Source organism: Dermacentor silvarum, unplaced genomic scaffold (assembly GCF_013339745.2).
Source record: "Dermacentor silvarum isolate Dsil-2018 unplaced genomic scaffold, BIME_Dsil_1.4 Seq208, whole genome shotgun sequence".
In the NCBI taxonomy this organism is placed as follows: domain Eukaryota; kingdom Metazoa; phylum Arthropoda; class Arachnida; order Ixodida; family Ixodidae; genus Dermacentor; species Dermacentor silvarum.
In genome coordinates this window covers 1-60,001 of record NW_023605860.1, presented here as the reverse complement: position 1 = coordinate 60,001, position 60,001 = coordinate 1, and the positions used below count along the sequence as shown (strand labels likewise).

General features: G+C 46.4%; 1 protein-coding gene across 1 annotated transcript; it reads left to right on the top strand.

Moving 5' to 3' along the window:
- The first annotated feature begins 24,820 nt into the window (after window positions 1–24,820).
- Window positions 24,821–39,435, top strand: LOC119434732 (uncharacterized). Its single transcript, XM_037701812.2, has 7 exons — window positions 24,821–24,875; window positions 25,847–26,081; window positions 28,439–28,671; window positions 30,302–30,448; window positions 30,929–31,538; window positions 32,060–32,325; window positions 39,331–39,435. The coding sequence occupies exons 1-7, from the start codon at window positions 24,856–24,858 to the stop codon at window positions 39,425–39,427; spliced, it is 1,608 nt and encodes a 535-aa protein (XP_037557740.1). The 5' UTR covers window positions 24,821–24,855; the 3' UTR covers window positions 39,428–39,435.
- Window positions 39,436–60,001: the final 20,566 nt, after the last annotated feature.

The window sequence follows — 60,001 nt, the reverse complement described above, 5'->3', positions numbered from 1 at the left end:
TAGTCTTAAGTATTAAGTTGGTGATATTTAGCTCAACATTCAGCAATGCCGGCTTGAATACTCATGGCTGGAAATTTGATACCAGTGAATTTCTCTGCCATAAATTTGTCGTGAATAAAAAATAAAACAAAAAAGCGTGAAAATTCTTTTTTTGTGTGTGTGGTTCTGTGGTTCTGTGTCACAAAAACAGAAACGTATCCGCACTACTACCAAGCTGGTTGACGCAGTTTCAACCTCATGCGCGATGACACTCTTTTTAGGGCTTACGTGTGAACAAGCTAAAGGAGTTTGTCATTTGAGCACAAATATACATGTTTCGTATAGATACCTTTTTAAAATGCAGGCCGAGTATATGTAGTGTAGTGTTGTTAATGTCACAGTGTACCCATGGCGTGAGTAGACTGAGTCCGGCCGTACCTCTCCGCCTGTCATTTAAACCTTCTCTCCTTCTTTCGAAGATTAATAATATCTGTCGCTGAGTGTGGCGCTGCAAAACCACAAGAGCATTTCGCCGAGACAAAACCAAGTTCTTAGTTCAACTAGGTATTTTTTTTTATTTATTGCCCCTAAATGCCAGGACAGCATGGTATTACGTCATATATTACACTTAATATATGATGTTTTCGACGGCTGTCTTGAAGTCAGAGTGTACCGAAGTGGTCCATAACGCCGGTAGCAAAGCATTTGAGGCCCTTCGATGTCTGTGCAAAACAAAGAAAGAAAAAGAACAAATCAATGCAGATGCGCAACAGTACGTGCCGAAAGTGGGTAGACCACTTTATGAATGGCTGATGGCAAAATCGGGCTGACTTGGTAAAACTTACGAAATAGCACTACTCGGAGCGACTTTACGATGCAAGTCTCGTGGTGCAAGCTGAGCTGATCAATATTAAAGACATCAGTAACACTATCAGCGTGAAGAGCCATCATGCTCTCTCTCTCTCTCTCTTGGCCCGGCAGTGAGGATTGCCCACCTAAAATGTTCCTGGTTCTTGAAGAAGGGAAGCTGTGTCGACTTATTAGAATAACGCACTTCCAACATGCCGCTCTCGTACACAAAGTTTAGTGGCTCGAACGAATCTCTTTTCTCTTGAATAAGCAGACTCTTCTAGCTAACTACTCTGCTAGCTGTCTTTTACTTATTTCAGCCATCAACAGTGTAAGAATATTTGGATGATGCTCTCGCCATCACTTAACGTACGGGATCCCTTATACGGAGACTAAGAGCGCATCTGCTTAGTCACCTCTAACCTGCCATTACACCAGAACAGCGCAAGCGATATAAAACTAAAAAAGGACATCGAGAACGGCATGATTACGCGCTGAGCCATAGACTGAAGTCTTTAATTATAGCAACGAAATGTTTGCATAAGTGACATTTTCGCTTCCATTACACTGCTCTGCTATACCATGTATCAGTGGCGCGCCACTGTTTCTAAATATATATTCTTAGCGATCACAATTCTCACAATTTTCACGTTTTTTTTTCTTCCCCTCTCTCCCTCTTTCTACCCCAACGCTTCCTCCTCTTTTCCCCCCATTTTTCTATCTTGTTCGCATGGCTTCACCGCTGCGACGTGGAAAACAACTCCATCCGGTCCTGCTCCCGGCGACGATATCACCTCTGTAATGATGGATGAACAAGAAACGCTCTGCTAAGTGGCCGGGTGCCGTACCGGAGTTCGGCGATGTTCTACAGCGAGCCTGAGCGGCGCGGTCGGTCGGATCGACACCGGATGGCCTTCTACGACATGGGTCTGGAAAAGCGGTTCCCCGAGGTTGACCAGCGGGGGTTCCACGAGGACATCTTTGAGGAGAGCTTCGGAGACTTCAGCCCCGTCAAATAGGCGGGCAGGGTGGGAAGAAAATGACACGCAAAAACCCAACCTGCTCCTCGCCCACCAGCCACCGAGACGACGATGCCGCGCAGTCAATGTCGTTTGTTCGTTCTTAAACCAAACTATTCTCGCCTTGTCGGTGATGTAGGGACCTTGGGCTGACGCCACTAGGAGGAAGGGAGAATGCGTTTAATTTATTTTAATACCGGCGCCTCTGGCGCTCATACAGCTGGACAAGCCGAGGCATGCTTCTTTGACAACTTTCGGTCGCGACTGTTATCGAGTGAAAAAGGCGAATATGCGTGCTTCCTAATTGTGTTACTCGGAGTGAAACCCGGATGGAGATAACGCTTTCGGGCACTTTCACAGGACAAATGACTTGATGTAGGCTTTATCTTAACGGCGGAGAAAAAGCAGCGCATCCTATTGTACTTGGCGGCGCTATAGGCCATGGGTCTGATTGAATTCCTAGATGAATAAGCCAGGTCTGTCTCTTTAAAAGCTTGGCACAAGCCAGAAAGCTTAACGAAGTCGTTGACTATTTCGTCGAGTATGACCTCAGTAGCTGAGAAAGCCAGGAGGAGGGAACAGTTCATCCACTGGCATTTCATACGGGCACGCACCTTTCCATACATTGCGGTTTCATCTTTCATTGGACAAAGTGATTTAGTAAAGTATAAGCGGGTTGGGTTTTAACGCGCTGTTAACTTATAGCACTTGAGATTGGTGTGATTGTTTAAAGAATAAAAGAAGTGGGCTCCAATCAACGCTGTGAACGTGATTGGGCAGCGAAGCTGTTGTATCACCTGATCCGACAGACCCATGTTACGTAGCCTTGAACGATAGAGCAATGCACTGCATGAAATGATTGACAAGACAATTAAATGCGCTGTACCAAAACTTTATTTCTTTGAAACGATGTTGATAACTGCTTTGTGATCGCTGTGGTAAACACTGCAGCTTATGCGTCTGTAATATTTACCGGGGAACGCATGCTGCCGGCGCAACGTGCTTCGCCTTGTTCGAACGCGCCTTATCATCTGTCATGTGGCTTTGACACTTGTTTTGTGCTTTTCTTTATTGAAGTGTATACTGGGGTGTGCCTTGCATGCGTAATTCCCATGGAGACAGGCACTTTTCGCTTCTATTTGTGGAATGGTTTTCTGCTGACTGATCTGTCTACGGAGGCGGTGAAATCCCTGGATCCGAGTCACATGCAGCTGCGCTGTTTCAAGTCCGCGCTCACATGTCCCCGGTCACCCTGAACTCGGACCTCCGTAGTGTGAGAAAACCACCCTTTCTGTCGCAAAGGGGGCTTTTGAAGGGGTGCTCTATTGCAAGAGAGAAAACAGCAGCATAGCAATTGAATATTTGTTGATCGAAGTACCATTCAACAATTACATTAATAGCAAAGTATATGAGGCCTATTTTGCCCATGTTGTTATGGATCCTGTTCAGGGTCACCTGCAGAAGCGGTGCAGTGCTATTTAGTGAAACGAAGCCTTTATAAAAACACAGATGTTGTTTTCTCACGGCGTGTTTCTTCCGTGTTCTTGTGATCTGCTATTGACAACGGGATAACCCTGTTTTAGTACATCAACTGCAGAGATTCTCAGGTGCTTAATCGCTTCAATTTCTGGCGACATTGGATGGTATTTCTTTAATCCCTATGTGAAAGAGGCAGTGTAGGACTTTATTAAACGACAGAAGTATAAGGTGCAGGTTACCCCCCTCGGCACTTTGTAGGTCAGTCGCAATCAATATTCATACGTCAGAGCATTTCAACTGACGTTTATATTGTTTGGCTGTTCGACACCACCCACAACTCCGTGTGTACGTCAATCTATAGTAAAACAAGATCACCTGTTCAAGTCATCACCACATAGGTAACAGAAGCGTCACGCAAACAGAAGAGCTTTTTAAGTGCGAAGCACTTTAATGGCCCGAGCTGTTGGCGTCTAATGTGATGTCATATCGTCGTGGTCACGCACAAAAACAAGATCTGCCAAAAACTCGCGTCTCGGTCACTTGGTATATCCCAAAATTGGCATGGAAGGGTAAGAATGTATGACTAACATGACTGATAGGTCATGACTAACATCACATACTCGTCAGTTACGTCACGAAAATCACGTGTGGCGCATACCCGCATTGGATATGCGGGTATGAGCCAGGGATGTGCTGGAATTAGTAGAAACTCGTGAAAATCGCTTCCGAAACGCCAGTCTGGTACCAGCGCAGCGCAAGAGAGGGCACCACCACCCCACAAGCGCTCGATTCCTCCTCACTTGTGCAAGAAAACACAAGAATAACAAGGGAAACACCAGCGCATCTTTGCTTTGCACTTCCCTAGGCTCCATGTTAGTGGAGCTGCGTTAGCGCTGGATTTGAACTACACAAGCGCATAATTGAATCCAGCGCTTAATGTAGCTCCAATCCAGCTCAAATCCTGCGCTTGTGTAGTTCAAACCAGCGGTGTGTTAACATAAGGGTTCTTTAACGTGCACCAAAAATCTAAGTACACGGGTGTTTTCGCATTTCGCCCCCATCGAAATGCGGCTGCCGTGGCCGGGATTCGATCCCGCGACCAGCGTATCACTGCTTCTCACTTTCCCAGGTTTCACACTAGTGGAGCTGCATTAGCGCTGGGCTTGAACAACACAAGCGCAGAATTTGAGCAGGATTGGAGCTACATTAAGCGCAGGATTTGAGCAGGGTTTGAACTACATAAGCGCAGGATTTTTTTTTTTCTAAGGCAAAGCGTCGAGGGGGGAGACGAATACACCAACTCGCCTAAAGCTTCTGCTCACTTTCTGTTGCTTGGCGGAAAGCGAGCACGTGTGACGTCACGTGTATGCGACGTCCATGTGTGGACATGGGATGTCACGCTCGTATCAGGCATTTGCTGAGAGTGCGATGATATTCTTTGGAAGGTGTAGGTCTCCTCTTGTCGAAGTGGTGTATACCAGTGCTGTAAGGTGCGACAGCAGTTATTATCTTTTACTTAATTGTGATTCATCGTAGTATAATACCTGTCATATTAAGGAATAACTTCAATACAGATCCTGCTGAACGCCTGGACGTTCTTGACACTGCTCATCTGGTGACACCATGCACAAGGTTCCCGTATCACCCAGCTGGTGACGGCATTTAACTAATAACGTGATCAAAACACTTGCTTAAGAGAGGGCAAACGCAATGAACAAAAGAAACGAGCAAAAACGGGGAGGAACCACAAAGAATATAACACCAACTCTAGCTCCATATGCACTAACTGTAAATAGCTTGTTGCTGTAATCCTCATAATTTGCATGGTTCGAATGTTCGAATTATTCTTCAAGTACTATTACCTTGCCGCCAGTGCCAGACATTATTTTCCCATTCCGAAATTTCTATATAAAGAACCTTGTCTATGTTAATGAAAAGTACTGATGTCGTCATTTGTTTCGTGTGAATACACGTACCCTACGGTGTCACACTATGACGCAAAACGGGAAGTGCTTCTTGCTTGTGCACCAGTGAGTTTTGAATGTTAACTTTCCTGGGGGAAAACGAATGACTTTTATAGGTTTTTTTTTTATTTGAAAGGAAAATTTAGCTATGTTTCTTGCTGGCTAAGTTCTTTTCCCTGTCAATTGCGTTACGTGTGGAAATGTACTGACATTCTGACAGAATTGAATTGAATGAATTGAATCATGCGGCTTTACGTGCCAAAACCACGATCTGATTGTGAGGCACGCCGTAGTGGGGGACTCCGGAAATTTGGACCACCTGGGGCTCTTTAACGTGCACCAAAATATAAGTACACGGGTGTTTTCGCATTTCGCCCCCATCGAAATGTGGCCGCCGTGGCCGGGATTCGATCCCGCGACCTCGTGCTCAACAGCCCAACACCATAGCCACTGAGCAACCACGGCGGGTTACATTCTGACAGGAAAAGCACCTGTTTAAACCACATGTGTGAATAATTTTGCTTGGCTTACCCTTATTGTCGCGCAATCCTTGGTCGTGACTGTATCTTCGAGTAGTAGAGTTCTTTGTTGACGTCCCACTAGAAACTATTCCTCTCAGTAATATACAACAAAGCAAACAAAGAGCTCTATGCTGGAACTGCGCTATCTCTAACTGTATTTATTTGACAGATCGTACAAGAAATAATTTGGTTTTCAATTGATCCGTAGATGTCTAAAAAAGAGCTGTAGATCATTTGTGACCTCCGTTATCAGTAGCTTCCTTTGTTCTCGTGGTTTGTTGCACAAAGCAGCAAAAAAGTAAACTTGCTGCTATTACGGCGCCTGCAAGATACTGTATGCTGTAACTATGGCAAGAAAACGGCAATGTTTAAATTGCACGTTTCTCAAAGCACCATATGTCAGTGCGTTGGTGCTTTAGTGGTAGGATTGCTTACGTTGTTACCGTTAACTCGCTGTCGTATAACCGATTCATTGTCAAAGTTTGATTGTAAACGGGAAGCTGTGTGCGCTCCTGCATTTGATATTCTAATGAATGACTGTTGCACAGTGTGTAATATCAGCGTACCCCTGTTCCTGGCTGTGTGCTGACCGATGAACAATAAAAGCTACTGGACGTATTGTTCTTCGGGAAATTCATTAGCTCAGGGCGCAAAAGCTCTGCCTGCCAGCCGGTGTGCTCAACACGTTAACCCACCCGATGTAGACAATTCGAAGCGAGATGGTGCATTGAGTTGTTTGGTCAAACTTCCTGCTCATTCTCTTAATTTTGAGCGCTGGAAGGATTCCACATTGCATCGTTTAGGTTCCATATGGCAACGAGAGGATTAAAACTTCCCCACCGAATTTATGGCATGCTGCATACAAAGTACAAAAGTACAATACTGAAGTTACATCGCCTAAGAGCTTGTTCATGCGGCAACATCAGAGCCCCTGCATTGCGAAGGCGATAGTCATGAGGTTGATATCCGGACCAGGACGAATTTCTTTTCGACTGTGACGCTTGCTTTTCCATGCTCACCGAAATGGATTCATTTCGTACTATACCCCCACAATGTCGTCGGTGGGACTTTAATTTTTTTTTTTTTTTTTGCCAGAGCAACGTATTGTTGCAGACAAACATGCGAACAGTGGGCAAAGCCGAGTATAGCATGTTGTGACTGCGGTCCTGGGGAATGGTGGCAGAAAGAATGGCCGTGTTCGTGTTAATTGCCTCGTTCCAAGTCCCTGCTGCTTTGATTGCTCCCATGCCATTTGGGACATTTTGCGACACTCTTTGCTAAGCATTCCTTCTTGGTACCTTTCGTGCCAGGAAATAAAAGAGAGAATTAATGCTCACCGGGACGCCGCAGAAGAAAAACATAAGTTGTTTTCAGAAAAGCCCCCGAACCGGGCGTCCCAACAGTTTTGGAGGAGCATAAAAATCAGAAAGGTAAAAAAAATGCGATCTAAGCAATCTTCAGAATATATGAATGGCCACTGCGAACTTGCCTCGTTTTCTTGTTTTCCAGCCCCAATGCCAGCTGTTTAGGAAAGCAGAGAGGCAGTTTCCGAGCTTCTAAAACGGATTAGGCTGTTCCCAACAAGCTCAAGTGACGTTCTCTGTTTTTAACTGCAAAAAAGAACTTGAAGGCTTTCGTTCTGTAATTTTGTTTCTTTCGCAGATTGATGTAAACGCATTTGGCACTCGTCGGCTCAGCCAAAGGGAAGAACCCAAGAACGCACGTCCTCCTTAGCAATGCTCTGCAGACATTGCCCATGTCCAGGGAGGCTGTACAGGCATCCTACGCGACAAACAGTTAATTTGTTTCAAGCCGGAAGGCCTGCTTTTTTGCTTTCTTTGACAAATCCGTCGTTACTGCGGCAGCGTCAAGCGAGCTGAAGAAGTGTTTGCTTGTATGCCAATTTCATTTACACGTGGTGCTTCAGAGGTTGCCTATCTCTTTGGCATTTGAGAATAGCATGCGGCCCGAGAAAATAGCAGAAACAAACAAGCAAAAAACATGCAAACTACCAAACAAAAGCCTACGCATTTACACAAGCAGGAACCAGGCCATTCCAGCTTCTGACATTAGCATGGCAGGTCTTTGAAGATATAGTGCAAAGAGAAGCACTCACCTGCTTAACCCTGACCTGCTTTACCCTTTCAAACGCGAAGGAGTTTAATGTAAGCATTTACTATAATATAGTGTTGTTATTTAGTCGCACAGAGGTCATATATTGATCAATGGTGGGCAAGCTAGGGGAGTATCAACCTGGAGCCAGCATTTCGACAATGGCGCCTCCATTTGTCGTCACCTTGTCTTTCCCGGTGAAGAGAAGCCACCTTGTCTAAACGTTGGCTCCAATCTTAGGCTTCCCTTGTTCGTCCACTCTTGATTCCTTCCAAAAGTGTCTGTCTTCCTGTGGTCTGTTTGTCTTCCTTGGAGCTGTGCTATTAACATGTAAGAATTTTAAAATTTAGAGACGTGCTTATATGAAGAATCAGCTTCTGAACCACCGCAAGGTGGCCTCCACTCTTTTTCTGAATATATTTCACGTTTTTCACACCTTTATGGGTTTAAACAGTCCCTCACTATTAACTTACTGGTATCAGCCCGGTGGTTAGAGTAGGGCGAAGAAGAATATTTGACATTAGACTACTTTGTGCTGGTATCGTACGAACACAAATACATAAAACAAATATAAAAAGCAAACAGGGACACGGATCGCGATAAACTTTCAACTGCTTTTCTTTATTTAGGTGAATCTAGCAGCCTTTATAAGGGGTTACCAGTGCCTGGTCATCTTTCACGGCTAGCGTTTGTCACGTGGCATGTCCCGTGTACTGCAAATGCGCATATATGTGAATTACCGCCTCATTGAGCATCGCAACATCGTTGAAGAGAATAACTGCAACTTCCAACAGAGTGCATGGTTGTGAACTAAATATTGACGTCAGAATTCCGGGAAACGCAGTCGCCAGCTTATTATACAGATTATTAAAGGAATTCATAGCTACACACTTGATGATATTTGTGGGTCTAATCATTCCATGGCACTACCAGAAAAAAAAATAATACTTGGAAATTCTAAGAAAAAGCTGTATGCATGCCCTGGTTGCCCCATTAGATACTGCACGATTCACGTAAGCAAAAACGCACCTGAAATGTTGAGCTGCGCGTTTCACTGTCTCTCTCGTGTTTTCCTTTACGTTTCTTTATGCTCTACTGACACCAAATCATACATTAACCACTCACCCTAAGACCCACTCTTCGTAATTCGAGAGGGAGATCTACGCGACAGCGCAGCCAATGTTCCATCTGAATGAACTGCAGCAAGAAAACAACAAACGGAGAGGCAAAGAGCACAGCTAAAAAAAAAAAAAAGGGGGGGGGGGGGGGTTAAGTTCCTTCAAAGCATCGAAGCGGCCACTAGTCAATACATTCACCACACACCAAGAAGAATATATCGTTTCCACATCGCTGCTTTCATTCTGTTGCCTTCGACCGCTATGGCCACTGCGTCTTTTTTCCCGCAGTACGTTATTTTCCGCTTGGTATTTCACTCGGGTTGCTTTCAGTGCGACCAGGAGACCTAAATACTTCTGAAGAAAAACGCTCCCGCACTCCGACGCAAGCACACACATGGATGTCACTTTTACGGAAGCGTCGCTTGAAGCCATTCCTGTGGTGCTGTAGTAATACTACGCACGTCTGGAATGCGGTTTGTGATCTGAGCAGCTGTCCGAGGATTTCTCTCCCCTTCACCTTCTTACTCTAGGCCACTGACGTATGCCGATGCTTTCATTTCTATTCTTCAGCTACTGCTTTTGACATAGAAATAATATATACGAAGACTGAAATAACAAGCTGGCACTGAACAAAAGATAGGTGACTAACAAGAACGAAAAAAAAAATAGAGTTGAACTCAGGTGACACAACTGCGCTAAAAAATAGCTCGCAAGGGAGATCACATAAAACAAACTGAAACGTAAAGTCATCTCACACAAATGCTGAAAGAACAAACTGGTTAAAGAAGCCACAAAAGAGTATTTTCCTTTACGACACAATCGGCAGCGTCTTTCGTGGGCGCTTTCTTTCTCCCGTCTGCTTCATTCGCTGTGGTCCTGGGTGTTGTCAGATCCCCGGTGCGAGTAATCGCATTCCTTCTTCCTTAAGCGATGTGACGCAATAGGACCCGCTTCTTTCGGTGTACAGCCGCCGCTCCTCGAGCCACGCTATTGTAGCGTTCGAACTCTCGAGCCCTGTGTTACGATTTTGCTATCGCATGTTTTGAAAATGACCTCTTTCTACTCTGCTTAGGAGCGTTCTGGCGTTCGTTCTCGCGGAGCTCTTTATTTACCGCTGCCATCTTTTGGCCCTGGCATGCCCATGAGAGAAGCCCCGTTGAAATGGAGGACTTTTCCTTCCTTTCTTTCTTTCTTTCCTTCTTTCTTTCTCAGTAAAGTCATTTGCTTCGTTTATAAAATTCGAGCGCCTTACGCACATCGCGATTGACGTGCTTTGCAGTGGCGCGTTCCTTTGATGCAGGCCTGGGTTGATTTCTTGTTGTGACTACTACATTCAGAGTAGTATTCAGTCGAACAGGTATTCCTTTCGTTTTATGTTTTCTCGCGGATGAATAACTTTAACGTCCAATCGTTCTCACTAGCCGAGTTCAAAGACTTTAAGGCGGTCAGAGTAACGTCTAGTAAATTTTCGTTTTTCGACCACCTTCTGGCGTCGAACTCAACCAGACAAGTACAGAGCTATTATTGCACCAACCAAGCGCATTCTACTTCGCTGCTGGTGTAAATTTTTGGCAGTGGCGCAATCGGTGAGCAGGTTGCCTTTTTACATTTTTCTTTTTTTTTTTCGACGAGAACACTCACGTAACACGAGAACGTGTCTAAGGCATTGTGGCTAGACGAAGTGTCACAAGGTGTCGCTAGCAGCGTGTTGCTGTATAGGGCGCCTCGATACCAAGCGCTGCTATCGAGGCACCCTAGTAGCTGCCGTAAACTTCTCCGCTAGCGTTTCTATAATGACGCCCGCGTCCGCCAGAGAGCAAGGATCCCGTGAAAGAGCAGGATACGTGTCATGAATTGTCTTGCACGGCGACATGAGGTAATGCAAGCCTAGTTTCAATTTTTGCGCGATCCAAATGTTGTTTTCCTTCCACAGAAGCGCTAGAAAGGAAAGTTATAAACAATAACGATAACAATAATGAGCGAGAGAAGGATTACCTCAAAATGTGTTACAACATAACCAGATATAAGTATACTAAAAGGTCACCGCCGAATCATCTGATTAATATTCGCCAAAAATAACTTGCATAAATAACGCTTGGCAGCTGTACAACGATGGCTTCTTTAGATTTCAATTACAAATAAAGATTCAGCAACAGATTATACTGTTAGGTCAGTTTGTATATTTTCTTCGGTTAGACAGTAAGAAACGAGCGCATGGGAAAATCAATATAAAAGCGGTAGATATCGTTCTTGGTCATTGCTTGCTGCCGTAGTTTCATCGGCTTCGCACCCTTAACTGTTTGAAATAAATATATAAAACCCTATCAACAACCATATCACAAGCATCGTCGCAGTTTCCCTCTCGGAGTTTGGTTGGCTGGTTTTAGGCACTTCATTCTTCGTCTTTCTTCATTATTCTTCGTTTTACGCGCCAAAGCCAGTTCTGATTATGAGGGACGCCGTAGTGGAGGGCTCCAGATTAATTTTGACCACCTGAGGTTCTTTAACGTGCACTACAACGCGGGAGGTTAACCAGAGATTATCTCCGGTTGGCTACTCTGTACCAGGGGAGGGGTAAAGGGATGCGATAGGTAAGAGAGAAAAATAATAAAAAAGGGAAAAAGGGGGAAAAAGGAACAGAAAACCACACACACACACACAGACACGCACGCACACACGCACACACACGCACGCACACACCCACGCACGCACACGCACACACACACACACGCATACACACGCACACACACACACACACACACACACACACACCACGCACACACACACACACGCACGCACACGCACACACACACACACACACACACACACAAAACAGAACTGTTTCTGTGGACACTGTCATGCAGTCTACGAAGGCGTTCTAGTGTTGCATAGTGTCAACGTTCCATCCTACGTCACACAGTGTAGTGTCACAATTTGTCACTGAGTCCGGTGTCTTTTAAATAACGCAGCAGTGCATTCAGGGTGGTTGGCGCTGTTGTTCGCGTAGGCCAGTTTCCAAGGATGTTGTTTTCCGTTATTGGGCATTTGTCCAGTTGATCAATCGTGGCTGAGAGGGCTGCTCTCTGCGGGTTAAAACGAGGGCACTCTCAAAGAAGGTGCGCGATTGTTTCCTTGCACCCGCAGAAGTCAGAAAGGGGGCTATTGGCCCTTCCTTTAAGAAACCATTTGAAAATGCTACTCCAAGCCAACGCTGCCGAAATTAATCACATGGAACTTATACACGGATTTCAACGCTGCCTTGTCCCCTGTCCTTTACCTTCGTTTTATTTCTGGCACGCGAAACATTCCGCTTATGGTAAAAATAGCCTATTTGCAATACGTAAACTGTTACATACCAATCAAGCTTCTTCAATAAATTCGCTTCTTTGTTGCGCATTTCAATTGACAGCGGAAGTCATAAACAAGCCACAGCACTCGACGATGCCCCTACCTACATTTCTGCGGCCAGTTTGCTAGTTCCTTGATTTGATAAGCGAAATGCAATTTCGAGCAATGCGTATACCGCGGGCCAATCGTGCTTTTGTTTGGTTGATGCTGCGTAGAAAAAGCCGCTGCCGTGGCGTTGCCGCCGGCTATTCATAAAGCGAGGTTTCAAGGTTCGGGCGGAGGCGGCCGCGCGCCTGTTGAAAAAAAAAAGAACTATATCTTTGTTGCGTCGTATACCCACTCACGGCCTTAATTGAAAAAATCGCGGATCTTTAAGAAAATTAGTCAGAAGCGTACAGCTTACAGAAGTTCTAGCTTACAAACTTTTCAAAAGGGCACTTTTTCTCCGTCGGTGCGGTTTTCTTTATTTTTTCCGATATCGTCGACAAAGCTAATCGCCGAACAAAGACACAATAAGAAATCGAAGTGAAGAAGACGACGGCAAGAACCCGTACGCCAAGCTGCCGCGAAGGTAAGATAGCGCCCCGTCTGTTCGTAAATCTGCACTGTTTATATCTGTACACATCTGTCCCGCCCACTCTATCGCCGACGTATCAAGAATAAGTGAATGAGCGCACACTTGAATATATGTGCACTGTATACGCACAATAAATGACGGACTACACCTATGGCACACGAATGGTTGAATCTGAATGTTTCGTGACGGTTCACAAGAGTAGGCGAGTTACTAGCTGTAATATATATTTGCTACAAGGTATTACAATGTACAAAACAGCTACGTTTCAAGCATTGTGCGCAGCAAGAACAAATCTCTCGGAACTGAGTAATCAGATAGTGGCCGCACTGAGGAACTTCACTGAGTCAAAAACTGACAAGCCACTGCTTCAAAATATTTGCCGAATAAAGAACAAAGAGCAAAACACACTAATCCTGACTGAATTCATAATCGGAAAGCTGGGATAGCTTGGAATACATATTTAGCCCCGCTTTTAGAACAAGCACCATATACGCTGCTTGCGCCGTTTGGACATAGCTTAATCAGCTCCGAAAGCGCTTTTGCATGTTCTCTAAAGCTGTGATCAAAGCTTCGTGTCGTCCACCTAGTCACCGTCTACGATATCTCCGAAAACAGAGGTTTTCTAAGCCGCGCCGGCGTCGTACACTTCCATTGTAAACAAGGAAGCAACGGAGGCAGTTGAGGCAAGCAATGGACGCGTCACCACGTGATCAAACATGGCAGCGCCCACGGGATTGCCGCGAAAAGGGTCAATACCGCCATGGTCTCAAAAGTCTTGGATATGTTCTCGGAGGCCATTGTATGGCTCCCCACAGTTCGCATGGAACGCTCCAGTGGTCTCGAGCCACCACTCAAGCAGTGGTGCCCAGTGCCTGACGGGAGACTTCCTATAGAGCACTCTAGTATCATCCCTCAACTGCCCTTTAAGGGACAAGCGCTGCGTTATCGCAGTGGGAATTGGCTTATTTATTTATTTATTTATTTATTTATTTATTTATTTATTTATTTATTTATTTATTTATTTATTTATTTATTTATTTATTTATTTATTTATTTATTTATTTATTTATTTATTTATTTATTTATTTATTTATTAGAAGCGCGTACAGTATGTCGTGGGCGCGAGGCACAAATGAATGAAACCGTAATACTATAATATGTACAAACCTTAGGTAAGAGCCATCGCGACTCGTAGAACAACCGAGCTAGGCATGCAAAGAAGAACATGCCCTAACAGTTAACCGAACCGTCCGCGATGTCATCCCTGAAGACCAGCAGCTGAGACTCGAGCTCATCTGGCACAAATTCGGGGACATGAGTTCTCGGACTAGGCCGTGGCCTTTAAGAAAGACATCGAGACCTCAAACAGCCGCGGTTTGATCCTTTTACCGTGAGGCCAGGACAGCTCTGACACCTGATCAGTCCGGCCGCGCGCACCAGAGCTCGGGCCATGCCATAGACCACGGGCAGCAGTTCTCCCAGCAACCGGTGATAGGAGCCCCACATAACTGCTTAGTAGTCCGATAAACGCGTGGAAATCACTTGCAATTAAAAAAAACATAAATGCTGAAATATAACTCCAAAGGGACAGGTTACACACAAAAAAGCAAGGGCATAGATAGACGTAGATAAAATAGCTATAGAAATGCGAGGAATGGTACATGAAAATTGAAAATAGGGCCAAATTTTTCACAGCCAAATGGTATTATTGGCAGTCTTTCAAGGATTCAAAAAGGTAAGTGTCTTTTTTTTTAACAGCGAAGCTGTTTAATCTGGGCGTTTGCCGTCAGTAGTACGCTGGAAAACCTCGCCGAGCGATGACGTCATGTGCGTCGCCTAGCAACGCCTCGCACAGCTGGTGTGAGGTGTTGCTAGGTGACGCCTCGTGCTGCGTTTGCTGCATCACGTCATCGCTCCAGTTTACCCTCGCCACAGCCAAACATTGAGTAGCCTCCTAGCGGGTGCACCACCCTCGCCACATGGGCGCGCGCCGCAAGAGCCGTGCCACAGCTGCGGCTATGACGTCACTGCACAGGATAAAAGCTCCGTGTCGCCGCGGCTAGGCGACAGTACGCCTCCCACCACCGCCATACAGAAACATATACTTATGTTTCTCTATGCCACCGCGCCGAGAACACCACCGTGATTATGGGACGGCCAAAGATGATCGTCACTCCCGAGGAAGAGGAAGCGCGGCGCGAAATGCGCCGTGCCGCTACCCGAGAGAGGGTTAAAGCCACTTTATAGTCCGACGCAGCGTGCGCGTCAGCCAGCCTCAGTGGAGGTTGGCGACGCCAGGTTCGTCACGTTACGGTGGCGCGAAAACCGATCCCTCTCTAATCCAACGTGTGCGCCGCGCCGCCTAGACGCATGCGCATTTGATGCGAAACTAGGAGTTTCAGGATGATACGAAACTGCGAACTCGCTGCACGTGCCGCCACCAGTATCCACCAGCCCATCTTGCTCGACGAGACGCGGATGCGGTGCATTCTGGGGGACGAGGCCGGCGCAAAATTCAGCATGTCGCATCTCGACGCCGGCTGCAGCCGGGGCACGCCGTCGAACGCCGGATACGTCGGCCGCGCCGAACAACGGATACGTCGGAGGTGGAGGGAGGTGGAGTTATTTTGGCGCCAAAAAAAGGAAACACAGAGAAAACTGCTAATATTTCTTATGCTTTTCTAAACTAACCTAATATTCCTTTTGTTTCTCCTAAAAATGACCATGCCTGACATGATTCTTGAGTGCCGCGTGAGATCGCGGGTACGTCTTAGGCTAATCACCTACTTTCTCCAACAGAAATCCTGCTGTGTCTAAGAAATACTTTATCTCGGAACGCTTCAAAACTAGTCTTTTCCCTCTGTGACAAGTGAAGTCAACCTCCCTTCTCCCACTCTAATATAATTGCGATTCGTGAAATAGTAAGAAACAATGGCTATACACGAATTTTATATCGCTAGCAAAGGGACGCACAGAGTTTCCCATGCTCAGTTAGGAATAATATAGCTGTATTTGTAGGCAAGGTCCTGAAGAATTCTAGGCTCTGTTCTTACTTTATTTGTGAAAGCTGTGAGGGACTGTATTCCTCACGCAACTGTAATGGCTTCGTACCGTGCCGTAACCATACGCCTGTTTCCACTCTATTACCATCAACATTTATTTTTAACAGCGGAGCTGTTGAAGCTCTTCGTTGGGCCGAGTAGCATAGACCAGAAACTGCGCCTGGCGATGACATCACCGCGCGTTGCCAAGCAATCATTTGGCACAGGTGCGCCTCGCTTCGCCTAGCTTTGGCAACGCACCTTCGCCGCCGCGTCAGCTGCTATGACCGCGCACCTGCTCCGTCTTGCCATGACGTCACTTCGCGTCACCTAGCAACCACCTGGTATAGCTGCTCCCCTGCTTCACTTAGGCATGCCATCGCTTCGCCAAGCGCTTCACGCCGCCCTACCCAGCTACCGCGCACATGCTTCGCCTAGCCACACCGACACCGCGCGCCCACCGAGGGATCACGTGATCTCAGCAGAACTCCGGCTCCCGCCGAAACCGATGCGAGCCGATTCCGAATATCGTGCCCAGCAGCAGTTGGCATTTCCTAGCAAAACTTAGCCAAGCCTAGTAAAACCTAAAAGAAGCTAGGTCGATCACCAGCTCCGCTGTTTACTCCAGCCTTGCACCACTAGTGCCAGCTGCCCACGTTTTTTTTTTTCTTTTAAATAAGGCCTTTGTAACTATCACACTACCAGCCTCATCGCCATCACAACTTGCAAGTCGCATACCTTCCTTCACCGTGAGACAGCAACAATCGGATCTCGTTCCCTAACTCACGTTGAAAATACACCGAGTGCCATTTTCCGACGGCCAGAAGTCTATTCCACAAAACTCTGCTAAACTGAGCCCCACAAGAATCCCGCATGTTGCTCCCAAACCAACACCCTCCTACCCATTTTCGAGTTGCAAAAGCCTTCGGCTGTCTCAGGCCCTAACATTCTTTAGTGAGACAATCGCCTGCGCTCAGGTCAGGCCATCCCATCTTATATGTATGCTGGCGCCATCCAAACGCTACACACACGGGAATCTACCCGAGCCTTCATTTATTAACCCTATGTTATCACGTTTTTTTTTTTTTTTATGTGCTGGACGCTCACAGCAGTTCCTGGCATGCATTGTGTTTGGAGACAATGTTGTCGTTTTTCTCCTCATGTGACCATGCAATGATTGTAGCACTTGCACACAGCAGAAGTCTGAATTCGACCGCGGGCCCGCCGAAAATCCACGCCCGGGTCGCATACGGCCCGCGCGCCTTAGTTGTGCTCGAGCCCCATAGATGGCGTCGAAATGCTGTGGCGACTTTCGGTTTATTGCGGCGTGGTGCGGGAAAGGGGCGTGGTGGGTGGGGGAACGCGTTTGTTTGAGTCGGAGGCCAATTATCATTAGCATTAGCATAGGGCGGTGAGCATTTCGGCGAGAAACGGAGCAATATCGATACACAACAAATTGTGGCATGGAACGCGATTGCACACTTGCTCGCACGTGCAAAGCGGGTCAGCATCGACAAACATTGATGAGACAACAGCGGAATCAGACTATGTTGTCTACAGGCACAAAGTATAACTTTGAGAAACACTTCGTACAGGACGAGTTCCGTTTGATGCGTAGTATGTGCGCTACACTCTGGTTAAAGTCAGTCCTGGTTGACGCGAGGCGTTTGCCGATAAAATTGCTGTTGGTCTTCCTCAACTGCTCGACTTGAGTTTCTAAACAAGAACAGCGTTCCTCGCAAACACCAGCAATAGCTTGGCTTAAACAAATTCCGGCAATGCGTGGGATGCGCATAATTTCTGGCGCTCCGCCTCCACCGGATTATGCAATTGCTTTGCCCCGCCGAAGGCCAGTTGTATATTTTACTGGCTACGCTAAATGTCATTTCCAAGGAAAGAGCAACTATTACGAACCACTTATAGCGAACATTATTTGCGTTACGACGAAGCAAATTTCATTAAAGGTCCTCTGTAAAGCTGGCTGCTCCCAATTCGCGGCTTCGTGGGGTGAAACCCGCTTTGCAGTTTCCTAACCTTTTTCCTAGATGTGCTAAAGGGACTGCTCTATTTTTATGGACGGATAGAATAAGAGCATCTGGCGAGCCACTTGAAAAGTACTTTTTTTTTTGTGTATTGAACAGAGCTGCCCTCTCGCCGACTTAAGTGGCGAGGAAGACACCGGCTGGCGAAAGAACGCATATTCGCTTCTTTCGCGCGCGTCGTACGGTCCAGCGGCTCCATCTATCGGTACCTTGTAGAATCGTGCCAGCAGTGACTTCGATGACTTCCGGACGTGGCGATTCATAATAAAGGGGTTTGTCACTGCAGGTTCGGACTTTTTGGAATAGGCCGTTAAACGTCGTAACCTTTAGTGGAGAAGCGCTGTCATTTCCCGGTCCTAATATACGCTTACGCGTACAAGCACAATATAGTAACTAAAGGTATTAGTTAATAAGTTACGCTACTCCCCCATTCCGTGCTTCTAATACACGTTACATAAGTAATCCATGTGTTGAAAACAAAATAATAAATGTTTTGCACAGTATAACAGTGATAATATTGATTTCTATATAGCGCAGGCGCCTGTTATTTTACTTTGAGAACATTCACGTGTATGTCAAATGATATGTCATACTACACGGTCAAGTTATGATTACTGTGTTATAGTCCATAGCCGCGCTGGTGGCCGAGAATATTGGTACTAAGACCACTTTCTCTTGCCTAGGTATCTGAGCTAGAAAAAAAACATTGAATCAGATTAGCTTTATGTGCTCGCTTTTGTTTCTTGTGCGTACTTTTTTAAATTTTATGCTTGCTTTTCTAAGCACATAAAAGAAAACAGCTCGTCAAAAATGGTTCAGTGCGTAGCCGCTTACTCTACTTTCCAGACTAAAGAATGCATCCGTTACAATGAGATCTCTAAGGCCATATCTGCACTTAGAAAAAATTGTAGTCACCGGTCTATAGCAGGCCCGTAGCCCCCCCCCCCCCCCCCCCCCGAAAATTTTATATTTCCGTGCGTTACCAAAAATAATTACTGAAAAGTAGGTGCTTTCCCCAAATAGTCAAGGGCTTCAGCAAGTGCGCCCCCCCCCCCCCCCCCGAAAAAATTCCTGGCTACGGGCCTGGCCTATAGTGCCAGGCCTAAAGGAAACGAAAGCTATAGTGCCTGGCCTAAAGGAAACGAAAGCTGATAAAATATTAAAGCATGACTTTAACCTCCGTCTTTCCTCCTTACCGAAAGTGTTGTGAGGGGCGCATGCATTAGTGCGGTCATACATGCTTCAATACAAAAAAAAAGAAATCTGGTCTCTTTTTTACGCTTCCTTCCTTATGCTGAGATCTGCATCAACTAGCGCTTGTTACTGTAATAGCAATAGTGTACTTAATTCGTTTTGCGCGCGATACATCTTTGAAGCCGTCAGAGAAATGTGTCATTGATTTCTCTGGATATCACCTACAGTAGTGCTACACCTCTGGAAGCACGTATGTACCTTTTCTTAAGCGAACGTTGCAGCATCAGGGTTCCAGCTTCGTCACACTTTCACCGTCACACTTACACTGTAACAGCAGACAGCCCTAGGATAACAGCAGCAGTCTAGATAGAGGCGATGATAAAGACAGATAAAGATGTTCCTGAATTCCGCTACGTCCCGTTTTTTACGCCGTGCTACAGCACTATTCGCCAAAAGTTAGTATGCGTCACTGGATTTTTTCTGAGTCACTAATGCTTACAATATTAGCGTGCATTTTAGCTGGTATTATTATGGCATGTCGTCCAGAAAAGTACTACGAATCTGTTAATTTTGTCTATCACTTATTTAATGAAAGTCCTCGAAAAGTGGAAAGCCCAGTTTTCGAACCTGAACTCGTCGGCAATTCGTCGGGCAAAAATAAATGACGCATTCTTTTTGCACTCTTATGGAGATAAGAGAAACGCAGGGACATGGTAAGCGTTGGTTTGTGTGTCATTTCAGCCAACCATTAGTTAATAATTATGTATTCTGCTGCTTATAGGACGTTTAAATAATTATGTTCGTTTCCTGTTTCTCTAACAGTAAAGCATTTAAATAATAATGAAGTTATTTTTTTTTTATTTTTTTGCATAGTATAGAGAAGTGGAGTAGCCAAGATACTCTTTACTACCTCAATCAGAAGAAATTATACGCATAGTTGTTTTTGTTTTTTAGAAAGCCAGCATTCTCTATTAGTAGTGCCCACTTTTAAGCATAAATTATTTTCTGTTTCTGGTTTTTATCTCCGCTATCTCACAGAACCTAACAAGAAGTTCGCTTACTTGTTCCTCTATCTATCACGACACCAAACCTTCCTTTGTCTCTCCGCCTTTCATTTTTGTCCTGTTTTTCATTCCTTTGAGTACTTTGGGTTACCCCGCACTAAGCACCGGCTTATTCTCGTCCTCCTCTTCCCCCAGTTGAGGATGGCGGACGGTGAGCTACGCGTACATAAAAAAGCTGCGAAAAAAAAAACCCTTAGCCCCTGTCCTGTCAAATACAAGTATCCTTGACGAAACGTTGGCTCCATCGACATTCCTTGTTTGACTACTGCTCATCAGAGCAGAGCTAAGGCGTTTAAGTGTGCGAACGAAAACTTTACCATAGCGGGGTCACTAATACGTATTTGTAATGGTGAAACGATCGAAGAGTAAGTCTCGAGAAAGGACATAAGCTTATCTGCAAGTACTGAGTTCATTCCAGCTTTAATGCTAGTTCTCAGCAATTAAAATTGAAAGGATATCATCCCAGACAGGGGCGAGTTCGCCGCCTTCATGTCTCATCATTCGTATTTCCCCACTGCAAGAAATTCAACGTGACCCAAAACCAACTAGCGCAAAAACAAACTATCATCCTGCATTTCAACGAAGAGGTTCGATTTCGTCATCGTGGGTACTTAAGTTTCGACAAGCAGGTGATATTATCACAGAAAATTACAAAGAATTGCAGATATTTTCGTTAAACTTAAATTTTAGATACAGGCGATAATACACGGTGATGCGTCTTTGTCAGCTTCAGCATACTTAACACCATAATCTAATTCTACATACTTTGACGCCTTCTGTTGTTCCATATGTAACAGCGTTACGTTCTACACCACTGGCTTTAGAAGAACAAACTTCCTTCGTGGGAATTTCAAACTTATTTTATATAAAAAGAAAAAAAATGCTCGTCGTCTTTCGTGCTTCCCAGCGAATATTTGGGGCTACATTAATCCATTATACAGTGCCTCTGTCCACTTTCTGAATGTCCGCTTTATTTTCTGGTTGCCTGGAACGTCTCTGTTTCTTTTCGAACTCCTATAGCTCGTAAAAAATTTTTCAACGAACAAATTTTGTCACCAACGACAAGAACCCACAATTTTCTACACATGCCAGCAAAAGAAAGAGGCGTGTTTGTTGCGGCATTGAAATTCAGTATCACACGCCACCACGCAAACTCGTGTATATAATCCGTTCTCTCCGCATAGTTTCATTTCTGCGGCAATGACTGGTTTTCTTGCTTCACCGTGACATCACCTTCATCGCGTATAATTCCGTAGCGAAACTGCGAAAAAATGCGGATGAAATCATTCTAATGCCGTCAAAAAACAATCTTATCTGTTGCAGTGACGTAATACTAACCCTGTCTCAAGCTTTGTTACGCACTGCCACGGCCGCTCGATCCTTCGACTGAGTGGCCGTGCACTGCATTGTTTTTCAAGCAAATCACGGTACGAGCGATTTAGAACTTTAAACCGAAGCTTTCTTGGAATCACCGGCGCACTTTGTAGTCCCTTTCGTCTAACCTGTATCGACTGCGCCACTTTCTCTTGACCTCTATTACCGACGTTATGTAGTCTTGTATCTGCGGCTTATATAGTGCCTAATTCGAAAGACGCATCCTGCAATGTCTCCGCACTGTTGACCCTCATGAATATCTTATAACCCTCTGTCGACTTGGGCGTTGGACTAAAGGTAGTGCGCTACATTTGTTTCGCCTTTGACAAAGATAGGTACTCCGATCGAAACGCAGGACAGCCTTTCTGAGGAACCTTATCCCTGTTGGAAACGTTTATATCACTTAATTCACTCACGTGATTTATGACTCATTCGCATAATAGCAGGTGAATTAAGCTCGCGGAAGTCGCGGGCACGGGGTCTATCGGCAGTACCGAGAGCACTTGCGTTTCGCCAAGTAACTGGAAAAAAGTACACTGAACAACTAACCAGCCATAAAGAGGCAACTGACGTCACCAGACATATATAAAAGAGACTGCAGGAGAGCCTTTCGATCAGTTGTGAATGGCGCACACTCAGAAAATTCAGACATCTGCGGAACAAAAATAAAACAAGCAACCCAGAAGCATGGGCACGTCCTAATATGTAAATAAAGATACCTGCACTACATAACATATGTTGTATTTCAATGCACCGTTCTTCGCAACTAAGAAATCTTCGCTTACATGAACAGACATCAGGGATGTATTCTGCCAAATGCTTTTGTATTTGACCCTCGGGAAACCGGCGACGGTGAGTGGCGTTTTCGAGCCTTTCTCCGAAAGACACGTTCTTAGTCGGGACATGATTGACAACTGTGCTGGATATTAAGAACTGATTTATATTTCATCGAGAAGTTTCCATTTCTCGTCTGGATATTTCTCACTACTTTTCTATGCCATGCGCGGTAGGTGTTTTACAGCTATGAATAGGGAAGGTAGGCGGGAAGGCAATCAGAACAAGCGGCTCATGCACGCCATGATTTGAGGGAGTAGCACCCCATTTGTTTCCTTTTCTATTTCTTGCTTGCTTTTTTTTTTTCCTTTTTACTCGAGTGCGAAGTTGGAGTAGTTGGTTGAGCAACATTTTCACAAAAAACCGCTCCGCCACGACCGATGAAATACGCTTGTTTTGGTGTGTCTCTCGTTGGTCCTGTTGCTGGCGCTATTCTTCTCGTAATTTATTTTTCAGGGTGTTCGCGTTCTTAGGGTGCTTCATGTACTTTCTGGGGACTAGCTTCCTATGTATCTAACCGTTTTCCCGCCTACCTGGGGCACAGGGTCCACGGTCGAATCGGTAGCGCATCGGGAGGGTGTGCTGAGGGAACAGAGTTTTAAACCAACCGTCGAGCCAACTTGACTCACTGCGTATGTGGGAATGTGTACATATGTTTAGCGCTTCAACGAACCTATTTCACACCGACACAGGTCACTGTAGATGCGGGACGGGGCTTGTGCCGCTCTTCAATCAACGTCATTGATGCCAACTTTGGTAACTAAGTACGTGCCACGGGGAATGCCCCGCTCTACAACGAAGAAAAAAAATCCTTCAAATTCCTCCGATACTGGGCGGAATCGAACCCACGTCATAAGGGCTCCTCAAGGACAGCAACCCGACGCTTTAGAAGGCTGCGCCACAATTGCACTGGGTGTGTGCCGCTATTCAATGAACCTCTCGTCAACTTGAGTCACCGAGTACAGCTAGGTGCACGTACACTTCCAAAGAAGGGCGAGAGACAGACAGACAGACAAAGAACTTTATTGGTGGTCCTGAGGAACCGCTTTAGGGCACCTCCCTTTTCAGGGAGTCCCCGTAGTCGTCGCGGGCCGCACCCACGCCGGTGCGTGTCGGAAGATCGTGGTCCTCCGCCCTGCCGCAGGCCCTCTGGACAGCCCGTAGTTGCTCTGAGAGGTCGCCGCTCTTAAGGGCTGCCTCCCAGTCCGTTAGAGTGGTAAGCGATGAGCTGCGTAACGCAGGGCATTGCCAGAGCATATGAGATAAAGAGCAGTACGTTTCCCCACAGTCTGGACAGTGGGGTTCTACACTAGGCGCGAAGTGACTGTATAGGCCCCTGGAGGGGAACGACCCCGGTTTGGAGCATGCGAAAGGCCGACGATTGTGGTCTAGTGAGTTTAGGATGTGGTAGCGGAAAGGCCCGCCGAGCAGGTTGATAATGTCCTAAGATTTCATGGAAGGTGAGGAGCGAGTCCCTGTACAGTCCTAAGCCGCCGCCCGTGAGTCTACCGGAACCGCCGCGGTGTGTTATACCTCGCGCGCAGTCATGGGATAGTTCATTGGCGTTAAGAACATCAGAGTGCACACTGATTCCCATATGGGCCGGGAACCATTTGATGATATGAAAACGAGAGTAGCCCAGTTGCCGCATGACGCATTTCCCAGCTTTCGCATGGGCCGGCTCGCCATGCATTTCGGAGGCCAAGCGGAGGCTTCGCTGCGGCGCCGTTAGGTGACACAGCGTGTTAAGGCAACGCGAAAAAGGAGTCCCGCTACAGTACACGCCTCTTACTTAACTCGTTTCGACGGTGGCAATACGTTGTTTCGCTATATTGATTCAATGCTAAAGGCGTTACCGTCGACACTCATCTTGAGATGGGTTCTGCCGAATTTTTTCGTTCACACATTCTCCCGACACGCTATGTAGACAGCTTACCGCGTTTTGCCACCGAGCGAGAACCAGGGGAATATTGCGTCCAAAGACCCATGCAATGCTTCTTCACAAAATGCACAAGGACGGCGCCAGCGTCCCAGTATACAAATCTGTGAATAGTGCGTGCTTTTATTTTGGGTATCTGACGGGCGCCAGTCGATAGCCGCATAATCGATGCCTTCTCATCGTCTAGCATCTGTGTCATCTTCGCTGCCGCAGCCATTCTCTTGCGACCGAAGGCTGTGCAAGGCGACTTGTTGTTGCCCCGGAGACGGCGTCAAACACAGGCTGGCCCTTCCTCTCCTCCTCGCCGCTTTGATCGCCATCCTCTCGCTTTTATTTTCTCGACCAACAGACACACCAAAACGGATCGACGACGCCACTGACACATCACGCTCTCTCGGGGTATGAGGGATACGGCGCTTCGGTAAGCGTAGCAGTTTCGAAACCTGTTGCCGTGACCGCTGTTTAGCCGCCCCGTCGACATACTAATTAGTCGCACCTCTCTGTTACTTGAAATAAACAATGGTCCTAGAGAATATTTAACTTTGTGTCCACTTAAAATATAGCACGCAATATGTTCACTATTTTAGTCGCAGCTAAAAAAATTCTAGAAACGTCCACATTTCTGTCTAGAACACCTAAACTGTGCGACGAGGAGCAAGACATCCTAATGGGATGCAATTTAGGGGACCTAACGTGCCAAGTTTACGCTTTGTAGACGTGTCTAGAAAAATGGGCAATTGAGGTAGTTGCTAGGCCATTGATTCAAGCGTACTCTCAGACGTTTGATTATTTCCCGGTCGTTTCCTTACTTGTTGCCGCGTATTTCCCACTGCAATGAGTAATTTAGGCAGGTTTCTAGTAAATGACGTTGAACAAGTTGCTAGACATTTATTATCCCATAAATAACAGAAATGCGTGGACGCCACTGCCTGTATCTCTTGTTTGTCTCGTACTTTCTCGCCGTTGTCTAAAAACTATAATTACACAGTGCGCAAGCGTACCTAGCAGTCCTCTGCAAACACATTGTGTCTGCAAGTACAGCGGCGCAAAAAATCGGCTCTTTGTATCGAGCCCATAACACGTGTGTCTGAAATAAGACGTACCTTTCGACTGTTGACAACGTGTTTCCAAAACAGAAGATGCAGCATTCAATGTCGGCTAAATATTGGTTCGTAAGTACTCGATTTAAAAAAAAATTGATTCCAGTGAGGCCAGCGGAATCACCGGTAAGAGCGGAGAAGACTTTGGTACCGGATCTGCCGGAAACAACCCAAAGCACGCGGATATGGTTAATCTAAGTCGTCAGGCTTAATGTATGACAATTATCCCGTTCGATTTGGGACGTAAGTATCCTTCACCATGGACACGTGAGCAGCCCAACGTACCATGCAGCTGCTTCAAACGCCTGGACGACTGCGTCACCCTAAAGTCCCGGTGTCTGCGCAAGGTGGTCCTGCTCATCATGACGGCACGGAAGCCACCGGACGACCGCGCGCGCCCGCTGGAGGTGAATCCCTTTCGCATCTTTCCTAGCGACCTGGTTGAGGACCTCATCGAGACGGTCATCCAGATGTCACCGAGGGCTCGAGACAAGATGACACCTGACGTGCGCGCAGACGACCTCAGCGTGAGCAACAAATCATTCACTGCCCCCGGTGCTAAACCGTACGTGACTTGCGCACTCGGTGGTCATTTGTTTGGTATTGAGTACATAAAAGCATTTTAGAATATTTATTTGCCGATGGTTACCCTCTTTGTTTAATCGAGTAACATAAAGCCATTTGCAAATGTGAGATGCAAAAAACGCAGGCTGGCGGGGTTTGTGGCAAGACAGCATTTGCAAATAGGGAAATGAGCCTCATGGCACTTACATTTCAAAATGCTGCTGAATATATTTAAAAAATGAAAAAAAAACATGGCTCCTAAGAAAGAAGAAAAAATATCACGTTCGGTTCAACGCTTGTATTCTTGGAACATGTGAAATAATGGGTAATTGAAGTTATCGTACCGAGAGCTCTCAATTTTTCACCATCACGGTACTCATGAATGAAACTAGAACGACCTTAACGCCTTGTTCCATTTCATGCTGTTAAATTAAAAATGTTTTTTTTTTTCATAAACGTTTTTTCCCCTCTGTTGTCTTCCGGCTGCGGAACGGGTGCACGCTCGCAACTATAGCCCTGGTTCTTAATCTTTTAACCAAAGGCCATTCATCAGACTCCCTGTGTATGGCTCCTTCTAAGTAGAACCATGCAGATAAACAGGTGCAAGAGTCAAGAAAGTTTTTGCAGTGCAGCTTTCTCTTAGCTAGCTGTTGCACGGCGCAATTCTTGCTAAGGCATACGAAAACTGCATTTTCGGACTCGCGCAACCTCTGTTGCAAAAGTGAATCCAGAGAGACTGTATTTCGCGCACTTATTACCATAGTGTCCTTTTTTCTATAGTCTCGTCTAATTATCCGTGCAGAAGAGAGAGAAAATTATAGAATTAAGGCAGGAAGGTTAACCTGGTCTGAACCCTCTTGGGTACCCTACACTGAGAGAAAGAGAGTAAATATTAAAGTAAGGAAAGTCAATAGGCGACGTGCATTGAAATAATCTACGTAATGGAAATTCTCAGCGCTGTGTCGTTGACGGTGGCTCAGTCCGGCTGCGTTGTGGGGTCTGAAGAGCTCTTAGAAACAAAGGAAACAACGACACGCAAGCATAAAAGGAGCCATTTATAGCACCTTCTACGCAATAAGTATAAGCTACCCGAAATACATATACAACGAATGGGTCCTCGAGGGAACACGTTGAATAATCGATGAAGTTCGACTAATCTCGCAAGGATACCGTGCGAATAATGTTCAGCCATGCCGGAAATCGAGAACTAAGCTACCCGCAGGTGCGGAGACGGGAAGCGCATCCGAGCGATCACGTTCGACTATGCAAGTGCTGCGCACCGAAGCCTTTCGCACCGAAGTATTTTGCAGCATGGGACTGCGGGAGGCTACGGCATCCAACAGTCCAAAAGAAGCAAGAAAAGGAAGGGGAGGAAGCAAGTCCCTATTGCGATTGAATATTCACGCCATCAGGTGGCGCGAGCATACCTGATTAAATCAAGCAGGCTAGGTGACTATTTGTCACCGCCCCGTTTCAAAGGGTATGCCAATAAATCATCATCATAGCGCTATCTCTCGTTGTACTGTGTAGCTAGGACACCGCCACCATTTGCCGCGTGTGTGCTATGCATGGAAAATCTGATGTCACGAGACGCAGGAGCCATGCGGGGAAAACATCAAAGGACGCGAGAGAGTTGAACGAGCCCATAGCCTTCTCAAGTCCCAGCTGTGCAATTGTAGCTTTCTGCGGCTCGGATATGTGAGACCACGGCCCCAAGGTCTCATAGAACAAGAAAGGTCTTCCGTCTATCTAGTTCAGAGCGGTAAAGAGGACAAGCCCTTCATTTGCTGCTCGATAGTTTCCTCGTAACCATATGCATTACAATCAGCGCTATCGGTCATTCTTATCAAGAATGAGTATGTGTTAGTGAATTGAGCGCCCTGACATAAGCGAAAAAGACATTTTCTTCACTTGTATAGGAAGAACAGCCAACATGCTCAGTTGCGTAGTAATGATTGCGAACGATGATGAAGAAAATTAAGTCTGTGCCACTGCATAAAATCATGGTCTAGCGTGCTTAGGTGCTGGGCTGCGCGACTTCTCGATAAAGATAAAGAAACAAAATGTGCCACTGCATGTGCTTTTCGTGCAAATATCTATATAGATTGCCTGCAGGGAAAGGTTGTTAACATGTCTTTTGTTTCCATCCGTCCATATACTTTCTGTGTAATTGTTTTCATAAGGGCTATAAGTATAACAGTAGACAACAATTATCGGGTCGTAAGTAAATGGACTGCCGGTAGACGTTATAAATAGCCACAAAGTTTGCGGAGAGTGTGTAAAGATCTTGTCGGTGGCTGTCTGACCGTCGCGTGTGCAGCTGCTCGTTCGGAGCGGCCGGCTGCGCTGCTTCTCGCTGTGGGACGTGGAGATACACAGCCGCGACTTCTCGACGGCGCTCCGGCAGCTGAGCGACCCGGGTGCGGCGGCGCTGCTGCAGGAGGTGGAGATCGACGGAGTGTACGTGCGGGGCCGCCGACCGGAGTCCATCCTGCGCAGTCTCGAGAACGTCGGCCGGCTTCTGCGCTCGGCCCCCAAGCTGCGGGCGCTCAGGTACACTCGTTACGTGTATATCCAAGAGCATTAATGAAGATGAGAGACAAAATAAAAAAAGATAGGCAAGGAGGTTAAACAGGAAAGGAAATTCAGTTTTCTACCCTATACTGTGGGATATGGGAAGATACGAAGAAAATAGATAGAGAGAATGATTGAGAGAGAGAGAGAGGAGACAGAGCACAATCACATGTTCGCCGCCCAGGGTCACAATTAACGCCGATTAAGGCTGAGGCTGTTTGCGCATGTTTGCTCCTTAACACTTGTTCGTCGCCCTTGCTCTGATGGCTGATGTGCTCGGCATTTTCAAACGCTTTATTCTGACAATAGGCTGTGATGAACGTGAGCTATCGCTAGTCACTAGCAATCACCTCTGCAGGCTGTATCGAGGGCGGTCACACAGAACGTGTTTAAGTGTTTCCTCGCAACCCCAGTCATCAAACGTAGCGTTGTCGGCCATTCCGATGCGGAGGACAAAATTATTCGAAAAGGCCACTTCTAGTAATAGCTGACAAAGGTAGGTACCATCGCGACGGTAGAGCCTAGATGGGATGCGAATGCAGAGCACAGAGTCTCTGTGTTTCGGCTGGTTGTTTTGAAAACTTGGGGCGTTCCAAAAGGAGCAAATGATGTTTTGTGCTGGCAGTCAACGTTTTCTAGCTACATCTCACCGTGAGAACGGTATCGATTCCTGTCGGCTGTCTTCAAGAGATGACCGAGCAGCGTCAGCTAAACAAAAAATGTAGCGATGTCATAAACGTAAACCTCTCAAAGTAACACCTAAGCTTTGGCGGACGGCGTGTTATAGAGGGTGTTAGGTTAGTTCTGGTATATATATATATATATATATATATATATATATATATATATATATATATATATATATAGTGGATATGGCACAGTTGTCGTTTACGCATTAGCCCAAAGCCTATTAGAAATATAACTGTTTACCTACTTATGTAACTCTAGAAATTAGCACTGAATTGTTTATGTTATGCCATTATCGCACGTTTCTGATACTTATCGCCGTTTTTTGTCACTCGCGCGCAATGTTTGATCACCACAGTCGTCTCCTTTTCATGTGTGGCAATGATGCGTGGCACCCCACGCCATAGCAGCACATGAAGCTTGCAAGCTTTTTCACACATTTTCTAAACGAGCACCTAAAGACCTACTGCTTTGCCGAATTCACGTGCGAGTTTCATCTTATCGCCAATTCTTTTCAAAAGGAAATTGACAAACCTTAGCTTTTTGGCAGATATAACCGACTGCTACTTGCGCCCACAAGACCAGACCTCCACAAAGCAGACCCTTTATTGCCTTTAGGGCACTATTTATCAGTTGTTTCCCTTATAAATGCCGTGTTTGTATATTTGGTAACGTGGTTTTAATATAGAGAGGTGTAAAAATGTTCTTTCCGTACGGTGTTCCTTTCGAGCTTTGTCTTCCTTTTTTTGCGAATTTGTCGCCATTTAATTCAACGTCTCGACCATTGCGCTTTCAATAAGATTTATCATGCATGTAAGCTCTTATTAACTATATATGTACAACTTTTCCTCTTCATAGTTTGCTATTCCGATTACGTCTGGGGCATGCGTATTATTAAAGCGTCTGATCATTGTCTGGTCAGGTTGGGCCTTAGCGGCCGTTCCCTCCTGGACTTGTCAGCGCTTGAGAATCTGGAAGAGCTGAGCCTCACGTATGACTGTCACCGTGAATTGGACGAGATCATCGCCCAGGCTGAAAAAACCGGCGACCCCCTCTGGCCTCGGCTCAGGTGAGACTCAAGATGGTTGTTCCTATACGTTATTGTTCACAAATACAGAAAGAGTTCAACTTCAGGAAGAAGGAAAGATGAGAGAAAGTGTAGAGAATGTACAAAGAATTGCTGTTTCACCCATAATGTGAACCGGTGAGATGACTTATTCAAACTATGCTTGAAACTGCGGTGGCGCTAGAGGGCGCAGAGTGCCCCGAGGGAAGCGTGACAAAGCAGGCCGGCGGCATGCACGCCTCACACATGACGCATTTCGGCGGTTGAGATACGCGGTGTGTCGATACATTGCCTCAATGCTAATCGCATTATCGTCGACATTCATCGTGAGATGGGTTCTGCCGGATATATATATATATATATATATATATATATATATATATATATATATTCTCAGAAAGTTGCCGTTTTCGACTGCTTTAGCGATGTCACGCAGGAGCTATTTCATTCAGCCAGTCACCTGACCCGCTATATCACGTGCAGGTGTTTTTCGTACGGCGACTACTTCTCGAGTGCATCACGGCGCACCGTGTCGTACCTCCTGTGCCACTGCACGCAACTCGTCGAGCTCCGGGCAGACGTGTCGGGAGCCCTGTTGGACCTGCACGAGCAACCGTTCCTCCAAGAAGGGGGCCTCACCTGCAGGTATCGCCTGCAGAAGACCGCGCTCGGATCCTTCGTGTACGGCTCGGACCAGCCGAAGCGTCCGCCGCCACAGAGGGACTTCGACATAAGCGGCCCGTCTGCGCTTTGCGTGCAGATTACCACAGTCGCGTGCCCGAATCTCGTCGACTTGGACATGTACGTAGACTGCCACGAATCCGTGCTGGCGCTGGGGGAGTTTTCCCACCTGCGCTACCTGAAGCTGATGTGGGTGAGCGCTAAGCTCGCCGGATGCTTCGAGACCAGTACATTGAGTCTCCTGCACGAGGTTGGCTGCCAGCTCGTGGAACTGTGCCTGCACTCTTTCGTCAAGGTGGACCTAAATGCCGTGGCCTTCCTATGCCCGTCGCTGGAGGCGTTCGGCCTCATCCAGTGCCGAACCGTGGCTAACCACGTTCCTGTCTCCCAGCCTTTCGCAGGTTTGGCAAAGGTAACAGGAACGATAATAGTTCGAAGTGAGACATGAGACATGACACATATTTTGTCTTTCGAGCCTACCGTTCTTTCAATTTTATAATATTCACTGCTTCTACACTACATATACGTAAAAAATAACAGCGTGGTTCTTCCCGCTATTCGATTGTTCTTTCAGACACTGTCTGAAGCTGTTTTGTGGCGTTTAGGCCAAAAAATGTCTTTGAGGTTCCCCAAGACATACAAACCAAGCTCGGTAGACTAATTATCTTTTATGTTGAGTTCCTTTTGTGGCTACAACATGTGAGCGCAATTTTTGACGCACCTGCGTTGCAGTCGCGCCTATGGTGTACTCTTTCCTCCTTTACCCTTCATCCTTCCATTTTACCCTTTACCCTGTGCGAGGTAGCAAACCGGATATTCTCGTCTAGTTAACCTCCCTGCCTACCACTTCACCCCCCCCCCCTCCTTCTAGTGAATAAATGTAGCGTGGTGATATAATTACCCACGTTCATACTCCCGCCGTCGTTTGTACAGGTTAGGGTCATCCCGCCGCCGGACTATCCATCTATACAAGCGGAGGACGACCTCTGCTGTGTGCTAGGTTCTTGCTCGGCTCTCAAGTCCTTCGTCGTAGACCTCGTGGCCGAAGACTTCGAGCTCCTAGTCGACCGGCTGTTGCAGGCGACCAACAGCGGCTTTCGCTCCGTCGAGCTGGCAGGCCTTTACTTCCAGCAGCCCACTACGACGCCAGCTGTGCGGGACGGTGTGCTCAGGCTCCTCCTTGCCTGTGAAGCGCTCAGGTATACAGTCTATAGCACGGTACTCAAAGAGGCCACACGATAATGGGGCTATCCACAGGGTAAACCGAATGAGAAAGGAGGCAGGAATCTGAGGAGTAATCGTGAACAGTCCGCAGGTGACGGATAAACAACGTGGAGTACGTGGACGTTTGTTTTTTTTTAGAAAATTAAAAACGTCGTGGACGTAAGAAGCGGTTACTTTAAAGTTTCAGGCTCCTTCACGCTGCAACTTTACTAAACCGCCCAACTTGCGGCACTTGTCAGTTTAAGCGCTATCGTTGTTTGTGTTGAAATTTTTGAATACTATACCTACACATTTGCACATACTTTTGTGGAAAGGAGAGGGGCACTTTAATGATATTGGAGAGGTTAGCCTAGTGACAGGCTGACTAACCTAACACATAGTACACCTGCGCAAAACGCACTGACACGACAGTTATTTACACAGTCTCATGCAGTACTGTATCCCGTAGGAATGCTATAAGCGCCTTAGAGAGGTCATTGTGTCCCACCTGTTCTGTTGACGAGGACTTAGACCATTTTATTTGTATTTGTAGACGCCTTACAACCTGAAGGACGGTCTTGAGAAACGCTTTAAACCCACGACACGCCACGCTACTTCAGCTGCTGGACTTTCTTGGTCAGTGGCAATGTCCGGAGATTAGAACTGCAGATACTTTTGGGTGATGCTGGCACCTATACAGTATATTTAATTCTTCATGTTTGTGTTGTATAGAAATTACAGCTTAGCAGATTACATCTATAATTCTGCAATTTATTAGAATTTTAGGGTAGGTAGAGTGGATTAATGCACGATGTGGGCAACACATGCTTAACGAAACGGTTCATTTCCACGTCTTCAACTACCGTGGTACCATATTTTAAGACGTTTTTTTTTTTCCCTCCTATTCTAAGAAATTCTCGTGACCTGTCGTGCCGAGTGACTGATCACGGAGATAGCTGGGAAGCGATTTCGTCAGCTTCAATGATGAAGTGGAAAACGAACATGGGGAAGCCTTTTGTTTGGAAGTGCTCTTTGCTTTGGCCGGCTGCCTTCTCTAATATGTCAGCATCTGGATTTGCTCAAATATACTCTGATGAACAATTCTAGCGTAAAATGTTGTTGTGAATACGGACCCTGATAATGAATGGAGCCTATGTAAAATACAGCACCTGAGGATCCTATTTAACCTTACTGAAAAGTAAAAAAAAAAAAGAATCGGGGTAGCTTTCACTAGTGGCGCAAGGCTAAAGACACAATGGAGCTGATCGGTTGCTAGCTGGTCATGGCTATACGAAGTGATGCTAAGTTATTCGAAGTGTATAGGCATTTCCTCGTGCTTAGTGGCATCGGTGAACGCCTCGCGAAGCACTTGCAGTCCGAGCACACGTAGGGGAAGTGGGGCGAAAGCTATGCACAGTGAACGGGCGGCACGCAGCAGACGAAACGCCGGGATGACGTCACGGCGCATGCGCAGTAGCTTGCAGCTGGTGGGAGCTCGGCCGTGCCGCCGCCAGTTGCGCCTGCTGCAGACACGGACAACGCGAGCGTTCGGCGCTAATGCGGGGAAACGGAGAAGCGCGGTTGGCGTCGGCAGCACCTCTGTGCGTTGCCTTGTTGAAGCTGCTACAATTTGTTTCTCTCTCTCTCGCTCTCATTTTCTCTTTCTCTCTCCCGAGCATAGCGCGCGACGCTCTGCGAGGTGGTTTCTAGGCAACGCAGTGGCATGCAGCTACGGCTTCGCTGGTTGCCATGGTTACGGTGCGGCTGGCTTTTCGTAAAACGCGCACGTTTGACGGCTGGTTTAAACAGCTTCGCTGTTAAAAAGAAACTAAAATAAGAAACTTAGACTTCTCTTGAAACGGCCAAACAGATCGCGATAATCTGCACGACGTCTGCCTTGAAATCATTCCCGAACGACCTATTGTAGCACACAGCATGGACAAAATTCATGGGCTTTTCGTTCGTAAATGTTCTTTGCCACTGACCGGAGTTTTATTTTAAGCCTCAGGATTGGCTGGAACTTTCTCTTACCAATGATCCTAGAGCAATACTCGTGTCACACGGGCACGCACGAACTTATTTGGGATAACGGAGCGCGATACTTTCTAAGGGAGTTCAACCTCCAAGGATGTTATGGTCCTGTCACACGGCCAGTCATGAGTTATTCAATGAAGCCGCCAGAGGCGCGTTCAGCGGTGTTTGGTTTTTGAACAAGTACAAAAATGTAACTTCTAATTACACTGTTAGCTATTATACTTAATGCTCATTCCATAAAACATATATTATTCGATACATTTGACGCGAAAAACATACCACTCGTTAAAAATAAAAGTGCGCTCGCTAAACATAGCAGTGCTGAGAGCGACGATAGCCACTCTGTACGTATCTGTGTTTTAGAGCAACAGCTCTACTACTCCAGGTACAAACCCAGAGAACGCCTGGGTCCGTAAATATGACCTTCACGCTCAGCCAAGGTCAAACTAGGACTTAGCCAGCCACTACCGGCTGCTGCTGCGTACGCCGCGTGGGTGCCCATATCTTGAGAGAGATCTGCGATGTGGACAATGTGCGCCGAGTGCTGGTAGATTCGTATGCGCTGTGCTTTCGACACTTAGTTCGCATTGAAGCGAGACGCAGCACGAAGGTCAATTCGCTCGCTGCTGCTGCCGCGCCGAGCAGCGTCTGTGTCATTTCCCAAAGTAAACAACACCATGCTGTCACTCGACAAACTTGTTTAACCACATTTAACCACGGCAAAGTTTCTTTGCGGCCTATCGAGTAGGCTCTGCATTCTGTGACCCTAACTGCTGCAAACTATACTTAAAACGCAACATTTTGTGCACGGTATGTGACCACGTGAGCTTTCCTTTTATTTTGTGTACTGTGCCGGTGTGAGTCTTCAGTGACTACACCAACTACTGCTCGACTAGCACGACAAAGGCAACGTTTACATGAAACCGACGAAAGCGGGTCGAGTAAGAAATCGGGCTGACCGAGCCCGACGTGACCGCGTTTAGATGAATCCGCTTATGGCGAGTCTGGACAATGAAGGCACACAGCGTTGAGCCGAGACATCAACGCGTTCGAACTGTGCTTCCGGTTACCGCTGCCGTCTTCATGGGTGTTATCACTACGATCAGGTTGCACTGCACAGTGCTTGTATTGGCCTGTTCCTGATACTATTCCCGCTGCCTGCGCCTATAAATCGCGACGTCACAGTGGTCCCGCGCAAGTCTCGGCGCTGGCGGGCCCGACCCGTCCGCGTTTACATGCACACTGCAAATGGGTTGGGCTCTGCCAACCTACCGCACGCAGTCGGGCAGACTGAGCCCGACTCGACGCTCGCTCAGCCCAACCGGCTAGCGTTCACATGAACTTGACAGGCATATTCCAGCCCGACCAGCCGACTCGACCCGCTTGTGTCGGGTTCATGTGAACGCTCTGAAAGACGAGAAAAACATGGCGCCAAGCGGCCTAGGTCGAGAGTATCGTGCCGCAGCAAGCATAACTTTTGCTGAATTGTGCTCGAACTTTTATTTAATTCAATAGAAATGTTCTAAACACAAGCAACGTTAATTTTAAGGCAAATAATCATTAAATTCTCAGTTCTACAACAACCAGTATGGGCACGAGAGTACTCCCTTCAGCGGCCGAGGGAGATCGCCGATCTTCCTTGACCAAAAGTTCCATTAAACTCCCTTAGCGGAAGGGCGAACGTGTTACACCGAGTGCATGTCCCTCGAGATGAAGACGACGGAGTTAAAAGGAGTTCGCGGGTGTCGGAGTGACAGGGGTATAAGAGCTTTTGATAAATATGGACCCAGAATAACAGCCGGTGAACGAACCAGTCATGGAACACGAACTAGCCCAAATCTGTGCGTTGCTGACGGGAAGTTCGTATAAATTTACAGACACCGGCAAATGTTTATGGACCATGCAATCTCAGAAAATCTTGAATTCCCGAGCAGTTTCGGACCGTAGCCCGTAAAACCGCGCAACGCTTGCATTTAGTATAGTACAGTCAGGAAATGAAAATACCAGGCAGCGCTCTGAGGCTGCACAGATATTAAGCTTCTCCAAGATTCCAAGGTTCGTAAAATATTGCGTTTTACTTTGCCTATATTAGAATTAACAGTTTATGTCCGAACGTAAAGGGAACAAGGCTAACACAGAATGACATCAGCAGTAGGCAAACACACCGCTGACTGCAAACGCTGACACAGTTGTTAGTGTCCAGCAAAAACTGTGTCACGTAGTGCCAGTTGTTTTTAGTTTCATGTGCCCCAACAGGTACAATTCAATACGCTTTCCTAGAACGCACTAATCAGCGATAGTTCATCCACGCTGCGCTTCCTCAGTTTGGCCAGGAATGTTAGACTTCAGCCGGCTAAATGCCGTGACGCTGCCAGTGCTAAAAAGTAGAGTAAGAAATAAAAACAAGAACATTAGAAATAAAACATGCGACACTTGTCTAAATCAGAGTAGAACCACGCTGTACGCACGTAAGTGGCCTGTCAGCATTCGGCGCGCTGTGGATTGTAGCAAAAGACAAACTGAGCCTAAATGGAGTGCTTCTTATTAAGTAGTTTGGTGGTTATTAATCACGTGGCAGCCACTTTCACTCCATTTTGCTTTTTCAAGCGAAGCTTGTATTGCCTCGCAAGTGTCGGTGGTGGTGGTGGTGGTGGTGGTGACACGCTATCGAAAACCTGTCGAAAACTCGCGTCTCGTTCACTTAGTATATACCAAAATTGCCATGGAAGGATACGAATGTATGACTAACATGAGTGATAGGTCCTGGCATTAATAACATCACATGCTGGTCAGTTACGTCACGATTAAGGATAATAAAACCACGTGTGGCGCATACCCGCATTGGATATGCGGGTATGAGCCAGGGACAAAAAAGAAAGAAGGAAGGAATGAAATGAACAAAGAAATAAATAAAAAATAATAAATAAATAAATAAATAAATAAATAAATAAATAAATCACACGTGGCTCATACTAAGGCCCCACATTTCAGCTCGATCCGCTAGCAGAGTAGAGCAGGTACGGGGAAAGCTGCGCCGGCGCCGGATCACGTGACGCGCTCTACCAATCGGGGTCGTTTGGTGTGTTGCGGGGGAGGAAAGGGAAGGTAAGGAGGTTGGCCCAGGCTCCACCGGGCTTCCCTCGCCTCATATCAGTTTCGGCGCCCCGACGGGAAGGCCCGCGTGGTGCGTTCTTCTGAGGAGCAGGCTGCGTTTGAGCAACGGTGCCGCGAACTCGCTTGGGAAAGGGCTCGTTGTCGACGTGCCGATTCTAGCGTGAAGGCTTCCGAAGCCCAGGCGAAACGTCAGTGAAGAGCCGCGGACCCCGAGTTGCGGGAGCGCGATGTTGAGGCCAAACGTCAGCGAAGAGCCGCCGACCCTGCGCTTAGAGCAAACGAAGCGGAACGTCTGTGACAGCGTCGTCTTGCCACAAGCTTCGCTTACCCCCATTTTCTCGACAGGGGAAGAGTGGGTGATATTTTTCAGACGCAAAAAGAAAATAACTTTTTCCTTTTTGCTGCAACAACTAATATCAATTACCATTCGATTTCTTGTCCGGTCTGGTTGTGCACGCGAACGATGCTATCGCCTCCAATATTGCTCAGGACGGCCTTCCGGAGGGGAAGTTGAAGTGTGTCATAGGTCATATTGATTTACTTTATATTTCGATTACGGATAAGAATAGCCCTCTGCTACCTCGTCTATATTACAAAGTCCATACAATTATTACAAGTCCATACAAAAGGTAGCCCTATCTATGCATTGCGAGTGATAGATCTGCTTTCGTCATACTTTCAAACTAGACTTCTGGCACCGGGCAGTGTGCGATATTTCCATTCACTACTGATGTTACATCGAACAGGCCGACAGTCGCATCGACGAATGTGTGAAATCGTTGTACGACATGGTCAAATATTACTCAGGAAAGCTAATTCTGACATACTACTTTTCCCTTTCAGTTTAATGCATTTGAGGTGTGCAAATATTGACAATAACTTCAGGGTTCGCGCAGGTTGACAATTCACTCGTATTAACTGCTTGTCTGTTCAGTTATTAACAATGTCCTGCAGCGCCAACAGTGCATTCTTGCAGGGGGAACGTGGTATATAGTGGAATTGATCACAAAAATAAGCGTAAAGCCAAGGAAAACAACCAAACAGAGTAAAACACAAGAAACATTAGTGAGCAGCACAGTTGTACTCGGAAAGCAACGCACCTAGGCATCGCCTTAGAATAGCAATCAGAAGCCGTTTTAGGCAGATCGTTCCACGTAAATTCATGTAGGAAAAACGACTATTTAAACACATTGATGCGTGTGCGTGTGCGCGTGTGTGTGTGTGTGTGTGTGTGTGTGTGTGTGTGTGTGTGTGTGTGTGTGTGTGTGTGTGTGTGTGTGTGTGTGTGTGTGTGTGTGTGTGCGTGCGTGTGTGCGTGTGTGCGTGCGTGCGTGTGTGCGTGCGTGTGTGTGTGTGTGTGTGTGTGTGTGTGTGCGTGTGTGCGTGTGTGTGCGTGCGTGCGTGTGCGTGCGTGCGTGCGTGCGTGCGTGTGTGTGTGTGTGTGTGTGTGTGTGTGTGTGTGTGTGTGTGTGTGTGTGTGTGTGTGTGTGTGTGTGTGTGTGTGTGTGTGTGTGTGTGTGTGTGTGTGTGTGTGTGTGTGTGTGTGTGTGTGTGTGTGTGTGTGTGTGTGTGTGTGTGTGTGTGTGTGTGTGTGTGTGTGTGTGTGTGTGTCCCGATCTTTTCAAAGTATATCTTTTACAGAACAAAGCAATTTGTTCCGGAGTCGTCCTTCGCTCAATGGGGACCAGCCTAATGAAGCTCTTAATTCTTCTGATCATTTCTTCGGCTTTCTAGTGTTGAAAGAAACCTACTCATATTTTGTTCATTGAGCGCACTCGTAAGCGCTGCAAGTAACAATCCTTCAACGCTATTCAGAACCGCTTGTTCACTGGAAATCTCCCTGTCTTGCCCAGGTATCTCGTGGTTGCGGACACTGACCTGGGCGACCTCGCCAAGCGGGTCAACCCACGGCTGAAAATTCGTTTCGAGTACCTTTACGTCGGCCTCTGAAGAAGCAGTGCGCTCCGTACAGGGCCGGTATTTTGTAGCGATGCGTTATGCTTTATTCTATACTAGTCTTATAATCCACCGGTGGCTCACGGCCGGCTGATCCCGTTGATAACGTGAGCGGACCGTCGCTCTGACCACTGACCAAGCGCGAAAACCGCGAAAAGGCGTCGCAAGGATCGCAAGGCGTCGCAAGGAAAGGCATCGCTATAAAATACCGGCCCAGGCCAGGGAACATCGTTGAGTGCGGTCTAGCCACATCTTCAAGTTCCTTGAATTAATTTATGTGTATACAGTTATAAACGTTGGTAAATATATTGTCGCCAGCTATACAGCCTAATAATTGTTTAATGAATAAACGATAACATGGGAAATGAGCGCATTAAAGCAATAAAGCAATTTTTTCAAACCTGCGTGGAATGTTACTCAAATAAATTTTAAAAACACACACATGGACACGAAAACGACCCGTTCTGGAATTTCTGAGGTTGGGCATGTCAGTAAATGCATCACCATTAAAATCTCAGAAGTCAACAACGTAAAATTCACTGCAAGTCACCTAGATGCCATTAAACACGACTATGCGGCTTTAAGGCAAGCATTAAAGTAACCTTTTACAAGTGCTTCGATCTTCCAGAAATATTTTCTACTAGCTATTCGTCGTGGGCAGTGTGAACAACTCGTGTAGCAGATGCAAATAACCAACCTCACGTGATGGAGAAAGAGGAAACAACATTCTGTTTCAGTGGCTGCCGGATCATTGCGGTATCTCTGTCAGTAATCTCGCCGACGAAGCTGCTCGAAAAGCACATGTGAAGGAACAAACTTCATCATTAACTGACACAGCCCAGCCCCTAAGCAAGTGAGCATATGACACATCGCATAAGTGGCACTCACCTGATTTCTCTCACCATCGTTTGCACTCACTCGACCCTTCTATTCGACTGCACCGTTAACTGGTTCTCCCCGAAGCGAAGAGACACGGCTTTTTCACTTGCACCGGGGCCTTTCTTTTGCCAAAGAATTGCACATTCTTAATAGTAATGATCAATACCACCGATTGTAATGCTCGTGGTTGCGAGGAAACAGTGGAGCACGTTCTGTGCTACCACTCATCCTTTGAAGAAGAAGAAAGGCTTGCCCTCCGCACCACTCTAAACCATCTTGACAGAAGTCCTTCCTTGTTGAACAAGATTGTGTGACCATGGTCTCGCATATCACATCTGCAAAAGGCCGCAAAAGCGCTGCGGCGATTTCTGAAGGCAATCGAACTGAGCGGCCGTTTCTGACACAGCGCGGGGAATTCCATTACCTCGACGGCTCCAGTGTGCATACACGCTTGACTTTATCGCCTTCTCTTTATACTTTCCTCCCGTTATCCTGTTGCAGGCTAGCCAACCACTCTCAGTCCAGGTTAACCTCCCAGCCTTTCATATGTATTTTTTTCTCTCACTCTCTGGCCAAGTCCTCAGGGCGTTATAAAGGCTGCCCCTTTTGCATCCAGCCAATGAAAATAAATCGAAACGCATTTGCTGAAGAGCGTGCCAAACGCAACGCAGGAGACGACTCGGTGCCATTAAACGTGTGCAAATTCAAACGTCGAGCAGATATTCCAAAGTCTCTTCATCCATTCAATGCATTGGACAGAGCTCCAGCACCTTCAAGCGCATTGTTTCGGAAATCGCTGTGATCTATGAAGCGTCCGAACCACACTTAGATTTTTTGCTGAACTGAAGGCCTTCTGGCTCATCCGAATTATCAACGGTGACGAATGTCGCGGCTGAACGCAAACGAAAACTATGCATCCGCTGTCATGCAACATTGTCGAAGCTTCTCTTTTTACGTGTTCTTCTTCTCGTGGCCCCTAGAAGAGCTCTGTCGTTCTTGAGGTGCAACCGCACAGGACATACCAGGCGGGAGTGTCGCGCACCGTGCCCTTTGCCGGCGCTTTGGGCACAAAGAGAGCCAGTGTGTGCGGACATATGAGAACATCGCAGGCCCTGCAAAGACCGATGAGGTCATCCAAGAGTACGTCATGGATGCCGCTGATGTGAAGGAAGAGGCCGGTGGGTTAATCGTTACACAAAACTCTAAGGCGAAAGTCGTCGCTACTCCAGACGGATCCAGCAGTATCGTTAAAGATAGAAAGTACGATAAAGTGCAAAGAGCAGAGGTGGCCGCAGAAACGCCTGCCAAGGACGCAGCGACTAAGATCGCCGCAAAGGCCAGTAGTAAAGACAGCACCAGCCGACAGCACCAGCAGACAAGGCAACCCCTATGGACACCAGTGGCCCAAGCACCGGTGGTGCGGCAATGAAGAGGACCTTTGAGGAAAGCAATGACGTGAACCAAGGAAAAGCCAGGTGGTTCAAAGCGAGCCGCCCTTCAAGACCACCAACGTCCGTCGATCGACATTGAAGCCGGCACCGAATGTACCAACGGATAGGAAACCGTCGCCGTCATCACCGACATAGCGTGATGGTGTGTGTTCTGACGGTTTTTTTTTTTTTGGAAGGGGGTGGGATGGCGGGTTTGATTGGGTACGGTGGGGTAGCGGGCGACTACAACGCGATGCAAGTTGCGCGATGGACATTCACAGATATGGCATCCAACGACGGCAGCCCACAGGATGGTTTTCGCTGCGCTGTGCCAATAAACGTGAGTGTGCAGCTAGCTGTGTGGCAACAGTGTAAATGTTTACCGGTCCTTTTCTTCTTCATAACAGAATGAATTCCACAGATATCGCGTTATGAGTTGGTAGTATTACAGTAAGGGGCCTTGGGTTTAAACGAAAACAGTACCAGCTAAGCAGGCTGTTTTCGAAACTGATCTTGACGTTATCGCAGTGCAAGAAACTCAAGTTGAAAGTGAAGGAACGTACCGTATGGTAGAAGATTTTAGGCCACGGTATTATGTTTCTGTATCATATTCTGTAGGTAGGGCTGGTGGGTGCTACATTCTTGTTAGGAGTGCTCTGGACGTAGTTATTTAAAATGTTGTTTGCGATGTTAATGGCTGTCAAATAGTGTGCGACATTGTAAATGGAGTGGTGAAATGGCGAGCGATGCGTGTTTACGCGCCTAACAAGGAATGTGAGCGCAACGTGTCCTTTCAAGGCCTTAAAAGTCAATGAATTAAATTGGGAAACCAACATTTTATATTGATGAGGGATTTCAGTGTAGGCGAAGGCAATTTGGTAGATGTGGGCTATGTCACGGGAATTGGTGCGGCTCCTATAGGTTCCGGCATTTTCAAGCTCTTGTCGATTAACAGCATTCATGCCGTTAATCGACGAGAGCTCTTGCATGAGCATGGGGATGTGGTGTTTGCGCCAAAGCAGCGTTTTAAGGAGAGGTGAGTGGACCCGGCTGGTGACGACATTGTCGTGGGCTATAGGCTTAGCATTTTTTCAGCAAGAACCAATTTTCACGTACGCGTTTGTTCATGCCGTTAATCGACGAGAGCTCTTGCATTAGCATGGGGATGTGGTGCATGCGCCAAAGCAGCGTTTTAAGGAGAGGTGAGTGGACCGGGCTGGTGACGACATTGTCGTGGGCTATAGGCTTAGCATTTTTTCAGCAAGAACCAATTTTCACGTACGCGTTTATTCATGCCGTTAATCGACGAGAGCTCTTGCATTAGCATGGGGATGTGGTGCATGCGCCAAAGCAGCGTTTTAAGGAGAGGTGAGTGGACCGGGCTGGTGACGACATTGTCGTGGGCTATAGGCTTAGCATTTTTTCAGCAAGAACCAATTTTCACGTACGCGTTTGTTCATGCCGTTAATCGACGAGAGCTCTTGCATTAGCATGGGGATGTGGTGCATGCGCCAAAGCAGCGTTTTAAGGAGAGGTGAGTGGACCGCTGGTGACGACATTGTCGTGGGCTATAGGCTTAGCATTTTTTCAGCAAGAACCAATTTTCACGTACGCGTTTGTTCATGCCGTTAATCGACGAGAGCTCTTGCATTAGCATGGGGATGTGGTGCATGCGCCAAAGCAGCGTTTTAAGGAGAGGTGAGTGGACCGCTGGTGACGACATTGTCGTGGGCTATAGGCTTAGCATTTTTTCAGCAAGAACCAATTTTCACGTACGCGTTTGTTCATGCCGTTAATCGACGAGAGCTCTTGCATTAGCATGGGGATGTGGTGCATGCGCCAAAGCAGCGTTTTAAGGAGAGGTGAGTGGACCGCTGGTGACGACATTGTCGTGGGCTATAGGCTTAGCATTTTTTCAGCAAGAACCAATTTTCACGTACGCGTTTGTTCATGCCGTTAATCGACGAGAGCTCTTGCATTAGCATGGGGATGTGGTGCATGCGCCAAAGCAGCGTTTTAAGGAGAGGTGAGTGGACCCGGCTGGTGACGACATTGTCGTGGGCTATAGGCTTAGCATTTTTTCAGCAAGAACCAATTTTCACGTACGCGTTTGTTCATGCCGTTAATCGACGAGAGCTCTTGCATTAGCATGGGGATGTGGTGCATGCGCCAAAGCAGCGTTTTAAGGAGAGGTGAGTGGACCCGGCTGGTGACGACATTGTCGTGGGCTATAGGCTTAGCATTTTTTCAGCAAGAACCAATTTTCACGTACGCGTTTGTTCATGCCGTTAATCGACGAGAGCTCTTGCATTAGCATGGGGATGTGGTGCATGCGCCAAAGCAGCGTTTTAAGGAGAGGTGAGTGGACCCGGCTGGTGACGACATTGTCGTGGGCTATAGGCTTAGCATTTTTTCAGCAAGAACCAATTTTCACGTACGCGTTTGTTCATGCCGTTAATCGACGAGAGCTCTTGCATTAGCATGGGGATGTGGTGCATGCGCCAAAGCAGCGTTTTAAGGAGAGGTGAGTGGACCGGGCTGGTGACGACATTGTCGTGGGCTATAGGCTTAGCATTTTTTCAGCAAGAACCAATTTTCACGTACGCGTTTGTTCATGCCGTTAATCGACGAGAGCTCTTGCATTAGCATGGGGATGTGGTGCATGCGCCAAAGCAGCGTTTTAAGGAGAGGTGAGTGGACCCGGCTGGTGACGACATTGTCGTGGGCTATAGGCTTAGCATTTTTTCAGCAAGAACCAATTTTCACGTACGCGTTTGTTCATGCCGTTAATCGACGAGAGCTCTTGCATTAGCATGGGGATGTGGTGCATGCGCCAAAGCAGCGTTTTAAGGAGAGGTGAGTGGACCGGGCTGGTGACGACATTGTCGTGGGCTATAGGCTTAGCATTTTTTCAGCAAGAACCAATTTTCACGTACGCGTTTGTTCATGCCGTTAATCGACGAGAGCTCTTGCATTAGCATGGGGATGTGGTGCATGCGCCAAAGCAGCGTTTTAAGGAGAGGTGAGTGGACCCGGCTGGTGACGACATTGTCGTGGGCTATAGGCTTAGCATTTTTTCAGCAAGAACCAATTTTCACGTACGCGTTTGTTCATGCCGTTAATCGACGAGAGCTCTTGCATTAGCATGGGGATGTGGTGCATGCGCCAAAGCAGCGTTTTAAGGAGAGGTGAGTGGACCGGCTGGTGACGACATTGTCCGTGGGCTATAGGCTTAGCATTTTTTCAGCAAGAACCAATTTTCACGTACGCGTTTGTTCATGCCGTTAATCGACGAGAGCTCTTGCATTAGCATGGGGATGTGGTGCATGCGCCAAAGCAGCGTTTTAAGGAGAGGTGAGTGGACCGGCTGGTGACGACATTGTCGTGGGCTATAGGCTTAGCATTTTTTCAGCAAGAACCAATTTTCACGTACGCGTTATTCATGCCGTTAATCGACGAGAGCTCTTGCATTAGCATGGGGATGTGGTGCATGCGCCAAAGCAGCGTTTTAAGGAGAGGTGAGTGGACCGGGCTGGTGACGACATTGTCGTGGGCTATAGGCTTAGCATTTTTTCAGCAAGAACCAATTTTCACGTACGCGTTTGTTCATGCCGTTAATCGACGAGAGCTCTTGCATTAGCATGGGGATGTGGTGCATGCGCCAAAGCAGCGTTTTAAGGAGAGGTGAGTGGACCCGGCTGGTGACGACATTGTCGTGGGCTATAGGCTTAGCATTTTTTCAGCAAGAACCAATTTTCACGTACGCGTTTATTCATGCCGTTAATCGACGAGAGCTCTTGCATTAGCATGGGGATGTGGTGCATGCGCCAAAGCAGCGTTTTAAGGAGAGGTGAGTGTACCAGGCGCGGATCCAGGGGGGATGTCCGGATGTCCTGACCCCCCTCTCAGATTTCTGCATCGCCCCCTCGCTGACAGAGGGATGGCCCTGTCGCAAAAAAAATATGGCCACCAGCATTCTTCAAAATTATTTTTCGCGAGTACCAGTGGTATCAGCCCTGTAGAAGTAAAGCTAGCTCGCTCACAAGCTTATTTGTATTCCGTAGGGGTGTGGTGTCGCGAAGTTGCCGTAGTTATTTTTTCTCATGAACACCTTGGACCTCCTGGTGCCTGCCGTGCATTACTCGTCCCATCGGTGGCGTCGAATGAACGAGGGGACGTCCCTTTGCCAAGCACGCAGATGTCCGCGCGAGCGCCTTCGCGCCTAGCTGATCAACTCTGTTCCCCATTGAGGTGTCATCGGTTGCCTCATTGGCTGTCATCGGTTCCGCGACCAACCTGCTTAATGAAAGAGATCTCTCGCTGAAGGGTTCATATATAAATAATAACAACTAGCAGCTAAACTAAGAACTACGCATAGGCAACTTTTTTTAACTGTAGCACTCATTCTGATCACTGGTTTTGGCACGTAAAACCCCAGAAAGAAGAAGTGTGATCACAGTTACACGTTGACAATACCCAGTACGAGCACAGTACCGTTCGTACGCTACAAGTTTTTCATTGTCGTACATTAAGCATAGGAGGCTCAAAGCCGCCGGATCCGTTTATTATCTGAGTGGCCGTTCTCGCGGAGCGTGGCGAAGCCTCGAGCAGCGGCTGCGAAGTGGAGGAGCGTGACGTCAGCGGCCAACGCCAGCGCGCGGGCGTTGGCCGCTAACCACGCGTGGTTAGAGAAACGGAAGCAGATGCGCGCCTTGTGTAAGGATGACGTCGCGTGGGAAACAAAACATGTAGACGCTGGCTCGTGCTCTCGGCTACTAGGCCACATCGTTCTTCTGGCTGGCGTCATGAGTCTTCTTCATACGCGGTGATTCGCATATCGTAAACAACCAGCGTAGTGGTTGCCGCGTTGGAGCTCCAAAGCAAAGAAGGTGTCTCAGCCGAACACAAAGAATCTTCTTCAGGAAATCAAGGTGTCCCAACAGAACTCCAAAGACGGACCCGTGCTTACGCATTTATAACAAACCTGCGACAGATCATCCCAAATTTTATTTTAAGAAACAATACAGGCTAGACATACCGGGTGTTCAAAATTAAGCTTTATGGTTTTCTTAAAATTAGGCACTGGGAGGCACGTAAAAAGCACCTGCGCAAATACGTTACATGGCCAGGGGGACACAAGGTGAGATGATAATTATCGCTGTCAGCAGCCGAATTACCTAAAATTGAATAATTAACTATTTATTGACTGCAGTAAGTTTTTATGTTTGTATTCAAAAGTTAGAGGCAGTCGTGTTTCTACACAGTTTCACTTGGAAGAATTCTTCTAGCATGTCTATGCTCCGAGATATCCAACTCCAAATTTTAATTGTCGTTCGCATGATTACGCATGCAAGAGAGTGAGGATTGGCGCAAAGCTCTTCCATGATGTGACGCGGCTGTTGAGTGCGGCGTTTAGTCTGACAACGCGGCGGAGGCATTAGCAAAGATAATAACTGTCCCCCTTCCTCTCACGGCTGGCGCAAAAAAAAAATCTAAGAACCCGTAACCGCTGTCGTAACACGCGACCGCGCCGCCTGTAATGCTGGCGGCAGCTGCCATGCCCAGATAATGGCGCGAGCGGAGAAGCCGGAGGGCAATGCGCGTGCGTAATGGTGACTAGACAACCGGGCATGGTCATTGCCTGGGCTACGCAAATAAAGTGACTGTTTATTTCCAAGTATTGTAAGTTTTATTGAAATCAAAAGCAACAACTACACCATCAACCGCAGAAACCTTTTTAGCTATGCTAACGAATATTTCATACATACTGCCGCTTTAAGTTTGGTGTTGTCATGCACAAATCTCATGACAACAGTCACAATACTTCACCCATCAGGATGTCAATGCCCTAAAAATGTTCAAAATGCCTCCCTTCCACAGCAACGCAAAGCATAAACCACTCCCGCATCGACTCGATAACTCTGCGCAGTACGACAATTGAAATTTGGAGTCGGATATCTCGGAGCACGAACACGCTCGAATAATTCTTCCGATCGATACTGTGTAGAAACACGACTGTCTCTAAGTTTTCAATACAAACATACCCACTTACTGCAGTCGAAGAAAAAAATAATTGTTCAACTTTAGTTAATTCGGCGGCTCACACCGATAATTATCATCTCACTTTGTGCCCACCTGGCCACATAACTTATTTGCACAGTTGGTCTTCGCGTGCCTCCCCGTGCCTAATTTTAAGAAAACCATATAAATCTTAGTTTTGAACACCCTATATTATCAGGCACAGCCGCCAAGCACATGGCTGTATTGGGTAACGTCCTTTTCCTATAAGCTCGGAGAAACCGATACCTGGCTTCGTTAAAGTCCTTCTTCCTCTTACTGGAGTTTTACGTGCCAAAACAAGTTCTGATTATGAGGCACGCCGTAGTGGAAGGCTCCGGATTAATTTTGACAACCTGGTGTTCTTTAACGTGCACTACAACGCAAGCACACGGGCGTTTTTGCATTTCGCCTCCATCGAAATGCGGCCGCCGCGGCCGGGATTCGATCCCGCGATCTCGTGCTCAGCAGCACGAGCTGACTGAGCCACCACGGCGGGCTACAGGTGCTGCTCTAGCCGTATAAAACGCGGGTTTATCGTGAGCAGAAACGATGCATTTCGGTAAATCAGAAAGGCTACTATCATCATCATCATCTTCATCATCATTGACAGAAGCTGACCCCCCCCCCCCCCCCCTCAGAAAAACCTGGATCCGCCCCTGGGTCTAGTCGATGTGTAGCTCTACGCTCAAAGTCACTCCAAGATGCGCCTGGAACTTCAGAAACTAGGCAGAAAGCGGTGAACAGAATTCGGCTCTTCATTAACCCTTATAACTCCAAGGTCAAAATTGTGGAAAGTTCCAAGGTAATTTAGGGACCTGAGACACAGCAACAGTCATCTATGGCTCTAACCTTAGCAATGTTGGCAGGCTATACTGCGTCCAGGGAGCGACTTTGAACACAGCAGTGTTTCAAAGCTCAGCCACAAAAGTTGAAGCAACCCCCATTTCCCCCCAATCACCTGCCACTGCATTGAAAAAAACCTGAAACTAGATCAGCCATTTTCTATCCAGGAACTTGAATGTGCGCTTTAAACGTGTAACAAGACTGCCGCAGGGCAAGATGGCATAAAATACAACACTTCAAGAAATCTTAATCCCGCAGGGAAATGTATCCTATTGAAAGTGCTTAATGACATTTCAATCTCAGAACCCCTCCGGGCTTCGTGGAAAACAGCGAAAGTAGCTGGTCGTGAAGCCTGGCAAGACACCTCTACCTTTTAATTCATTTCGTCCAGTGAGCCTTGCAAGCTGCCTCTGTAAAACAATGGTGACAATGAGTTAAGCCATGCTTCGTTGGCGGGTCTCAAATACCCAGAGGCTGTCCAATAACATGGTGGGGTTCCGCAGATGATATTGCAGCATGCACGCAATCATGGACCTGATGACGCATATATAGAGCACGAACGGCAATGTAGAAACATTCCTGTTGCTGTATTTCACAATACTTGGCCCTATTTTGAAACAGCAAGTCACATCCACGTTTTACACGGCCTGCTTCCGTTAGGCATTGATGGCCGATCCCTAAATTGGATCGTAGATTTTCTAAAGAAAAAGACAGTATTCACTAATACAGCTGAACGAAAGAGCAAGAATACAAATTGGCACACCTTGTACTGCAAGGAAGTGTGTTAAGTCCTTTATTGATAAATTACATTATTTATCAGCTGTCTAGTGCCTTGCCTGCCCCCCTGAGCTACTCAATATACGCAAAGGGTCTATGCAATATGGTTTTCCAGCTCAAACATCCATTTCACATAGCAGTCTGTAAGAAGGCCTAGCTGCCATCAATGAATTTTTAATTATTCGAGCCATGGCTCTCCCAATGAAACGACTGCTGTTCCCCCTTACACATGAAAACTTTTGAAAAAGTTTAGTCTATTGATAGAGGGAAAACACCCAGCTCATGTTCGGCAACATACGTTCTTAGGCGTTATACTTCACAGAGTACTAACACCAGCAGCGCCTATGTTAGTCAGTGCTGCCGATTGCGCAAGTAAAATACAGGGAACAGAACATTGATGTGGTGCTAAATGTTCTACGGCGCAATGCGGGAACGAAGTGGGGCTATTCAACATCTTCACTGCTTCGCGTGCACTGTACAGTCATAAGGCAAAGAATAGCGCATTCTGTCCCTCAGAGGAAGCCTCTTCTCGCCAGAAATCTGCGTATATGTCTTGCAGTACCACGTGCAACGGCAGGTGTTCAGTAATTGCAGAGGCACGCCAATCTCCCTTTAGGGTACGGAGATTTATTGAGAAAAGGCGCCATTATTCTCAGCTAGAAACGCATTATGCGCTTTTCCCGCTTCGACATGAATTAAATAATAGAAACGGTGCACATGTACGCGCGACAATAGAACAGTGCAGCAGCATTCTCGCAGGTATGGTTTGCCCACAAGAAGTTGAGCTGCTGAGGTTTCGACCAAAGTACCCCGTACCTCTCGTAAATGTTACCAACCGGAAATAGCTGTGAAACAGTGAGCAATGTGGCATACCTACTGTGGCTACAGAGATTTCATTCAAGTTTACATAGATGGCTCGTGTCGAAATTGAAAGCTTAATTTCTGCATTCTGCATACCCTCTACGAGAGAACAGCAAACGTTATAATTATCAAGCGTCGCTACCCTACAAAAGTGGAACTTATTGCTATCATGTCTGCCTCGACCTTCATATGTCCAAAACGATACCTGGCCACTCAGATAGGTCATCCTGAGGGACTCTCAAGCATCTTTATTGAACATTAATTCCATAAGCACGAAAAAAAGAGCAGGCTCTAGTATATGAAATACAAAAAGAAAACATGTTACAAAGGCAATAAACATGAAACATGAAATATTATTTCACTGACTTTCTAGTCAACGTGGCATTCCATGCAAAACAGAGGCAGACAGTTGAGTACGCGTGGTGCATACTGAAAATGAGGCTCATCTGATACCTCTCCGTTACGGCGATGCACGCAACAGTTTACGTCAACTTTGAGTCCGAACATTGAGAGATAGCGACATTGAAAACGTTGGTGGAAACTCCGTTTTGTTTCAGATTGGCCCAAAACTTCAGTTCACTATTCCAGTAACGGTTACACGTTTTCTCGAAACAGTAATAGACAGATTACGTCTAGTATAATTCTACATACACTAAGCCGAAAGTGCGATGTGATCTTGCACGGAATCAGAAGACCACTTGTTGCGCTGGAGTATCCATGGTCCGCGTAGAAATAAATTACCAGAATAATCGTGTGGTCGGGACAACCGGCCACTTATAGGGAAAAATATGAGGGCCATATCCAACAATTCAACTGCAAGAGCTCGCAGTTACAGCTGTGATTTCTATATCCCTAAATGATTTTACTTGATGTGCAAATTCTGTGTTGTGACGTACCATGCACCGTTTTGAACTTTATGTGAACTCTGCGTTAGCTCTTTTGGAGCTGTATTTATTTTATGCAGATATTATACGCCTATCTCTTTTGTGTGTCTGTTTTAGCCGACCAGTCTTTGTTACGTACTGCGAGTGTCTTTTTTTTACTCGTTTGTTTGTTTTAGTCAGCCAATTTTTCACAAGTACTGTTAGCCTAAAAGAGAAGGCGTAGCGGGCATCACGTTTGATGCCAACCTCTCCTGCACACACACTTATGCATAATAACAATAAAGAGCAACCAACAACTGAGATCCAGGCTACGAAGCTGTGAACCACTGCCCTGAAAGTACGGTACACTATAGTGAAAGCAGTTAGAGATGACCTCTCCATTAAACGCATAACCGTCAGTGGGTCGAGGTCAGCTGTTCCGAACACCGTGCTTCGAGATGGTTACACGAATCGCAAGCGATCCAGTGCTTCTTCTTAAGCACGAGCGCTCCCGCTTGTTTCTTTAGTGTACTCGCGCACCGATTAGCCGCGCATCGTCTCAGAAATACTCCCACCTTCTAGAAAAAAGGATGGAATTAGCGGTGCACACGCAACAATTGCGAGCAGGCGAGGGGGTGCCTGCACCTGCACACTGCAGTGCTCCTGCTTCTCTGTTCACCTCGCTGATCTCGTCAATCAATATCCGAGGGGTGGTCTGTACTTTGACGAATCTAAGTTGCTTTGTCGCGAACTTAGGCGCAGCCAGGCTTGTTCGTCTCAACACAAAAAAAGAACAAGTAAAGCGCGCAATTCGCTTTCACAGTCGATGGCAGGAGCTACCTTATTTTGAAGGCGAAGAGGTGCAGTCCATCGGATACCCCGGTCTCGGCCGCTCAAAACAAGCCGTGCGTGCGGGTCCGCAATTTCGCGCGTAAAGCGGGCACAGGGTGGTTAAAGCGATGCGCTTTCCGGACCCGCCTCCGAGAGATAGGGGTCGTCGCTTGGCTTCCGCTCTTCGCCAGCGCCGGAGATAATCGCTCCTGGGCACGAACTCAAACGCGCCGAGTTCATCCTCTACCGCTGCTTCGGGAGAGGGGCGCACACTGGCAGCGAAAGCACACATACAAATACAAACGCGCACACTCATACATATATACACACACAGACACACCTATGCGCACACACACATAAGGCTTCACTCTTCAGCCGCCCTAAACTGAGCTCCCGTCATGACCTCTTTTCACCTTTTCGTTTTGTTTTTCTTTGATCGCCTTTGGTGGTTATTTTTTTCCCCTTTCTTTTCTTTTAACTTGGTCGCAAAATGGTTCTCGAGATCCCGGCCTTGTCGTGACGGCTTCTTTGCAAAAGACGTCGGTCGCGTGGGTGTTTGAAGCTTCTGTTCTTTAATTCGGGCCACGTGACCACTATTCTCCCTGAAGAGCTCGGGAAAGCATCGCGAAAGATACAGCGCGTCCTAAAGACACACAAATGGTAACTTTTTTTTTGGACTTAAATCGTCCGCACGCAACTGCTGAGAGGCTGACCAATAGTGCGTCGCATTATTTGTAGCGCTCGATAATCTGCGCCAGCACCGTTCCGTGTGCGGAAGTGTTTACTTCGCTGCGCGCCACTCACTTTGCAGGCCTGACCAAAGCACACGCGGGCCAAATAAAGTTTACTTTTGGAAGCGTTTGCTAAGCCAATATTTTCTTAGAAGGAAATGTTTACAGTTTTGTCAACCTAAATTGCGCATTGTACAGCTGATTGGGACAAAATGACGCTTAGTGCGTCTGTGCGTGCGTCTGTGCTTTCATGCGTTCATGCGTGGATGTGTGGATGTGTGTTTGTGTGGTTGGAAGTCATCGGATGTGTCGTGTGCTCGTTTTCTGTGTCCTGTTTTTATGCGCTGTTTGCTGAAGTGTGTGTCTGTGCGTGCACGCGTGCGTGCGTGCGTGCAAGTTTCAAGCTGATTGTGGCTATCTCACTCACCTTGTGGTCAAGACAGCCGTGACAGCGCTAGCCCAGCCTTATAAGTCCAGTGATGCTCTAATTGCATAAAAAAATAGCTTAACAAGCGGGAAGAAAAGATAAAAAAGAAAACAATAAACACCCGACCGAGAATCCTCCGGTATGTCTGGTTTGCCAGGACTTTGTTGTCGCACTAGCAAATGTCGTTACATCAAGGTAGACAATCGCGCACTCATCACTATACAAAAGACGATGTCGTTAAGAAAAAAAAAACATTATGCACGTGCAACGCATAGTTCTAACGCGCATGCCGGAATCTCTGTGAAGCGAAGTTTTCGGGATGCGGGTAATGAATTGCTGTACATTTTGACCATTTTGACTTCTGCGTTATTGGCGTAAAGGAAACTCGCGTGTGCATATGCGATCGCATACCCGTGCTAAGAAATGTGGACAAATCGTGTACACATATGTATTTATTCGCATGTCCATCATTGAGGGTAGGTGTCATATAGTATGTGCTATTGTACGGAGACCATCGTCTCCTTAATCAACGTGTGGACGCGCGTTCTGACCGATCCGCCTTTGTGGGTGCGTGCCATAGCATTAAAATCAGCATCATAATGAACACGTGGCGACTATTTGAAAGTGATTGTTGGTGTTCGCACCGGAGACTGCTGCGTTGGGCACAGAGGTTCAAATCCCACCACTGAAAGCGCTTCACTTTCTTTTTTTTTTTTTTTTGTGAATGCAAACCTACTCGTCGAGAACCCGGCCAGCGAGCTACCGACAGACCAACCAACGCGAAACCACGGAAATGATAGGGAATAAAGCTTCGCTTTAAAAGTTTGCATTGTTTGGATTTATGGATACTTCTAGAAGCCTAATTTCAAAAGCTCACCATAGCTTGCAATGTGTTGCCTTACACACGTTTCTATGCTCTATCTCACACTCAGACCATTGACGCCAGCATTACGGGAAACGAAAGAACATAATTATATTAACATCAATGAATGAATCAATCAATCAATCAATCTTTATTTATTTCCAACGACAGTTGGGGTTTCCTAAGACGAAAAGCGGTAGCAAACCGCTTGAAAGTGCATTAGGCCAACGTACATGACAACGGTTTCACAGTCAACTTTTGCAAAAACTGACAGTTTTACAACAGTGTTGCCAGGTTTGGCTATATATAGCCAAATTGGGCTACAGAAAAAAAATTTGGCGTCGACTTGGATGAGTTGGCTATGTGGCTATATTTGGGCTACTGAAAATCTGCGACTTGGCTTTGTTTTGGCTATAAGTGGAGCCCTAATCAACGGTCCAGAGAGCATCTGATCGAGTTGAAACAAATCTTGAAGGCTATGTTTTAGCTGGCTGAGCCGGCAGGGCGCGCCTCTGCGCGTGTGCGTGCGCGAAATGCCCTCCACGCCCCTCCCCCTCCATTCTCTGCGCCGCTATCTGAGCCGGTGGCTTTGGTCTTAGATGTACTTAAACTTACATCGCGCTTCACTGTGAGACACCCTATCCCAGGGCATCGGGATGATCCGGGGAGTAGAGGGTTTTTCACATTACACCGTACTAACTCGCTATGATCAGAGAGCAATAAAATAGGGTCGGGCGATCGTGGCGCCGACATGAAAGAATGACGTGTAGATGAAACGCTGCGGTGTGTTCATGGCCATGGCTTCTTGGTGAACTATCGCGCCGGGCACTGCTCTCGACCTGCTTCACGTTTCTCACGCTAAGCTTTACTGCCATTTTCTTTTTCCTGCGAGATGAGTTTTTGTTAGTGCTTACATTAGAGGTTAATTTCCATAGGTTAGACTTAAGATCGAATCCTCCTCGGAGAGGACAATCAAGCCGTGGGAAATTGGGCCAAGTATGCGAGAAAGTATAAAAAAGAATGGGAGCAAGACCTCGAGTCCAAAGTGGGTCCTGGTGCCTTTACTTACATATAGTTCGCCCGTAACTTGACAAATGCAAGTGCTTATTGTGCTAATATTGAAACATGTTTGCCACGATGCCATCAGTGCGCCACATCACATGAACATCACCCAGTGTGTTAGCTTAGCACGTGAGGTATTTATATCAACATGGTTTGCTTTTTTGACAGTAACCGGTTTTCACAGTTTTACCACTGTTATCAATTTGTCGCCTACCTTTGCCCTTTGTGAGCTGTCGTGGCTTTTGCCATTTCGAGTGAGTTACGTTCAGGACGTGCTCGTCGCCGCAAACGACTGCGCGCTTTATACACTGGAGTGTCGTTTGCGCAGCAACCGTTTAAAGCTTCGCTTACACTGATTGAGACAGAGAGTGGCATCTGCTGTCTTTCACTTCTTTTTAACGCATGTTCTTGGCGTGCTAGAGAGCTAAGATGGCGGCCAGGTTGATGCAAATGGAAACTATATAGAGTGTGTCCCAGGTAACCCGTGCCAAGCTAATTAACGAGAAAACAAGATAGGACGATGAGACAAATAACGCGAGATATCATAGCGCGAAACACTTGTTTTGGCTCATAATAAAGAAGTCGTGGGCACGTCACCGTCGCAGACCGCTAGACAGTTGAAGTTTTTCTAGGCCGTAGGCAGGGATGTCACTTGAGTGCTCAATGATGCTGAACATTATTTTGCACCCACGTGAGCTAAAAAGTGGAGTTCGTAGTTATTATTACTGTATATAACTAAAATAGTAACTTAGTACTATCTGTTATAAAATAAAAACACTATGATTTCGCCTCTGCAGCGATTCGCTGGAACTTCATATCTTCCAGGGTCAACCAAAAAAAAAAGTGTGTTCTGTGTGCAAGCGTGATGTCGACTGTCACGGCGGCAAGGACATTTTGTTTCAACGGGTTGTGCAAAAAAGGATTGCCGTAGTTGAATGTGAAAATTTATATACAAATTAAACTGCATATAAAAAAGGTTATATTTGGCTACGAAATATTTTGCTCTCTGTTTGTGTTTGGCTACATTTGGGCTACACTTTCTGTAACTTTGGGCTACGCAGCCTCGTCCGACCTGGCAACAGTGTTTTACAATAGTGTAATTATTATACATCATAATACAAAAAAATAAGTAGTACAAATACAACAAATGCATTCAATGCATTCTAGAATATAAAGTAGTCTAGTCAAAAGGTGTAATGCAACACGTGTACGCATGACACAAACAATAATCAACTGAATGCTACAAGTTAATAAACATTCTAATCGCGATAGGACATCATATTATAAAATGAATAACCAAGAGTTAGAAAATATGCACGCATTTCTGTTTTGGTGAACGTAGCAAAGCCGACGTCTCTTCGTTGATGTTTATTGAGCACAGATGGCAATTGTAAACCTCAGTGACTGCAGAAAATAGGCCGTGAGCCGACAAGAAACAAGCCAGCTGTCGGCGCTGCTGCTACGTGAGTCACTGTGTTGTATGCACATGTTTGATAAACCTATACTAAACGCCCTGAATTGATCATTTGCAAACAAGAAACTATATATTAAACGAAACTCGAACTTACATTTCATACTCACTATTTTATAACGAAAGAACAATGTACCTTGTAGAACTACTGCGCTAGACATTCGCAATATACCGAAGAGCTCTGCTTTGCAATCGATGAATTGTAATTAGGTTACATGCACTTGTGATGCCCCAGACTTATAGGCAATAACTTATATGGGTAGAAAACAGCGCGTGGTAAATCTGGATTTTAGCTTGTTTTGGAAGGAAGTGTCTACATCGTAACAAAACACCAGCAGCACGTGATAATGATTTTGTCAATGATTCAGTATGACATGTCAATGTCATATCAGCAGAAAAAGTTACACCAAGAATTTTATGACTGCTAACTATTTCAACGGGTGTTCCGTCAAGCTGTAATGATTGACAGGAAATGGTTTTAGAATGACAGGAAATACAATCACCAGTTGAAACACGTTGTTTTCATTCAAACAAATATGAATAAATGAGTGAGTTACCCACACCACGTATTGACCCTTTTCGCGGCGATCCCGTGGGCACTGCCATATTTGATCACGTGATGACGCGTCCATTGCATGCCTCAACTGCCTCCGTTGCCTCCTTGTTTACAATGGAAGTGCATGACGCCGGTGCGGCTTAGAAAACCTCTGTTTTTGGAGATATCGTAGACGGTGACTAGTTGGAGGGCACGAAGCTTTGATCACAGCTTCAGAGAACACGCAAAAGCGCTTTCGGACCTGATTAAGCTATTTCCAAACGGCGCAACCAGCGTATATGGTGCTTGTTCTAGAAGCGGGGCTAAATATGTATTCCAAGCTATCTAAGCTTTCCGATTATGAATTCAGTCAGGATTAGTGTGTTTTGCTCTTTGTTCTTTATATGGCAAACATTTTGAAGCAGTGGCTTGTCAGTTTCTGACTCAGTGAAGTTCCTCGGTGCGGCCACATTTGATTATTTTCTACCTAATCGCTCGCGGGTGAGCTCAGTTCCGATAGATTTGTTCTTGCTGCGCACAAGGCTCGAACCGTAGCTGTTTTGTACATTGTAATACCCTGTAGCAAATATATATTACAGATAGTAACTAGCTTACTCTTGTAGACCGTCACGAAAGATTCAGCTTCGACCATTCGTGCGCCATAGGTGTAGTCCGTCATTTATTGTGTGTATAGAGTGCGCATATATTCAAGTGTGCACCCATTCACTTATTCTTAATACGTAGGCGATAGAGTGGGCGTAAGTTTTCCTCCCATTTGGGAAATATGTGTATAGATAACGTGCGCGAAACTTACTATGACAGGAAGCGGCGCTACTCTCTTTGTCATTTTTTAACGAGTGATACTCACTCTTGCCAACGTTCTGGGGATGAAGCCCTTTGTTTGAAGGTTAGCGATACAAGGCTGGCGGATGAGAAAATTTCTGCATCCTAGAGGAACGTCGTATGTCACGAAGTGCCGGTAACACGTTCGGACAGTTTCAGCAGCGGTCCGCGAACTTCGCCACACAGTTTCATTCTATTCCTTAACATGCCAGTCAATATTTTTGCAGCAAACTACAGCACACGTCTTCAATCCACATGATTCAATCTAGCACGATTGGAGCGCAGTGTGTTAGCGAAAACTCAGTTGCATTTCCGACAGCTGATCGCACAGAAGCAAGGTAGAAGCGGTAATGGTTTCGTATTCGTGCGCGGTCGCTGAGGAGAGGTATGGCGCGCCGCCGTGAGCGCCATCTCGTTTCTCTATAACAAACTGCTCCGCGAAAAGGGTCAATACCATAAGTGCTTAACTTCCCGAGTAAAATGTGATGGTTTAGGCTGTCGCATGCCTTGATATAGTCAATGCAAACACGAAGTGTAACATTTTTTTCTCCAATGTTTTTGATTATAAATTCTTTGTGAGCTAACAGTGCAGTCTATGTAGACTTACAACGTTGAAAGCCATGCTGATGATCTGAAAGTATACTGTGTTTGATACGGAAACCGTTTACGCGGCAGAAAATTATTTTCTCTAGTCCCTTAGAGAAAACAGGTATTATTGATATTGGTTTATAATTATTAGAATCCTTATTGTCTCCACTTTGAAGTATAACAGAAACTTTTGAAATTTTCATGAGATATGGGTAACGGCCTGACTGAAGAACTTGGGCAAACAAGTAGGCTAGACAAGGAGCAAGAAGGTCAATTACATGCTTGATCGTTTCTGCCTGATATCCATCGACAACGACAGCTTTATTTTTTTTTCAAGGAAAGAAATGTACGGGCTATTGCAGCTTCATGTGTGTGTACGAGAAAAATTGTATCAGTAATATGGTACGCAATTTGAGTAAAAGCAGTGCTTCCCAGTGGTTGCACCCCATAGCAAAGTTCTCATCAAAATGCTCGGCTAATGGCACACTGGAAAGATTGTTACCGTTCATGGTTACTTGGATTAAATTATTCTGAATAGTTTTGCGTTTCAGTGCCTGATTGAAAGCTTTTGAAACTTCGTTTGGGCGCCGTCTATAGATATCAGAAAACACTCTTTGAAACATAATTACCATAATTAACAGTAACATAATAACAGAAACATAATCAATGGTACTTTTTGGGGGCGAGGCGCTGAAGGGGAGAAAAGTGGACGCCTGCGCTATGAGCGGCTTGTGCCTTCAACTACCCCAAACCGTCATTTTCCAACTTAAAAAAAAAATGAGACGTATAGCCTATAGTGTTATTTTCCCCAGATGTGCTCGATAAGACGCACAACCAATCACTTTCAAGAAAAAAAAAAGCATGTGCCCGCACAAATCTGTAAGCACAAAATCATGAACGTCGCCGCAGCCACCAACTCGTCAGCCTTTTAGCCCTACTTCAAGAAATGAACTCGAACAGAGATGCCCAGCAGAAGTTCTGCACGAGACCCAATGGCACTTACCAAAGTCACTGTCCTTCCACGTACAGCAATGGACTTTTGCTGAAAATGCTGATGAAAGCATCAACGAATAACTAACTTCGCCGCTGTCAGTAGCCAGTATAATCACTAAGAAGCGGTCGACCTCTCACCCCAACGTTGTGTTCTTTCATGATCACACGGCTTCGCTGTGATCTGAAAAACACGAGGATGAGTTGGCAGCGTGCAAACACTTCTGCTACAAAATTACAAAGTGTTTGAAGACAGCCATACCGGAACTCCGGAACACACGCAGCCGACACTGCACTGGAGTGTTCACGTTACCGGAGTGACACACGCAATGCCTAACACCCAAGAGCCTAGAGGTATTGGTGGCCTGTGAAGAAATGAGCGCTCATGGCTGGGAAGAAAGTGTAAATAAAAGCTACCCACCGAAATGGCTTATTATGCACATTTCCTGCCATGAGGGACATCAGCAGATAATTAAATTTACTTTAGCACCGCAATAACAACTTGTTCTTCGAAG

Excerpts from the sequence above, each read along its gene's own strand:
- LOC119434732 (XM_037701812.2), top strand. The coding sequence starts at position 24,856 with ATGAGGGATACGGCGCTTCG. Across the intron at positions 26,082-28,438 it reads TGCGCGCAGACGACCTCAGC|CTGCTCGTTCGGAGCGGCCG; the intron begins GTGAGCAACAAA and ends TCGCGTGTGCAG. Across the intron at positions 28,672-30,301 it reads CCCAAGCTGCGGGCGCTCAG|GTTGGGCCTTAGCGGCCGTT; the intron begins GTACACTCGTTA and ends TTGTCTGGTCAG.